Source organism: Anolis carolinensis, chromosome 3 (genome assembly GCF_035594765.1).
Source record: "Anolis carolinensis isolate JA03-04 chromosome 3, rAnoCar3.1.pri, whole genome shotgun sequence".
NCBI lineage: Eukaryota > Metazoa > Chordata > Lepidosauria > Squamata > Dactyloidae > Anolis > Anolis carolinensis.
In genome coordinates, this window is record NC_085843.1 from 216,351,505 (window position 1) to 216,423,593 (window position 72,089).

Consider the following 72,089-nt stretch of genomic DNA (forward strand, 5'->3'; position numbering starts at 1 on the left):
TGTATTTGTCAGTGCAATTGTACATCTTCGCTAGTCTCTCTGGAGGGAGATACCATCACAGACATTTTCTTTTAGGTTTTGACATGCCATGTACATCATTCTTCTCTTACATGTATTTTCCCATTGCGCCATTTTTATCTCTTGGCCTATGTTTTGAGCCCATCTAACTATCAAGTCTTTTACTACTTCCTCTTCCATCTGTCAAATCAGTAGATTCTTGTATATATATGATAGAAGTCCTTTTGGTTTCTGGATCATCACCACATCAAACTATGTTTTTGCAGTCTGGAAGCCCGAGGTTCTAAGTTGTTCTTTAAATTTTCCATACAGTTGTGTATATAGAAGCCAACTGCATTTAAGGCCCATTTGGTTCATTTCTTCTAGGGGTTTCATTTCTGAGTTTTCTAAGTCAGTCTGGATCAGCTCCCTGTACCTTAACAATTTCCCTGGTAGGATGTCTTCCCTTTTGTAGTATACCTCATGTGGGGATATCCACTCTGGTGTTTAGGACAAAGAGACTTTTGAGTACCCTACCATCCCAATAGACATCCTGGGACCCTTCCTTTATTTGTCTAACCTAAACTGGACTACAGAGATCAACACACATTGTTCCAGCATTGCAGACACCTATATCTGGATAATCTTGTCATTTCCACACCCGGACATCCCACTGTCCTGGAATGCAGGTCTAAGCCTTCCTAATATGGGGACTCCTTTCCACCCAAGGAGACACCCCCCAACAACTGATTGGCAGCCCCAGGGCTTCCCCACCTGGCTGGGAGGGAAACCCCAGATATGTCATTGGAGCCTGCACCAATCTGGAAGCAAGCACAAGTGGGATGCCGGGGACAAGGGGAGCGGAAATCAAACTTAGACAATGTAAACAAATGGAAACTTTACTGTATAAAGATGATTACATTTCACAATATGGTTATGATTGTATTTTTGGGTGAGAGCCTATTTGCAATCACTCATAGCCAGAATGCAATAAAAGCCTCTGTCTCCTTCTTCGACCCTGGTAAGTATATCTTTTAATCTGGAACTTTGATTGTGAACGTAAATGCTTGTCAAGCCAGACTCTCATTTGATTGTCATGTAAATTTGACTTCAAATTGATCTGCCTTAAAAAAAAATTCTGGGGTCTCAAGGCCAAAGTGCTGATGCTGATCTTTAAAGCTGTAAGTGAGGGATTGACGACACAAACTGTGCCCAGACTCTGAAACCTTCTCTCCAAAACTGTCCTGTTGAACTTCAATGCCAAACCACTAAAACTCACTGAAGCCAGCAGAAAATAGTTTTGTTAAGTAGCTTCTCATGCTCTGCCAGGAAAATGCGACAGCAGATGGAGAAGAGTTGTTCTAATACTAGCTGGGGGATTCTGAGAGCTGTTGTACAAAAGAAAATGTACATTTCCAGGCTTGATAACACAACAACTCAGTAGTTGCTACTTTAGGAAAACAGGCATGTAATATGCACCTACAGTATATCGCCTCTCCATGTAGTCTGCGGACAACGCTGGCTCTTCAGCTTAGCAATGGAGATGAGCACCAACCCCCCAGAGTCAGACACAACTAGACTTAACGTCGGGGGCAAACCTTTACCTAGTCTCTCCAAGATGCAAGTAGCAGTTTGAGGAAGAGCACTGATTAAAATAATTCTGTACCTCTTCCTAATGCTCAATAATGTAACTTTTCTCACCCTTAGGTCCCCTGCTCTTGTTGACTATATTAATCTCCCACCACAGCTGACCATTACGCATGATTGCTATAGATGATGTGGATTGTAGTTCAATAGCAAGTGTGGACTGATGTTAGGAAAGGCTGATTAAATAGATTGAAATCCAGCTCTTATACCTTTCAGGGAGGTATTGCACTGGTGAGTCCCCTCCCAGGTATCAAACAGCAGCAGGCTACAAGAAGACAAAGGTCTTTACAATGACTCCTGGTCTCTATGTGTTTACTGTGTTGTCATCCTCTGGATTGTGCCCTGACTGGTATCACAAACACCCTTCCTGGGAGAGCTGCGAGGGAAGGACTCACGTGAAAGGAGGTATTCATTCCTCCTCATCCGTTGAGATGTCCCAAGTGACTAATTTCCTCATAATGGTTTGTTTGCCTTCTCCTTAGGAGTGGCTCCTGTCTCACTTGACTCAAAATAGCCTGATCTGCTGGTGTGGTGCCTGGCCTGATTTACTTTTGTGCAACACAAACACATCTCCATACTTGGTTCTCCTTCCCCCGCACACACACAGAGCATGTTCACCCTTGAAGATGCCAGTCTTCCCAAACTAAAGGTCTTCATTTAGTTAAAGATTTAAGGATAGCTGATTTTGTACTCTGGGAGTTGTAATAAAACAAACTTTCCCAAATTGAGATGGCAGTGGCCAAGGATTTAAGGCAACACCAGTGAGGAACATTTCTAAGACAGTCATTTTTAAACATGTATATATTTTTAATTGCAACATTTATGTTCTGCCTTTGGACATCAAACCAAAGTTGTCCCATAATTTGTAAAACAAAAGCAGCTAGGGAGGTCTGTGCCAATGTGTTGTTGTTGTTGTTGTTGTTGTTGTTGTTGTTGTTGTTGTTGTTGTTGTTATTACTGCTTTGTGTCTTCAAGTCCTTTCCAGCTTAAGGCAACCCAAAGGCAATCCTTTCATGGGATTTTCTTGGCAAGATTTGTTCAGAAGGAGCTTACCATTGCTTTCCTCTGAGGCTGAGAGAGTATGACTTGCTGAAGGTCACCCAGTCAGTTTCCTTGGTAGAGCGGGGTTTCAAAACTTGCTTTTCAGAGCCTTAGGATGCATCTATACTGTAGAATGAATGCCGTTTAACAACACTTCCAACTGCCATGGTTCAAGGCTATGGAATACAGTAGAGTCTCACTTATCCAACACTCGCTTATCCAACATTCTGGATTATCCAACACATTTTTGTAGTCAATGCTTTCAATACATCATGATATTTTGGTGCTAAATTCGTAAATACAGTAATTACTACATAGCATTACTGTGTATTGAACTACTTTTTCTGTCAAATTTATTGTATAACATGGTGTTTTAATGCTTAATTTGTAAAATCATAACCTAATTTAATGTTTATTAGGCTTTTCCTTAATCTCGCCTTATTATCCAATATATTCGCTTATCCAACGTTCTGCTGGCCCGTATACGTTGGATAAGTGAGACTCTACTGTAATGAGAATTGTAGTTTGGTGAGGCACCACCACTCTTTAGGAGTGAAAACTAAAAACCTTGAAACCTACAATTCCTATGATTGCATAGCACTGATGTGGTGTCAAACTGTGTTAATTCTACAGTGTGGGTGCACTCTTGGACTCCTTCTATACAGGCACTAAAATTGGATTTCAAGCCAGCTCAAGATCAGGGTGTCTACAAAACATACACTCCCAATGTGAGCTGCAACACACATCAGCGTATACCATGCAGAGCAGGATTTCATAATAAGGAATCCAAGAACAAAATGTGGAATGCTTGTCAGGACAGGGTTAATGCTGATGCATTCAAAATAAGAAAAAAAGACATAGTTTGCTCAGAATATACCTTCCCCCAGAGAGGAAACCAGAGTTCCCATGGAAGTGATCAATTTCCGCTTTTTCCTCTTCCCTGACGTGCTCTAGACTTCCTTGCCTAAGGTCTCCCAGTGTGTTTTCATGACTGAACGGGGACTTAAAACCTGATTTCTAGTCATAGCCCCAAAACACTGGCTAGGGTAGAGAATTTGCACAAGGGTTTTGTTCAAACCCTAAAGGAGATGGTTAGTGCTGAATTCATTTAGAGTCTGTGCCTTTAGCGCCCTTCCACACAGCCATAAAATCCAGAATATCAAGACAGATAATTCACAATATCTGCTTTGAACTGGGTTATCTGAGTCCACACTGCCATATAATCCAGTTCAATGTGGATTTTATACAGCTGAGTGGAAGGGGACTTATAAATCACTTTAAAACTTGGGTGAAAGTTCACAGTCATGAAAGCCACTGGGGACTGTTCCTGTTCAGGGTTCCAGCCAGCTAATCAGGCATGTCTTGTTTCAAGATAATCCATTTGACTTTCCTGGCTCTCCATCCCACCTTTATACTCAATGGTCAGTGCGCATCCTGTAGCTGTTTTGCCTGTTCAGTCTTTATTAGGCCACCCGGCAGTGATGAAGGTGACAAGGATAGTTAAATACAGCTGGCTGAAGAGGTCTTGGCTTGGATGGGCCATGTAGATTCTGACCAGTTGTTGTGGATTAGGGATAGAGTATGTGGCCACCTCCGAAACATCTGGGGCTATTTTGGAGCATTTCTACTCCAGATTCGCCCCACAGCAAGCAGCCAGTGTAGGTGAGCCCTTGGACACAATCAATTTTCTTTAGGAACACTTGAGTTAGAGGCTTGGGAAGAAGTATGGCCACCCTTGGCCATGGAACTCTGAAATTACAAAGCAACCCGTTTTTAGATCACTAGCAGTGTAATTCTGAACTGAAAAGCAAGCTCACACTGATTTTGGAAGGCTGCAGGCAAGTTGGAATTTGACCCTCTTTTCCCTGGGAAGAGACAATATGACCAGGATGTGATATCATTGTAGCTATGTGAATATGAGTGGATCTTTGGCACTCCTGATCAGGTGATTCAGATGACCCACCCATCCTACCTGCACCCCCGCCAGTAATTCATTTTGAATCACCAAATGACACCCAGAGTGCAAGGCTGACTCAGCATAGTGACTTGGTTTCATTCAACTTCACAACCCCCAGAATCTCTAGAAGAGATAACTCAGACTGTTGACTTCACATAAGAGGCAGGAAATGTGGAATTGCAGTTATCTCACAATACTGTGTGCATCCTGCTTGTGATTCCCTTATCCCTCATTATTAATGTGTAAAACCCATCACTAGCTCCCAATCCTGCAACATTACTATAATCTCTTTGGTACAATAGTTTGCTTCAGCTTCTGTGCCTGTATGCTGGCAGTAAAGTGATGTCAGGGAAGGGAATTCTCCTCCTCCTCCCCTCCCCACCGCGCTATTCCTGAGCTGGTTATTTCTTGTTTCTTTTATATTTTCATATTTTACATTTGCCTTTTAAAATTGTTTTTAAATGCCTGAATTGAATAATGCTCTAAAAATGAAAAATTAAAGAACTACACTAGTGAAGGAAAGGAGGGTTGCAAGGGTTGTGGAAGCATAATCACAAAATCACTGAATGGCAAATTAGCACAATTGCACTACTGAAGAGAAGTGAGATATTGAAGGTGCTCAACATGGCATGTATTATGAATGCTAATAGTTAGATGGTGTGATAAAGTCATATGGTGTTGAGTACACTGAATAGATGTGACCCTAAAGGCACCAGATCCCATCTGATCTTGGAAGCTAAGCTAAAGTGTTTGGGTTTAATTCTGTTTTAATGTTTGTAAATTTGTATATTTTAAATTTTATACTAATGCTTTTATGTCAAGCTGCTTTGAGTCCCTTTGGAGAGATAAAGTGGGGTATTATTAATAATAATAATAATAATAATAATAATAATAATAATAATAATAATAGGTTTGGATCATTGATGTCGCCATCCCAGGGGACAGTCGCATTGACGAAAAACAACAAGAAAAACTCAGCCGCTATCAGGACCTCAGGATTGAACTTCAAAGACTATGGCAGAAACCAGTGCAGGTGGTCCCAGTGGTGATGGGCACACTGGGTGCCGTGCCAAAAGATCTCAGCCGGCATTTGGAAACAATAGACATTGACAAAATTACAATCTGCCAACTGCAAAAGGCCACCCTATTGGGATCTGCACGCATCATCCGAAAATACATCACACAGTCCTAGACACTTGGGAAGTGTTCGACTTGTGATTTTGTGATACAAAATCCAGCATATCTATCTTGTTTGCTGTGTAATAATAATAATAATAATAATAATAATAATAATAATAATAATAATAATAATAATAATAATAATAATAATATGGGTCAGTCCTGATTAGCACTTGGCTGGAAGACTGTCAGTGAATATTACCAAGTGTTGTAGTTTATATTTCAGAGGATGGACCTGTTAGAAAGACCTCTGTATATCCCTTGCCTAAGAATGCTACATTAAATTAATAGGGTTGCCATACATCAACAAGCAAGTTGAAGGGGCATACAACACATCTATGTGACTTGAGATAATATTTACCCCAGACTAATCCAACAATCAAATTCAGAAGTTGAAATGTTAGGTTTGAACATTAATTTGATTAGTTAAGGATAAGAAATTGGAAAACTAATTCACTGCCATGAACACCAATGATCAAACTAGTTTTATTTGGTTGCATTAAGATTGATTAGCTTATTGATCAAACCATTACTATGGGGCCAGATGACAGAATTCACAGTGATTGACACAGAGGTTGTCTTTGTTGTGCTTAGGGAAGCAAATTTTGTTGCTGGGTCCCTGAAAAAGACTCTTTTGATCCCTTTAAGAACATTATCACTGCCAATAGAGTGCTATAGCGATGTATTCTTCCCACTGGGACTTCTCTGTAAACACATGACATTGCCACTCTCTAGGCATTGTTGCATTGTGGGGTCATCAAAAAGGTGCAGAGGTTTTTTTTTTACAGTGGAAAAATTATCTGTTAATGATGTTGCATCCTAGCACTGGAACACCCTTTCACCCAGCACCACACCAGAGTCCAGTGATTCAGTAATAAAATGTTTATTAAAAAAAGTATATAAAAAGGGGGACAGGGAAAATCCAAAAGAGACAGTCAGGATATAAAATGCAATACAGTGTTTCCTCACTACTTTACGGTTCGCTTTTCGCAGACTCGCTGTTTCGCAGTTTTTAAATAAACACTAAAATAATATTATAAATTATAAAAAATTATGATTTACAGTGGCGGTGGTCTCAGTCAGGTGTGGGCGGAAAAAGGGCGGAAAAAGAGCCCAAACGGCAGCGGGAGGAGAAGGAGGCGGCGCCATTTTCCCCTGCCTCTTTCTTCCCTTCCTTCCTACCTCCCTCCCTCTTTCTACTTCCTTCCTAAGGGGAAGCCTAGCGTCCCTACTTTGTGGATTTTCACTGGGTAGTCCTGGAACATAACCCCCACGATAAGTGAGGGAACACTGTATACAAAAGAAGCCAAAGTTCAGTAACAGTACTCCAAAAATGCCAGGTTAAACACCAAAACCAAGTAATCTAAAGCACAAAATTAATCCAGGGTATATCCATGAACATGAAAACAGGAACCTCTCCAAGGTAAATCCTCCAAAGGTACATAGGCATAAACAGGAACATGAAACAGAAATCTTGACAATACAGGAACCATGAACTTGAAATCATGAACAGGAGACCGATCCCCATTAGTAACGTTTTCTCCTTTGAAAGGCCTGAAGCTAAACCATTTAATTTAAGCCCATCCAGGCACCCATGAAATCATGCCTAATACATCTGGACTTCAAGGTCTTATCTTGAATCCACTGGAAATATCTAGTTTGCCTGCTTTTTACACCCTGCATTCTCAGGTCTAATCTACACTCCTTTGAAACCTCCTCATCTTGCCAAGGCCTTTTCTCAAAGGAACTGGTCCTTTCATTTTCTCCTGTTGCCTGGGAATTATCTGAAGAATTCAAAACATCTGCCTTGACTGCCTGCAATTCCCTCTGAACCCTCACAGATACCTCATTTAGGAACCCATCATCCTCCTCATCCTCTGAACATTTGGAAAAAATCCTCTAATGCTTGCCAAACTGCAACAAATTATTCCTTTTACACACAACAATTCAGTAACCAGTTCAGGTGTGGATATCAAGAATTCCTTCCATACATGATCCATTAGTGGGTGCAATGTAGGTGTGACCAGTTTGTCCCTCTTTAAGGATTCCCAAGGAAATTTCTGGCAGAGAAGCCCCAGACCAGTTCTAATGCTGAGGTGGGGCAGATTACTTTTTTAAGCAATCTTACTCCCTCCTCTGTTGATGTTGTTGACCATTATATCATCATAATGTTAAAGCACATCATACTGTCTGCATAGCACTATTACGGCTGCAATTTTTAAATAGACTAACCCCGGTGGCGAAGTGGGTTAAAGCACTGAGCTGCTGAACTTGCAGACCGAAAGGTCCCAGGTTCAAACCCCGGGAGCGGCGTGAGTGGCTGCTGTTAGCTCCAGCTTCTGCTAACCTAGCAGTTCGAAAACATGCCAATGTGAGTAGATCAATAGGTACCACTCCGGTGGGAAGGTAACAGCGCTCCATGCAGTCATGACGGCCACATGACCTTGGAGGTGTCTATGGACAACGCCAGCTCTTCGGCTTAGAAATGGAGATGAGCACCAACCCCCAGAGTCAGACATGACTGGACTTATCGTCAGGGGAAACCTTTACCTTACTTAACCTATCACAAAGGTAAGGGTGGGGTACAGGAGTCATTCATATGGATGTAAATAGTGCAAATTACATTCTTAAAGCGCAAATGACATATTTAAAATGCAAAGCAGCAAGGGTAAGACAATAAGCATCAACAATCAGCTACCCTCATGAGACTGGCTAGAGTGGATTTTAAATGAAATAACATGGCACAAAGTAGTGACATGACAAGTCCCTAATTGATGTTTCTCCAACCTGGATTTTTTTTCCAACATGGGGCTCCTCCAGATGGGGCAAATGTATGGGGAAATTGCAATAGCTGATGCTGAAAGTCTTGAGAGTACCTTAAAATATGCGAAAAACATTTCTTGGCAATGTTCAGCACCAGCTGCAAGATCTTACTCTTACCCTTGAGTGGATTTCTTTTTTTAATTCTGAAACATATCAGAACAATATGTTCTCTTCTCCTCATTTAATTTTATAGTGCTACAGTGTATCAGTGAAATGGCACTTTGGACCTATAAATCTGTAATTCAAAAATATCTTTTTAAAAAGCAGAGAAGAGAAAATGTGTCCTTCAAACCATAGTACTTCCTCAACAAACCACATTCTAATTTTTTTAAAGAGCTTTGTAGGAAAACTACCACCATCACCCCACCCTCAAGCAAATCTAAGAAATCATTACAATAAGCCACAAAATAGATGATACAAGCAGATATCTAGTCAACTAAAACAAGCAAAACCCAATAAGCCATATGGAGAGACATCATACTTTCTTTATCTGGAAGAGCTTATTTGCTTCTGGGATCTTGATCATCCTGGTTGTTCCTTGCCATACTGTTTCTCGTTCTTGTGTGCCTGCAAGTTGTTTCCAACTTAAAGCAACCTTAAGACCATATCATGGGATTTCCATGGCTGAGCGAGGAATTGAATCCTGGTCTCCAGGGCCATAGTTCAACTCACTATACCAGGCTGGACCTACACTGCCACATAAGGTAGTTTGAATCTGCATTGTATGGTCAGCATAGAGTCAAACTGCATTATATGGATCGACACTGACCATATAATACAGATACAAATTACCTTATATGACAGTGTAGATCCAACCTTTATTCCAGGTGTACTCATATTACAGATTTGTGGGATGGCATTATCATATCATCACCAACTTTATGAGATTTGTCACCTTGAGTCCATGTCTTCATTGGACTCGTCATTACAATCCCAAGATTCCTTTGCTGGTTGCTTTGTTGTGAGTTAAGCCTCGAACAAAATATTCACAAGGCTAGGATTCTTTGCCCCATACACTCCACTTTGCTTACATTTGTAATTTTACATTTGCTGACACTGAATCCTAGCTGACAACTTTAATTTCTATCCCACCATTTTTAACAATCTTAGATATTCTAAATAATTACACCATTTTCTGTTCCTGGTTTGAAAGTATTATTTTCTGTTCAATTGTGTGGTACTTACTTTGAAGTACCACACATATCAGGATGTATGTACCACAACCTTAGTCTCAATCTTCATTGCTATGACACTGCACCTCGTTGATAGGAAGCCATCCACCAGTGTGGAAATCATCTATCAGACCGATGGCAAGCTATTTAACCTCAGCAGACTGAAAGCCAAAACCAAGTTCACAACAGCATCTGTTACAGAACTCCAATATACTGATGATAATGTAGTCTGTGCTCATTCAGAAGAAAACCTACAAGCCACTCTAAACTCCTTTGCAGAAACATACAAAAAGCTTGGCATCTCACTGAACATTAAGAAAACCAAAGTGCTCTTTCAGCAGATACCAGCTATTCCCCTGCAATGCTAGAAATACAGCTTAATGGTGTTACATTAGGAAATGTTGACCATTTCTGCTACCTTGGCAGCCATCTCTCCACAAAAATCAACATCGACACTGAAATACATCACTGTCTGAGCTCTGCAAGCACAGCATTTTTCCAAATGAAGCAAAAAGTGTTTGAGGATTGGGACATTTGTAGGGAATATCAAGATGCTTGTTTATAAAGTTATTGTCTTCCCAACCCTGTTATATGCCTGCAAAATGTGGACAATCTAGAGACATCACACTCAACTTCTGGAATGATTCCATCAGTGTTCCTTCAGAAAAATCCTGCAAATCTCTTGGGAAGACAGGCGGACAAATATCAGCATTCTGAAAGATTCAAAGACCATCAGCATTGAAGCGATGACCCTCCACCATCCACTCCGCTGGAATGGCCATGTTGTCTTAATGCTCGATCACCGTCTTCCAAGACAGTTACTATACTCTCAACTCAAGAACGGAAAATTGAATGTTGGTGGACAGGAGAAGATATTAAAAGATGGGCTTAAAGCTAACCTGAAAAACTGTGGTGTAGACACCGAGAACTGAGAAGCCCTGGCCCTTGAGCACTCTAACTGGAGGTCAGATGTTACCAACATTGCTGCAGAATTCAAAGAGGCACAAATGGAGGGTGAAAGGGAGAAATGTGTCAAGAGGAAGATGCGTCAAGCCAAACCTGTCCAGGACTGCATTCCATCTGGAAACTGATGTCCCGACTGTGAAAGAACATACAGATCAAGAAAAAGTCTGTACAGTCACCTATGGACCCACCACCAAGACCCAACACTTGGAAAGCAATCATACTCGGACACGTGGGATTGCCGATGATGACGACTTATTTTGAAAGTAGTTTGTGGCTCTCACCATCTGTATTGAATTGGTTGAAACTCGATGAAATATTCATTGAAAAACTTGAGCAAAATGTGCTCCAAGATGTCCTGCAAAAACAAAGCTTTTGCAGTTCAATAAATCTTTTCCATGTTTTCATGATAGAACCAATTACAAAATGACATTTATAACCCAGGAACAAAAATTGTGTTACATATTGTTATTGGTAAACATAGCCACCTCATTGCTCATCCTTAATTTATGGGGGGAAGCAAAACAAAACAAACAGAAATTGTTATCCATGGAGCACCCCCACTGTTAACTGTCCATTGTGAGAAATGCCCATTAATTCCTACTCTGTTACTAGGCTTTAACCAGTTACTGACTCATGAAATAACCTGCCTCATTAACCCATGGGTGCTGTGTTTGCTCAGGAATCTTTGATGAGAGAAATTTCCAAAAGCCTTTTAAAAGAATGTGATTATTAGGCCAACTCTGTACAAAATAGTGTGCTTTCAGATTGCCCTAGTCTTGCCCTCATATGGCTTTTGGATGGTGGGTTTTGTGTGTGTGATCAATACAAAACAAGTCTTTACCACCTCTACTCTGGTGCTGTAGGAGCACATTACATACAACAGTTTAAACAGTGAAAGCACTACTTTTAAGCATTTATACATGTGAAACCAGTATTGCCATCACTATGAATATCAGCTGGTGGAGCAGCATCACTTATAATGGTTCGTTGTAAATACGTAATGAGGGTCACACTGAACAACCCCTCAATATCCTGTCAGATGTGTTGGGTTTTTTCCCTAAAGCTTCATATGCTTACTATGCTCTTTGTTTCAGTTGCTTCACAAGTTCCTGCCACTTACGAGCAAATTCTCAGACTTCTGTGTGAGTCATCACTATTTAGAAAATCTTGACCCCTCATCATTCTTCTTAAACAATTGCTTCAGCAGCTCTAATCTTAACACCTAGTAAAAAATAATAAATCTCTTGTAGCTCTATAAAAGCAAAATCCATAACTTTTCTCTTAAGGTTGACATCTGTTTCACACAGAGACTTGCAGCTTACTGTGTGCAAGATTGAGCCTGAGACTCTGTAAAATGGTGGGATGCTACAGCAGAATATGACTGCAAATCAGTGTAGCACTCAAGGTTTGAATTTTAGACATTTTCCCCAAATATTTTCATATTGTGGTTGGTTGAATTTGTGGGTGGAGAAACTCTGGGCATGGAGGGAAAACTGTCCAGGGGGAGTGGAGCTGTTAGAAAGTGATACCAGTGCGGTTTAAAATACAAGGGAAGTGACTTGACTGTCATTTTCTATGACAGGTACTTTGAAGCTCCTTCTCACATCTCCATGCTGTTGTTGTACAGTCCTAGGAGGACTGTACTATGTCCTTTTACTAAATGAGAAGGCTGAGGCTGTTTCTCTACTTAATTGGCAGAATTATAGCACATGCAATGGCTAGATGCTAAAGAATTCAGGGATTTAGTTCTGATGCTCGCTGATGTAATTTATGAATGTTATTTTACTGTTATTGTTTTAATTATATATGCTGTCGTTGTATTGTTTTGATTGGGCTTGGTCCCCATGTGAACCGCTCCGAGTCCCCCAGGGAGATGGAAGTGGGTAATAAAGTATTATTATTATTATTATTATTATTATTATTATTATTATTATTATTATTATTATTTTATTATGACACAGCAAACAAGATAGATATGCTGGATTTCGTATCACAAAATCACAAGTCGAACACTTCCCAAGTGTCTAGGACTGTGTGATGTATTTTCGGACGATGCGCGCAGATTCCAGTAGGGTGGCCTTTTGCAGTTGGCAGATCGTAATTTTGTCAATGTCTATTGTTTCCAAATGCCGGCTGAGATCTTTTGGCACGGCACCCAATGTGCTGATCACCACTGGGACCACCTGCACGGGTTTCTGCCAGAGTCTTTGAAGTTCAATCTTGAGGTCCTGATTGCGGCTGAGTTTTTCCTGTTGTTTTTTGTCAATGCGACTGTCACCTGGGATGGCAACATCAATGATCCAAACCTTTTTCCTTTCCACAACTGTGATGTCTGGTGTGTTGTGTTCCAGAACTTTGTCAGTCTGGATCCGGAAGTCCCACAGTATCTTTGCGTGCTCATTTTCCAATACTTTTGCAGGTTTGTGATCCCACCAGTTCTTTGCTCCTGGGAGGTGGTGCTTGAGGCATAAGTTCCAATTAATCATTTGGGCCACATAGTTGTTGTTGTTGTTGTTGTTGTTATTATTTATAATTTTTATTTACCCTTCCCTGTCAGAGAGTTCTGGTGCCACAACAAACTACAAATCCTATAGAACAGAGCAGGCATAGACAAACTTTTTTGCCTTGGGGCCGCATTGTAGGCCCGACTGAGAGGGCTGGGCTGATCCTTGGGCTGACGTCTCAGCATTATGCCAGAAGGAGGGCAAGATGGGCAACAGCAGAGAGCACTCTGGAGGGCTCTCAGCCGCTGTGTGCCTTCCTCAAGCCATCCTCTCGCACCGGGGCCACTCGTACCGTCTTTATGCCGGGAAGAGGGTGAGATATGTGGTGGCTGAGAGCGCTCCATTGGGCTCTCAGCTGCTATGTGCCTTCCTTCCCTGTCCTTTCTGCATAAAGATGCAGTGGACCACCATGTCCTTATGCTGAGAGGACAGGGAAAATGAGGAAGGCCTGAGGTAAGCGCCAGGGGGTCTCATCTGGCCCATGGTCCTTAGTTTGCCCATGCCTGTAATAGAGTCATGGCAATTAACATGGTGTCAAACTGTTATAATTCTGAAATCCCAAAGACCTGTCTAACCTGAGACACGATATGGAAAGAGAGAGTATACAGGATACGGGGAAGGTCTGGGAGCTGTATTTAGGGCTTTGTGAATGATCACATTTCATTGCCTCCGTCGATAGGGAGAGAGCAAAGCTATTGAGATGAATCTTCTGCCCTTCCTGACAGCACTGTCTAGTTTATCATTTTGAGAAGCTAATCTTACCTCAGTAAGCCTCTCATGCATACAGTGACTCCCCGAGGAGGTGGGGGAAGACCTTTCCAAGGGGGATCCTCTTTCCTTAACAGCAGTATTTTGGAGAAAAGGAAATATGATCCACAGCTGGGCCTCTGGCTGGCTGGTGATTCCCTTATAAGGAAGTATGCCCCCCTCCCTTTAGGGCACCTACGGCACTTATTTTAGCAAGCGGGGTGAGTCAGGCGTTTCATTTCTGAAAAGCAGATACTGCCAAAGCCTTCATGATGCAACAGATGTAGTGAAAGAAGCAGCCTGTCTTGCATGGGACTACAAAGCCCTTGCACCATGCATGTCACCTGATGCTAACGGCAATGAGTTGGCCTTTCCTGGATTGCTCTACTACGTGCAAAAAGCCCATCCTGTCTAGTGAAGTTCCATGTTTTTGGGTTGCTTTAAATTATCCTCATTTGCAATCCTATGCTGGTTCATCCTACAGCTGCTGGTTGACCTCTGTGGTTTCCTTATTTGCATTGACTAAAAGGAAACCATCTGGAACCCAGATAGATTAGACCAGGACTTCTTAAACTTTTCCACTCAGGTTACTTTTTGGTATGATAATTTTTATGTATATAGATTTATTTTAAAAGTTTATAAAATAGGTATAAAAACCAAACATTTACTGATAACAATTCAGCATTTGCAAGATTTTCTAAACACTCTGGCTGGTTTTTCTTTTTGAAATACAGCTGAAACATATTCTTCAGAGTCCACTGTAAACATTGCACAGTAGATTTGTGTAAATGTCTAAAACAGCCACTAGCTGACATTCACAAAACCTTTACTGTTGCAAAAATATTGGGATCCCAACATTGAGTCAAGGGTATCCCACTTAGAGTTGGAACTCATAGTTTAAGAAGCAGTGGGTTACAATACAAATGCCACAATCTATTAGCGTATAGGAATTGTAATCCAATTATCAGCATCAAGTCCAGTTTCGGGACCCATTGCAGATGCCAAAAAGAGTGGACGATTGCATCTTATATTATTAAATGGTGGTGATGTGTATGCAGATTATCTAGTGCATTGTTTCTCAACTTGGGGGTCGGGAGCCATGGGGGGGGTCATGAGGGGGGTGTCAAAGGGGTTGCCAAAGACTCTGGACAGTGCTCTCTGGATGTAGGTGAACTACAACTCCAAAACTCAAGGTCAATGCCCACCAAACCCTTCCACGTATTTTCTGTTGGTCATGGGAGTTCTCTGTGGCAAATTTGGTTCAATTCCATTTTTGGTGGGGTTCAGAATGCTCTTTGATTGTAGGTGAACTATAAATCCCAGCAACTACAACTCCCAGATAATAAAATCAACCCCCACCCCGTATCCAATTTGGGCATATTGAATATTTGTGCTAAATTTAGTCCAATAAATGGAAATACATCCTGCATATCAGATGTTTACATTATGATTCATAACAGTAGCAAAATTACAGTTATGAAGTAGCAACGAAATTTTTTTATGGTTGGGAGTAACTACAACATGAAGAACTGTATTAAGGGGTTGCAGCATTAGGAAGGTTGAGAACCACTGATCTAGTGTGTCTGTGTTTACATCTCCACTATTTTATGTATAGGATGCAATGATCCGCAATCAGTGGAAATAGCAAATCTGGAGGGTTGACTGTACAATCAGAATGATAAGGAGGCATCTCTTACTTTCCAACTATTCAGATTCGGCAGCAATAGTCCCAATAAATTTCCAGTTGTCTCTGTTTTTCAGCTGTTTCTAAAATGTTTGAGTTTTCTCCTCTACATTATGTGTCTGGGTAACCTGTCCTCTTTCAAGAAGCTAGCATGCAATGAAACCAATCTGGCAAGCATAAGGCAATTTAAATATAGTCCTTAATCTAGAATTCCAAAATCTCAAATGCTTCAAATTGCCCAAATAGCTGAGCTGAGATAGTGATGCCTTTACTTTCTGATGATCCGATGTACACAAACTTTGTTTCATGCAGGAAATTATTCAAATCACCTTCAGCCTACATGTGTAATGTGCATATGAAACATACATGAATTCCATATTTAGACTTGGGTCTCATTACTAAGAAACATCATTATGCAAATACAATTATTCCTAAACGTGAAAAACTCCAAAATCCCAAACACTTCTGGTCACAAGCATTTCAGATAAGAGAATTTGTAGTAAAAATGGTTGTAAAAGGCTTAAAACATATTATCATATACAAATAAGGTTTTCGCAGACACCACACCTGCAAATGCATAAGTAACTGATATTTCCATATTATGCAAAGCATGATACTAGAATCTAGGGAACTGGGACATAGCAGGCTTACTCAGAGCAGTAGTTTGCATTCTGTTAGGGTGCGGAAAAGCAGGAGCTCAGAAGTTCTCTCCTGGACCCACACTGATGGGAATAATGGTGTTTGTGTGTTTGGGGGCCAGAGGGAAGAGCCCAAAGGACCATATGTGGCCCACAGGCCTGGGTTTGCCCATGCCTGCCCTAGTTGCTAGGGATTTGTTTAATTTTGTCCACTGGGGTTTCATACCAGCCTATGTAAAGGTCTTGGCTAAGTCTCTTATCAGAAGAAAGCCTCACTCTATCAGATCTCCATGGCCCAGCTCTTCTTTTCCCTTACTTTTCCTCAGCAGGAAAGGCAAGCTGGTAGGGAGGCCATGGAGGGATTTTGGGAGCTGAAGTCCAGAAGAGTAACTTCCCAAGCTCTGATTCATGGGTTTCCAAACTGTGTGTTGCAACACATTAATGTGTTGGCTACAATGTGTAGGTGTATTGCACAAGATAACAAGACATGATAAAAATCTTGAAAATGTATGTTTTTCTTACAAATCAAACATTTTAAAAAATATAAATGGAAGGTTTCATGCAATATGCTATTGTCATTGAGCAATTTAGAGCAGCAGTGGATAGTGAGATCCAAGCAGCTGTGAGTTAAGCCTGGTGAGAAAAAGAAGCCAATATTCCAGAATAGATCTCACCAAGTTGAAGCAGAAGCCAAAGAGGTATTTCATTTAATTTCAGCTGAAAGTGATGCCAGCCTGTGATAATTCGCCAAAATAGGCTGAAGTACATAACACAGCAAAACATGCACTTTTATACAGTTTTCAGGTTCAAAATTCCCACCGCCCCCAGCTGGACCCAGCTTTTCTGAGACTGGCTGAGCCAGCGTGAGGTCAGCAGGGCTCCCTGGAGAGGTGGAAGTTTGGCACGTCTTGGCCAATGAGAGAGCGCCGCCTGCCTTTGATGTAAATTTCCCCCTGTCCAATGATGAAAGAGGGGCTAGCAGGTCTCTGAACAATGGCTGATGATTGTTATGGGTTTGTGGAAAAACAAACTGCATCCAGTCCTGTCCAAGCTTATCCAGCCCTTTTGTGCAAGAAAATGGAAAAATCAAAGTTTACTCTTAAGTAGCAGAGTCAAGGAGAAAATTAAACAAGCAGCTTCAAAAACACAAAACCTCCAGCTTCAAAATAACTCAGTCCATCTGGAGCAACAAACTCACATAAAGTTCTTTGCATTAAATTCATACATTTTCTTTGGAGATTTCTTCTTCAATGGTGCAAGGAAACAAGCATAGTAGGCTCTCAGCCAGAAACTTACTCCAAGTAAGTTCTGAAGCAAGCGATTCAGTAAGTCCCAAAAAGCATTACAAACATTCCCCAAGTTATACCCCATTCAGGGAGTGGTTCAAGCTTGTTATCCGTGTTTGTTCTAATTACCCAACTATTAATTGTGATTGACCAGGTGTTTTTCCCTTAACACACATACACACAAGTGGTGATCCCACAAAAACTTAGTCAAATACATGCATATGCAGCAATAATGATGGAATTAAGTATCCCTGGTGTGTGGGCACAGTAACCCTGATGAGTCTGTTGAAACTCTTATTGCCCTTTTGTATGCACAGTCTCTAATGGAGCCCAATGTCCCAAACACCAAGCTCCCAGACAAGTCCAACAGAAAATATTTGTCTAATGATAGTATTATGACTGGCTCTTTTCTGGGCCCTATTGTCAAGCGGACTTGGGCGATAGCTAGAAGCCCTCCAGCCCATCCTGGTTTATTGATATGAAAGTCTGAAACAACAAAAGTCCCATGAGCAAGATTATAATATATATTAGAATACCTTTTGTGACATGATTTTCCCTTGTGACCTTCTGCAATAAATAAATGAAATATAAAATATAGAATATAAAATGTACACAGATTTAACATGGGAAGCTTTCCTTGTTGTGGTAGTTGGCCCCTTTTGCAAATTGTCAAAAATTTAACTCTTATTATCCAACCTGATGTCCTTGGCAAAACTATAAGTTCTCTTATTATAAACTACCTTCTATTGGAGGGGAGGGGGTCATCTTCGACTACATTATGTCCACATACATTTTGTTATTACAATTCATGTTTATGTGCCCATATCTCTTATAAAGGGTTGGTTTAACATCCAGTTTGCTGGTAAAATTGGATTACTATGTCACAAAATGATGCATGTCTAAAAAATGTTTCACCAACATGAAATGTTTGGAAAGCTCTGCTGTACTTTAAATATACATTACAATCATCATATCTGTGGTTTCATTCATCCATATGGCCTCTATAGGTACTTTCTAGGTCTTCCAACACAATTCGGCAATATTCTTGGGCCAAAAGTCCTTCACTTCAATAGAATTCTATTATGGACAATTTTGCGTATCCATTCAAAGTCTGGGAACATATCCCTTGTGGATACAGGAATCGTACTGTATATATTGTGAGCCATGAAGCCACTGAAGGATTGTATTACATTCCCACATAAAATCCTATATCCAGGATTAAATTATGAGAAAATCATCTCTGCATGTTCCTCACCAATTGCCTGGAGATGTTTCCTTCCCGCCTACTCAGTACCAGTTTTTAAGCTCTTGAAAAATGGACTCAATCTACAGTGAAGACCTCATCAGACGGGGGGAAATTAGTATCCTAGAACATTTTCACCTTGTCTAATAGATGGAGATCCAAGCTGGCCATCACGTAATGTTGTGTCACTTCCAGTAGAGGCCCCACCCTCAAATAAGGTAAAGCCGTTGCCAGTCGCTTTTCCCACAACAAGGGAGGTTTCATGTGTTGTGCTAGCCCCAATCGGGATCTTGCCGGGAGGGGGACACTTTCCCCATGTGGTGGGAAAAGCGTTGCCAAGAGGGAGCTGCATGTGGGATGAATTCCCCTTGTCTTTTCTCAGTGAAGCCAAGTGAAGCGGGATACTTACACCAACAGATCCTTGATGTTGTGTTAGTGTATCGCCCACTGTCTTCAAGTACTCTTCCATATCTGGCTGTTCCTTATAAGCTTGATTTTTTAGGGCTCATAAGTTGTGCTGAATAAATTTGCAAGTGTTTAAAAATAAAATGAGCTCACATAAGGCACTGTGGGTGGAGAAATGCTAATTAGAGGACACACTGTAAAAGGAGGAAGGAGAGAGAAGGTGGGACTGTTTCATGGAAAGTGTGGTGGTGATGGGGAGACTTGTGCCCTTCCAAACTACACAGTTATACCACTAAGATTCCACTTTAGCTGTATCCCATGAATTCCTGTGTTTTGTACTTCGGGAAGATATTAGAGGAACTCTCTGGCTGAAAATTCCAAATATCTGCCCAACCTGCAAATCCCATGATTTCTAAAGATAAAGGTAAAAGTTTTTCCCTGACATTAAGTACAGTTGTGTCTGACTCTGGGAGTTGGTGCTCATCTCCATTTCTAAGCTGAAGAGGCAGCATTGTCCATAGACGCCTCCAAGGTCATGTGGCTGGCATGACTGCATGGAGCGCTGCTACCTTCCCACCAGAGCATGTTTTCGAACTGCTAGGTTGGCAGAAGCTGTGGTTAATAAGGAGCTCACTCCGCTCCCCAAATTCGAACCTGGCAACCTTTCGGTCAGCAAATTCAGTAGCTCAGCGTTTTAACCTGCTGCTTCACTGGGGGCTCTTTAAGATTTCATAGCTAAGGCCATTAAAGTAGAACCACAGAGATATAATTGTGTAATTCAGTATATATATATATATATATATATATATATATATATATATATATGTGTGTGTGTGTGTGTGTGTGTGTGTGTGTGTGTGTGTGTGTGTGTGGAGCCCCCGGTGGTGTAGCAAGTCAAACTGCTGAACTGCTGAACTTCCTGACCGAAAGGTCGGTGGAATCCGGGGAGTGGGGTGAGCTCCCGCTGTTAGCCCCAGCTTCTGCCAACCTAGCAGTTCGAAAGCATGCAAATGTGAGTAGATCAAAAGGTACTACTCAGGCGGGAAGGTAATGGCGCTCCATTCAATCATGCCGGCCACATGACCTTGAAGGTGTCTACGGACAACACTGGCTCTTCGGTTTAGAAATGGAAATGAGCACTAACCCACAGAGCCGGCCATGACTAGACTTAATGTCAGGGGGAAACCTTTACATATATATACATATCTCCAATGTGTTTGTGCACATAAAATCATAGACAAGTCTATTCCCATTATACAAGTTTGGAGTCCAAAAATTCACTTTCTCATACTCTCCCTTACAGTCTGCTTGCTGCTGGGGTTTATATTTCTCTTGAATTCCACAATTCCCTGTGCTATTTTGTATGACAGGCAAATTCTCCCACAAGCTGGGTCCTAACAAACATTGTATTAATGGGTGGGAGTAACAAATGCGTTTTTGAAACGTATGCACTTTCTCTCAAAACCCATTTTGTTTTTGTTGGCTTTAAAGCCTTTTTCTTTAAGGGGCAAAAGATTGAAAAAAAGTTGTTACTTCTCTGAGCTCAGATAGCTTTCATGTGTTGCTATGGACTAGTCTTTCAGAAGTCTCTAAAGAGGCTCAAGAAAAAAAGGCACAGAGAAATATGAACTTCCCCTTGCTCCGTTCAACCACATCTGATGACTGTTACCATTTCAATATGAAGAACATACTTAACCATTTCCTAACTGATCACTAGAGCTGGGGGAAAACACCCACGTTTCAGTTCTCTTTCAAGCTTGGCTGGTATATTGTCCCAATTTTTCATTTTTTGGGGACAACATAGGTCTTGTGTCTTTTTCTGCTATATATACAGTGGACCTTGGCATCCACTGGAGTTTGGTTCCAGGATCTCCTGTTGACACCAAATCCATGGATGCTAAAGTCCCGTTATATACAATAAGAGAGGTAAAGGTTTTCCCCTGACATTAAGTCTAGTCATGTCTGACTCTGAGGGTTAGCATTCATCTCCATTTCAAAGCCAAAGAGTCGGCGTTGTCCATAGACATCTCCAAGATCATGTGGCTAGCATGACTCCATGAAGCACCTTTACCTTCCCGCCGGAGCAGTACCTATTGATCTACTCACATTTGCATGTTTTCAAACTGGTAGGTTGGCAGGAGCTGGAGCTAACAGAGGGAGCTTGCCCCACTCCCCAGATTGGAACTACCAACTTTTCAGTCAGCGAGTTCAGCAGCTCAGTGGTTTAACTTGCTGCGCCACTGGAGGATGCGCCACTGGAGGATACCATATACAATGGTATCCCTTGTATAAAATGTTAAAATAAAGGATTGCTTTTTATTCTCAGCCCATTTTTGCAGCCTCCCCATAAAACAATACGGAGCTGCCTCTAACATTTACGATAGTGTTCAAAATCCAACAGTCCCTTCCTCTTTTGCAGTCCACTTTTTCATTCTATTTCTCGAGTAAATCCTGTAGTCAGTTTTTAATAAAGAGCTAACTTCTTAACTAGTCACATGTGCCTTTGGTGTTCCAAGGAACACTATTGCCTCTAAGAACAAATCATTACAGGATATTTGCATATAAACCCTGGCATCTTAAAATGTGAGTTGGAAAAGTGTGTGTGTGTGCATTTTCTTTTTGGCAAGGATAGCAATAAGAGTGGAAAATAAAACTGCCAATGGGATCAGAAAATCAGATAATAAATTGTACAAAATGTTGGGGGAGAGTGTTCAGTAGAGTAAGGAAATTGATTTTAGTAGAGCTGGATATAACATTTTTAGGAAGTGTAGCCTGAAGAAAAGTATGGTATTTGAAGAGAATTTGCTGTGGTTACCTTTTCAAAGACCACTTAATGCTCGGAGTAGGCATCCTCCCATTTTTTCCTTTAAGCAAAAGAAAATCTATCCTTAACTTAATCCAAACCTTGGAACTACTACTGTTTTGGTTTCCCAAAATCTCTCAGTCGCAATGGCTAATATCTGCTCCATTGGTCTTCCCCACATATTGAAGTATAACCCCTAATGCTAGGAGTCACTAGGCTAGGACAGTTGATCAATATGTTTTCAATTTTTTCCCCTCAGGAACAGGTTCTTATTTGATTTTTAGAACCTGAAAATCCCTTCCACTTGAAATGCATCCATACAGAGGTTTGAGAAAGGAGCCTTGGTTTGATTTTTGGTAAGAACTTGAATTGAGTGCAAACTACTTGTGTTCTTTGAATTCAGTTTACAGCAGGCATGGGCAAACTTTCTAACTTGTGGGAAACATGGAAGGCCGGGAGGATGGGGTTCTCCCCAAGTCTCCTCCCTGCCCTTTCCTCCCCTTTCTCTTCTCTTTTGGAGCAGAAAGTGAAAGAAAAACAGGAAAAGTTTGGGTCCCAGAAGGGTTAGCCTTTGACAGGATGAGATGGTGGACGGGAGAGAAAAAATGTATCCATTAGACCTCGTATTGCCTATTCCTGATATATAATCCTAGAATCCTAGCGCTGGAAGAAACCCCCAAGGGCCATCCAGTCCAACCACCTGCAAGAAGGCATAATCAAAGCACTCCCGACAGGCAGTCTCTGCAGAAAAGCCTCAGAGAAGGAGATTCAACCACACTCTGAGGCAGTTTTTCAGTTGAATATCTTTCCCTGCCATTTGAACCCATTGCTCCCTTGTGCCCTGGTCTCTAGAGCAGCAGAAAGTCAGTTTTTCCCCCTCCTCCTCAATATTTTTTTTTTCGTGTCAGGAGCAACCTGAGTCGCTTCTGTTGTGAGAGAATTGGCCGTCTGCAAGGACGTTGCCCAGGGGATGCCCGGATGTTTTGATGTTTTTACCATCCTTGTGGGAGGCTTCTCTCATGTCCCCACATGGAGCTGGAGCTGATAGAGGGAGCTCATTTGCGCTCTCCCCGGGTGGGATTCAAACCTGGCAGCCTTCAGGTCAGCAATTCAACCTTAAAGTCACAAGGCTTTAACCCACTACGCCATCGGGGGCTCCTTCCTCCTCAATGGGACATCCTTTTAAATCTTGACACATGATTCTCATGCTCCTTCTCAACAGTGTCTTCCCCCAGCTAAACGTCCCTCAGGAGGAAAGGATGAAGGAAAAAGAGAAGGAAGAAAGGGAGGAAAGAAGGAAGGAAGCAAGGAAGGAGAAAGAGAGAGGGGGAATGAGAGAGGAAAGAGGGAAGGAAAGACAAAAGGGAAGGAAGGAAGAAAGGAAGGAAGGAAGGAAGGAAGGAGGGAGGGAGGGAGGGAGGGAGGGAGGGAGGGAGGGAGGGAGGAAGGAAGGAAGGAGAAAGAGGGAAGGAGGAAGGAAAGATGGAAGGAAAGGCAAAAGGGAAGGAAGGAGGGAGAAAGAGGGAGGGAAGGAAGGAAAGATGGAAGGAAAGACAAAAGGAAGGAAGGAAGGAGGGAGGAAGGAAGGAAGGAAGGAAGGAAGGAAGGAAGGAAGGAAGGAAGGAAGGAAGGAAGGAGAAAGAGGGAAGGAGGAAGGAAAGATGGAAGGAAAGACAAAAGGGAAGGAAGGAGGGAGAAAGAGGGAGGGAAGGAAGGAAAAGAGGAAGGAAGGAAAGAGAAAAGGAAGGAAGGAAGGAAGGAAGGAAGGAAGGAAGGAAGGAAGGAAGGAAGGAAGGAAGGAAGGAAGGAAGGAAGGAAGGAAGGAAGGAAGGAGAAAGAGGGAAGGAGGGAGGAAAGATGGAAGGAAGGAGAAAGAGGGAAGGAGGGAGGAAAGATGGAAGGAAAGACAAAAGGGAAGGAAGGAGTGAGAAAGAGGGAGGGAAGGAAGGAAAGGAGGAAAGAAGGAAGGAAGGAAGGAAGGAAGGAAGGAAGGAAGGAAGGAAGGAAGGAAGGAAGGAAGGAAGGAAGGAAGGAAGGAAGGAAGGATAGGACAGGATGGTGAGAGAGGACGGCCAGGGAAAAGAGCTCAAGGGGCCACATCCAGCCCCCAGGCCTGGGTTTACCCATACCAATTGAAGTATGAGAATAAAAGAAAGGAAGTGGAGAGGAAAAGAGAAATTGTGATTATTAAAAAGGAGCTGGAAAAGTGGAACATCAAATGATTGATTACCTGACAAATTGGGATGGCTGGAAGGAATGGACAACTTTTCCATGATTTCTGGGAGTTACAGCCAAAAAGCTACATTTTCCAAGCTGTGGCTTTGGTATTATCTGTAAATTAACCGAAGTCTAATCAACAGCTAAAAGGCAGGTCATTTATAAGCTAAGCATTCTTTAATCAGGTGACAACCCATGTATAAATGTTCTTGGAAACAAATCTCACCAGTCACCAGTAGACAGATGGTGTGGCTGGGTGAATGATTTATCTACTGTTGTTTTGTTTCGGCTAATCCTAAATAACCCGAGAGCTGCCATTGGTGTCTTGTAATAGAAACAGCTATCCTTGGAACTGGGTTGTGTTATGTGATGATCCTCAAGTGGGCTTTCAGATATATTTTCAAAAAGCGTTCCCAGCCCAGGTCAGGTTGACCTGTTCTCAGCTGCTTCCTAGTACCAGGGTGTCAGGAAGCTGTTCACAAAATCCTGGCCCAGTATACCACTATGGCATTCTTCATGGCCACAGCTGATCCTAGACCCTTTTTTGAATCAGTCCCAAGTCAGCAAAATCAGAATCGTGTTATTGTGACATACGAAGAATGGGCAGAAAAACCATTAGTTTTTACACTGGCCAACACACATTTTGCTATCTCAAATGTTAGGTCTATTTCTAAATATACTTGACCTGCTGATTTCAAAAATGGCACCAGTTTTCCCCTTTCAGCTCTAGTTTTTGAGATACAGAACACATGTCATCTACCAGTCACCATCTGCTCGCCAATAAAGAATCTGATATCCATATCTAAGAAACTAGAGTTCATGCTGTCTATCCAATGAAATATTCTAAATCAGTGTCCCAAATAACCCCAGGAACAGGTCTAAAAACCGAAACACCAAGAATATTTTTTTTTTGCTCGGCTGTGTTATTTTTGTCTTCACGTTTCTGGATTTCACTTTTACACATTCAATTATGTGTGGATTTTTTTCTTCAATATTTTAATAAAATATTGACAATAAAAATACACACACAAAAGCAACAATACTTACGAATACATAAACACAGATATACTTAGACAATGATTAACTAATAAACATACATCTCCACTCTACCTATAAGTCTAAAAATATCAACATACATTAGTTTTTAAAGTAGATTTCCAGCTTCTTCTGTGTCAGTTTCTCTATAATTTTAACATTTTTTTTCCACTTTATATTTGTGGATTTGATTAATATGTTCTCTCTAGGAATCTCTGGGTCCTTCAGCATTAAATCTGTTTCCATCTTCCACTATAATGTTGTGCTTGAGGACTTACAAGATTCCTAGACAGAATACTTATCTAAGCATTTGCAGATCCTCCAACTTGATTCTATGGTCATCTTCTAGCAGACATTGATAATTTTCTACTCTCTTACCAAAATCTGAGAATTTAGACCAATCTGCCTTTCTGAAGTTGAATCTTCATTTAAATCGAGCTTCCTGAGCCCTTATAATTGGAAACAATTGGCATATTATCAGCCGATGCTGTGTGTTTGGTATTGGTGGTCCCACTGATTTAGTGCATTATTGCACAATACTGTCTCTCACAAATAAAAGGTCTGGGTTATATCCTCAGCGCCATCTCCCACTGTTGTAAGATAGTGGGAGCTTGCTATCATGAATAAGCGATAGTTTGTGCAATTCAGCCCAGGAAAGGACAGCCTCTCTATTTTTATCCTCCTGAGCATAACCCCATACGTGGCTATGGCTGTTAAAGTCACCAATTACTACTGTCTTTTGGTGCCTATTAAAGTTCTATCTATCAAAGGAGAGGAGAAACTTCATTTGGGGGCTTGTACATAAAGGTAATCATGACGTTACTAAGCTCTACTGTTATAACTTCTATATTGTTTTCTTCAGTGTTATGGGGACTGCTGACTTGGAGGCCTGGTTTTACAAAGACCAACACTTCCATACTGAGCATGTGGTCTTTCGCCACTAAATTCATTCCTGGAACTTTTGGTCATTTCTGTTGTTTATCCCTGTGTGTTTCTTGGACACACAGCATGTCACATTTCTTACCTTGTCTCCACACAGTCCATAAAGCAGCTGTTCTTTGGCATCTGACGTGCCTTCGATATTATTTGAGATTAATGTCATGGTTGGTCCTGAAAAGATCTGTTTGTTTGGTTGCATGCTTCAAGTCGCTTTTGGTATGAGAGAATCAGCCATCTACAAAGACATTGCCCAGGATGTGTTACAATCCTGAGGGGAGGCTTCTCTCATGTCCCCCTCTTACCAAAATAACTTGGTTGTCTTTGGGAGCTATGCTCCTTGGCTTCTATATGTGACTGAAAGAAATATTGGCTCTTGTGTGTCACGCAGCAAGATGTCTTGGGTCAGCCTGGATATAACTGACTATAGGGTCAGATTGTGGGTTTGTTGATGGGGGAAACAAAGAGAAGTAATCACTTCCATGTGTGAAAATGAGGCCAGCGGATGAAAGGCAGGGAACTAGGGAGCGTAGAGAGAAAGTTGACAGCGGGAGGGGGTGTAGGAGACAGCTTGGTTTTTCTAGCTTGGAGCAGGAAAGACAGTGCCAAGTCAGCAGTTGTGGGCTTCATATTTAATTTAGCCAAAGGAATCAAGCGATAATAGTTACAGATTTTCATTTCAGAAAGCAGCTTTCAAAAGGTCTCACTCTGAAGGATGAGGGATATATGCCCAGGGCCTGTCCAGTATTTTTTACTGCCTGATGTAAAGAAACCTCTTTTTTCAAAAAAAGCATTAGACCTTCCACTGACTCTTGTTTTATCATCATCACTGGACAACATTATTGGTTAAACAGTAGCCTAACCCTAGCCTAGGGCAAGCCATGAAGCAACTTACAGCACTTTGCTCTCCTCAGTGTCTGCTGCCTGAGGCAGCTGCTTCGCTCTTCGTAATGAGCTGACTCTTGGGGGTGTCACATGATACAATGCTTCTCAAAATTTAGAAATAGAAAAAGACTCTTTGCTCATAGAAAACCTCGGGGTAATGTCATCTTTCCCCTCTGCTAGTTTTGTAATGCAGTTCCATTTCCAACCTGCTCGCCCTTGAAATGCCACAGTCCATATGTTTCATCACTTCCGCTTTGGGTTGTTTTGATGTTGGTCTATATGGTTGCTAAGGATCTAATGCTATATTCAGGTACTTAGAATTAAGCCCAATGGAGAAAGGTACACTTTGACTGGCATGGATGAGGGGAACATTTGTTTTTCTGTGTTGTTTTGGGCCAGGGACTGGTGCTAGCTTTTGGCAGCAGAACATGGAGGGTGTGATTTCCCACACATACATGCACAGATATGCAACCAGCACCCCTAATCCAAGGAATCCCCAAATCTCTGGCAGAAATAAAAAGGATCTTCTGCAACAGATTTACCACTTAATCACATGGGTATTCACAAGCATCATAGGATGCTTACAGCACTGCTGATCTATGGAACCCCATGCCGCCCATCACACGACACACACTCACTTTCGATGGGGCTTCGTAGATCAATTGTATTGTAAGCATCTTGCAATGTGCAGACTAGAACACCAGATGCTTCCCACGTTCCATAGGAAGCAACGGGGACAGCACAAGACGAAGCTGTACTATGACGCTTTCCTACATGTGATGGGGAAGCATCACTGTGGGCGATGCCAGGTGTGGGGTGATGGGATTGCCCTGCTGCCCCATAGGTTTTCCACAGAGACTGGTGAACGCGCTCTCACCGCTGCCCTTCATCAATGTGATGAGGTTTCTAGTAAGAAAAAAACTAGGTGGTTTGTTGTGGTTGGGATAAGACTGAATCAACCATATTGATCAACCATATTTGACTGAATCAACCATATTGGATTTTTGGCTTAATGAAACTATCTTCCCCCCTTTGCTCTCTCTCTTATGAAAATGAGAAATAACTAGAAATAACATCATACAAAAGCTGACTGGCACAATCTGGGGATCACAACCAGACACAGAGAAGACATCTGCCCTTGTGCTTTGCTACTCTGCTCCTGAAAAGGCATGCCCAGTGTGGAATACATCTCACCACATTAAAACAGTGAATGTGGCTCTTAATGAGACATGTCGCATCATCACAGGATGTCTACGCCCCACACCACTGGAGAAATTATACTGTTTAGCCAGCATTGAACCATCTGACATCCACCAGGAAGTAGCAGCCAGCAATGAAAGGACCAAGGCATTGATATCTCCATGCTATCCCCTGTTCGGGTGTCAGCCAGCACGCCGACGTCAAGAAATAGTTTTCTAAGATCTACAGAGATACTCTCAAGAACACCTCAGCAAGTGAGAGTCCAAAAGTGGCAGGCTAAAACCCAAAACCCTAATCAGTGGCTGAGGCCAGATGAGAGACTTTCGTCTGGGCACACAGAAGACTGGGCGACTTGGAAGGCACTGAACAGACTGTGCTCTGGCACCACGAGATACAGAGCCAACCTTAAGAAATGGGCTACAAAGTGGAGTCCACAACATACGAGTGTGGAGAGGAGCAAACCACAGACCACCTATTACAATGCAGCCTGAGTCCTGAGCCCTCATGCACAATGGAGGACCTTCTTACAGCAACACCAGAGGCACTCCAAGTGGCCAGCTACTGGTCAAAGGACGTTTAGTATAATGCCAAGTAGTAGTTGTTGTTTTTGTTTAAAAAAAAATTGTGTTTTCAAATACGTTACAACCTGTACCCTTGGTTTGCTTCTGACACGATAAATAAACTGTTAAAAAGAAAGGTTGCCTTATATTTTCTCTTTCTTTGCCTGTTATAGCGATATGAACAAATATCCTGCCAACCTCTTCCTCCTTTGTGCTTTTCAATTACATTTTGCAACACCTGAAATGTGTTTCTTCTCAGTGAGCAGCAAACATTGATCCTGTGCAGTGGGCCCTCCCTGATCCCTGGTCCCTGGATCCATGGCTTCAACCTCCTGTGCACTGTTGCATCCTGTAAGGCTGGGGTTAATCATTATCATCTTAAATCGCTGAATAATCACATTTGATATTGAGGCAAGAAGCCTGTAGCAATGATCTAAAAATTAGAATTAGAAGGCTAAAAAAGCCAATCAATTTTAACAGGTCTTGTATTTTAGGATGATATTTTGGTTGCTTAAGTTTTAAAAAGTTTTTTAGATTTATTATTTTGTTGAATGTGTTTCCTCTGATGCCTTGTTGCACGGTTTTCTTCCTGGCAATTGAATGTTTTGCCTTACATGTTGGAAACTGCCCCGAGTCTCTTCGGTGAGACAGGGCAGTATACAAATAAAGTTCATTTATTTATTTATAATTAGAAGACTGGAAAAGATGCCTTCTTTGTGTTAGATACTGTATGACCCCCATATTTGAAGGGGATGCATTCCTGAACTTACTGCAGAAACAAGAAGCCATGGATTGAAACCCTATTGAAATGAACCTCTGGAAATTACTATGGAATCTCATTGGAAGATCTATAACAATTCCTAACAGTTGGTAAACCGGCAGGGATTTCTGGGAGTTGAAGTCCAAAACACCTGGAGGACCAAAGGTTGGTAACTACTGATAGAAGATATCTCTCTAGGAATTTGCCAGGTCATCCAATACAACTTTATAGTTACTTTCAGTAGAAGCACACATCAGAGGTATGGAGATCTTAGAAAATTTCTAGAAAGGACAAATTTTGTCAGATTTTGGTAGGTGAAACTGAAGGTACTGATCCTGAGGTTATCAGCATCATATTGAACTCTGAGGTTCTTTCTACACTGCTACATAATCCAGATTATCTGCTTTGAACTGGATTATCTGAGTGTATGCTGCAAGAAGATCCAACCAGTCCATACTCCAGGAAATAATGCCCGGCTGCTCTTTGGAGGGAAGGATATTAGAGGCAAAGATGAAGTACTTTGGCCACATAATGAGAAGACAGGAAAGCTTGAAGAAGAGAATGATGCTGGGGAAAATGGGAGGAAAAAGGAAGAGGGGCTGACCAAGGGCAAGATGGACGGATGGTATTCTTGAAGGGACTGGCTTGACCTTGAAGGAGCTGGGGGTGGCCACAGCCGACAGGGAGCTCTGACGTGGGCTGCCATATATATCAGTTCAAAGCAGATAATCTGGATTTTATATGGCAGTGTAGAAGGGGCCTGAGTTCCCAACAGCCTTTGAGCACACATTTTAGGACAATGGTTTAAAGAGCATAGACCTTGTTGTACCCTCCAACTGTCCTAATTTGGCACTATCCCACTTTTTCAGCTGCTTTTTAAAATGCTTGCTTCTTTTTCTATTTGTCCTCAGCTAACTTCAGTTGTGGCAGACTGAATCCAAAGTGCAAAAATAGCTTGAAATCAATTAACCGGGGGAGGATTGGAGGGGCAGAATCTTGCCCTTCCTAGTGAATCAAGCAAAATCAAATTGCTTTAGCCTCTCCAAGCTTATGCAATCTTCCCCACTGATAATCTTTACCATCTTGACTGCACTATGACATTGCTTGGCTACACATGTCATGATTTTCATCTGTGAAATATTGGAGGACAAGCCTTGTTATAGCAGGAAGCCCAAAAACAGGATAAATGTCAGTTCCTCAAAAGCAGAGTTCAGCAAGGGCTTCAATCTTTCCCTGCAAAGAGCCCGGCAGTTTCAGAATTGTTCCAGCCATTTGCTCATGAACAACCATGAGGTATCTACTCAAAACTGCATGGACCTGGAGTCCAAACAAACACAGCTCTTTCTTGAAATATTTAACAAGAGTTCAAGATCTTAGCTCTTGCATTCTTCACAAATGCAAGCTCCTGCGATGATCATCGCTTGGTGCTCTAGCCAGGGGTCAGGACTCATGTTTCAGGAGTTGAAATAGTAAACAAGTTTGGCTCTGTGTGCAGCCCTTCGTGGCGGGGCCCAGCCAAGAGATCCTGGCATCCGTCCATCGTGTTGTGAGCAATGCCAAAATCTGGAGTCAGTGTTGCCAAGTGCCTGTTCTTTCCACTGAACCAATCAGATGCCTTCTTTCCGCTCTCCCAGCAGCACGAAAGCAACCTTGTGGGGAGCTGCTGGCGCCTTCCCAACTGCTGAGCTGGCTAAATAAAACTTAGTCAATACAGAGGAGTCACTGGAGGCTCCTAGGAAAGCTACAGGAACAACCTTTCTGGGAACGAAGCTGGTTTTTTCCCTAAGTAATCTACTCAGTGGGTTTTATTCGGCTCAATAATTTTCAGCTCAATAGAATGATCTTCAGAATAGGGGCCAAGGTATACCACCTCCATTCTCACATGGGCAACATGCTGTCTTCTGTTCTCTAATGTTTAAAATCAATCATTCTATCATCGGTGGTGGTTACTAGCCATATGGTGATGGCCATATGTTGCCTCTTAGATCAGTGTGTTTCAGAATAAAGTCAACCCTCCACATTCTCTGGAGTTAGGGGCACAGGACCTCCAGAAAAGTGAAAAAATACAAATAATGAAGTTGCGATTTTTTTAACCTGAGGGACATCTCAGAGGACCTCATCACACTAGAGCAGTGGTTCTCAACCTGTGAGTCCCCAGGTGTTTTGACCTACAACTCCCAGAACTCCCAGCCCATTTACCGGCTGTTAGGATTTCTGGAAATTGAAGGCCAAAACATCTGGGGACCCACAGGTTGAGAACCACTGCACTAGAGCATGGACCCACTTTAAATCCAGTTTTGGTTACAAGTTGACTTAGTCCTTCTACCTCTACCTTAATACCCAGCCTCTGCACTTTATTACTCGCCCCTTTTACCAGTGACTTTGCAATATATTACACGTGCCCTATTTTTGCCCTGCCTCCAGCTCTGAACACACTCAGCTATTGGTTATTGGTTGTTGTTGAGTAATGTTTTAATGATATCTTGTATGTTTTAATTTGTTAATTCATTGTAATTGAAATTTATATTATGTTGATATATTTTATTGCTGTCTTACTGGGCATGTTTCCCATGTAAGCCGCCCTGAGTCCCTTCAGGGAGATGGGGCGGGATATAAGAATGAAGTATTATTATTATTATTATTATTATTATTATTATTATTATTATTATTATTATTTCTAGAGAATTCTGGGACTTGTAGTTAAGTGTAGGGGCCTTTAAATTGCTCAGCCAGACAGGTCCTGGGCCTCACTAAACTACAAACCCCAGAATTCTGCAGGAGGCAAAAACTGGATCTAAAGTGGATCCATGCTCTGGTGTGATGAGTCTCTCTTGGTCCTCCAGAGTGATTCGATGGTCCACTTATGCTACATCATACCTACAGATTCTAATAGAGGTGTTCTCTCTCGGTTCCCCCGTATGATTCTGTTAAATTTCCAGCAGAAGTTGATCACAGAATTGCACTGGAGGATCTAGATATTAGCAGAGAACATATTAATCAATTGTGTGAATAATTAGATTTTCAAAAGCCAAATCCACAAATGCGGAAGGCTGACTGTACTAGCTATTGGGGAGCAAAAGTTGTGTGCATAACATGATTCAGAAGCATTTCATTTTCTACTGTAGGAATCAGGACATGGGGGAAGTTACTTTGACTGAAGCATGGTCTTCGGCCAGAGAGTTGTAGTTCAGCATCACCTCCTGCCAATCTGCATTGCACATTTATATCAGTTTCATATCACTTTAATTGTTGTAGTTCCTTCCTAGAGAATCTTGAGATTGTCAGTTTGGGACTCAAAGCAACTATTTATTCCAAAGCTTGCATAAAGAATTGTTTTGAACCTTAGCTCCAAGAATGGCCCCAGGGGTTCTGGAAGATTCAGCCTAAAATATGTCACATTCCCAAGCTAAGTGTCAAACACACAGAATAAATTAAATTTCAGTCATATTTATGACACACTGTATTCTGTCTTTAAGTGCTTCTGTTGCCACCATCTCCTCTCCCTTCCCCAATTTGTTTTTGGTGCTGTCTGCTGGTGAAAGGATTTTTTTGAGACACTTTCACTGTCACATGCTTTTCTTCCATCCACTGTCCTCCTGCTGCGCTAATGGCAGATTAGAGGTTGTGAGCTGGACCTGAACTCTGTATGGCCTCAGCAATATGGAAAATAAATAGGAAAGGGAAGGATGGAGAAAGGGCTGGTTTAAAAGCAAGCTTCTAACTGAATGGTTTATTCCCACAAAACCTCTGCTTTGGTTTTTCCCAAAAGCCATTTTTGTAAGAGACAGCATATGGATACACTTTGTGGGCTGTCAGCCGCTGGCAACACATTCACATTTCTAGTGAAGCTTTCAGAGATAATTTTCTTTGCTCATGAGAGAAAGTGCCTCTATGAGGTGAATATACAGGATCTTCATCATGGAAAGAAGTGACAAGTGGAGTGCCGCAGGGTTCCGTCCTGGGCCCGGTTGTGTTCAACATCTTTATTAACGACTTAGATGAAGGGTTAGAAGGCACGATCATCAAGTTTGCAGATGACACCAAACTGGGAGGGATAGCTAACACTCCAGAAGACAGGAGCAGAATTCAAAACGATCTTGACAGACTAGAGAGATGGGCCGAAACTAACAAAATGAAGTTCAACAGGGACAAATGCAAGATACTTCACTTCGGCAGAAAAAATGGAAATCAAAGATACAGAATGGGGGACGCCTGGCTTGACAGCAGTGTGTGCGAAAAAGACCTTGGAGTCCTCGTGGAAAACAAGTTAAACATGAGCCTACAATGTGATGCGGCAGCTAAAAAAGCCAATGGGATTTTGGCCTGCATCAATAGGGGAATAGCGTCTAGATCCAGGGAAGTCATGCCCCCCCTCTATTCTGCCTTGGTCAGACCGCACCTGGAATACTGTGTCCAATTTTGGGCACTGCAGTTGAAGGGAGATGTTGACAAGCTGGAAAGCATCCAGAGGAGGGCGACTAAAATGATTAAGGGTCAGGAGAACAAGCCCTATGAGGAGAGGCTTGAAGAGCTGGGCATGTTTAGCCTGCAGAAGAGAAGGCTGAGAGGAGACATGATAGCCATGTACAAATACGTGAGGGGAAGTCATAGGGAGGAGGGAGCAAGCTTATTTTCTGCTGCCCTGCAGACTAGGACACGGAACAATGGCTTCAAACTACAGGAAAGGAGATTCCACCTGAACATCAGGAAGAACTTCCTCACTGTGAGGGCTGTTCGGCAGTGGAACTCTCTGCCCCGGACTGTGGTGGAGGCTCCTTCTTTGGAGGCTTTTAAGCAGAGGCTGGATGGCCATCTGTCGGGGGTGCTTTGAATGCGATTTCCTGCTTCTTAGCGGGGGGTTGGATTAGATGGCTCATGAGGTCTCTTCCAACTCTACTATTCTATGATTCTATGATTCTATGAAATGTGGCGGTTCTAGAACTACACTAGGAGAGAGGGAAAACAGCAATAACCAGAGGGGCAAACCTTGTATTTCATTAATAATAATGATGATGATGATGATGATGATGATGATGATGATAATAATACCTTTATTTTTATAACTCCTCGAGGGGACTCAGGGCGGCTTACATGTGGAACAACAAATACACAAAATATAAAATGAAATAAAATACATAACAACCGAAATTAAAAACTATAGATACTGGTAATTAAAACCACAGAAGAAGTATCAGATAGACAGACTTGAAATCCAGAGTGTTAAATAAAATCCATTTAAGAATGGATACATCCTAGGTTCTCAGTGAGGAGGCAATTACCTCTGGCCATTTATTTGGGGTATTGTATGGTGCTGGAGGAAAATTCTGAGGATGCCTTGGACTGCAAGAAGATCCAACCAGTCCATCCTCCAGGAAATAATGCCCGACTGCTCACTGGAGGGAAGGATATTAGAGGCAAAGATGAAGTACTTTGGCCACATCATGAGAAGACAGAAAAGCTTAGGAAATAGAATGATGCTGGAGAAAATGGAAGGAAAAAAGGAAGAGGGGCCAACCAAGGGCAAATTGGCTGGATGATATCCTTGAAGTGACTGGCTTGACCTTGAAAGATCTGGGGGTGACGACAGCCCATAGGGAGCTCTGGCATGGGCTGGTTCATGAGGTCACAAGGAGTCAGAAGCGACTGAATGAATAAACAATGGCTATACCTGAATTCAACCTAATGATTTTCCACTTCATCAAACAAAGGCAAAGAAGCATCTTCTCCTTGCTTCTCTGTGCTGCTGACACTGAGTCCCCTGGAGCCCATCACATGACACAGGGCTATGTAAAGGCAGTGGAGAGAAATGGAGCCCAGAGAAGCTGGTTGTACACCACACTCCTCATACAAAAAAAGGCAAATGGGCAGAAAAGGAAACAGGTGACAGTGGGGAAACATCATGGTAAGGCAGAGGATTGACCCCGACAGACCCTGATGGACTCAGATGGTTGGGAAAACAACTGCCCCATGACTCCCTGCTGTCCCCTGATTTGCAAAGGGCCATCTGATAAGGTCCAACAGGTTCAACAAAGAGTCCAGTGAAATCTGGTAGAGTCTAGTACTGGGGTTCTATGAAATTCAGTAGTTTTCAACTATAATAAGCTTTTGGAAAGGGCCAGTTTTTAATTTAATGTGATGCCTATTCTGCATTCAAATAGTAGTTAAAAAGATTTTTGGGTTTGATCAAAATATCTGATTGTGCAATATACTTTCAGATGATTTTGGTATCTAATTTAAATAAAAAATAAACTATATATTAAATATATATTAAACATTTATGGACTGTATATTCACTGGGCAAGACGGCCGACAGGAAGCTCTGGCGTGGGCTGACCCATGCGGTCATGAAGAGTCAGAAGTGACTGAACAAATAAATGACAACAACAACAACACATTCACTGGAGGATATGTATTGGCCGTACCTTACACCATTTTGTGTTGTTTGGTTTTTTGAATACCCATTAAAACAATTCTGTCTTTTCTTTGAATTCAGTTTGAGGTTTCTTGCAAGGCTCGTCCCATGCATCATCATGGAGCCGGGGCCTAATTCTGTAACAAGATTCTCAAAACTGAATTTCAATGTTCTGGGTCAACCCAGGTTTTGGCTTTATGTAAATGTCTATTGTTTTGTTCATAAAGACTTCAAAAATCCCCCATCCCAAAGGGATTATGGTGTTCTTCCCTTCACAAGAACATCCGATCTGACTGTCAGCATCTTGATTTCCCACCTTTGTCAGAAAGGAAACCCATTTCTCAGCAGCCTCTGAGAAAGGGATACCTTTTTGACACCATGTTTATATGACCTTTGAAACTTCAAACCTATTTAACCATCAAGAAAGGCATTTATTCCTGAGAATATATTTAAAATTTCTTTTGGCACACTTGACAGTATTCTGTGTCTTCCTGCATATATTGTGTTTTGGTTCACCAATATTTTGCTTGGCGCTTGGTTGCTCAGTGTTTTTCCTCGCCTCCACTTCCCAACAGCGTTTGTACAATTCAGTCTCATCTGTGAGAAAGGCACAGTTCCTGAAACCACAAAGTCCAAAACTACAGCCATCTGAGTTTGTACGTATCAATAAACCTGATCTAGCAGCACTCATCTCTACCCAGCTAATAGGTTTAATCACATTTGAAAACCAAGCCACCCCAAATATGTTATGTAGGCTATATCCAGAATTTCATAATATTCCAAAATCGCCATGTGCTGCCTGAAATAGTGACAATTTTGCATTTTGATGGTTCAGTGTGCACACATTTTGTTTCATGCACAATGTTGCTAAAAACATGATATAAAATTACCTTCATGCTATAGATAAGAAGTGTATGTGATCTTAAAAGCATTTCATGCTTAGACTTGGATCGTATCTCCAAGATATACATCTATAATGAGACATCTCATTATGGATGTGTATATACAAACATAGATCTTCCAAAAACGGAACTAATCTAAAATAGTTCTGATCCTAGGCATTTCAAACAAGTGATACTCAAAGGAATTGCTCAAAGTAATATAGTGTTGGGAAATTGTATTTTCCAGCCAGTTACTATGAAAATTGTAGTTGAACTCCAAAGAAAGGAAGGATCTTAAGGAGTTGAAGGCAGGCAGGCAGGCAAAAATAGGCAGTTTAACCCTTAAGCCTTGTCTCCATTCTGCTACTGAAAAAAAAAAGTGAAAAAATGAAAAGAAGCATATAATTAACAGCAGCAAAAACAACAATAACAATAATAATCTTTTTTTATATCCCTCTTTTCTTCCTCACGGAACCCAAAGCAGCTTACAACATATTAAAATCACATAAACAACAATCAGAGTACATCGATAATAGAAGCATAATAGGAGAAACAGATTAAGAAAAACAACTACAGTATACATTCAAGAAAGCCATGATCTGCATACAACCTCATTGCCATCTTGTTTTTTATGAGGAAAGAAATGAAGGGCGGAAGATAACTGGAGGTAAAGCATGGTTAACCATGAATGACATTTTTCTATAAATATGGCCTTGCTTGTAAATGTCAAATTGTCACACCAGACTTGTTTCAAGAATGACAAGCATGTGGGATCACCAAGAACAGTGTATCAAGGGGGATACATGTATAAATATACACTGAATGAAATTTGCCATGGAAACCGAAGATTATGAGCCTTTCCACTGGGGAGAGTAATTTCCATTGAAATCAAGACCTATTTAAACAAGAATTTTAAAAAATGCTTCAGGGAAAAATTATTATTTATCGTATCAGAAGTGAATTGAGGGTACAATTGTAATGTATTTAAAAACACAAAGTTAAAAACTTGGCATTATACTAAATGTCCTTTGATCAGTAGCTGGCCACTTGGGACTGAGTGCCTCTGGTGTGGCTGTAAGAAGGTCCTCCATTGTGCATGTGCTAGGGCTCAGACTGCATTGCAGTAGGTGGTCTGTGGTTTGCTCTTCTCCACACACGTATGCCGTGGACTCCACTTTGTGGCCCCATTTCTTAAGCTTGGCTCTGCATCTTGTGGTGCCTGAGTACAGTCTGTTCAGCACCTTCTAAGTCACCTAGTCTTCTATGTTCCCAGGTGGGAGCTTCTCATTCGGTATCAGCTATGGCTTGAGGTTCTGGGTTTTAGCCTGCCACTTTTGGACTCTCGCTTGCTGAGGTGTTCCTGCGAGTATCTCTGTAGACCTTAGAAAGCTATTTCTTGATTTAAGGCATTGGCGTGCTGGCTGATATCCAAACAGGGGATGAGCCAGAAATGTCACTGCCTTGGTCCTTTCATTATTGGTTGCTATTTCCCAGCGGATGTCAGGTGGTGCAATACAGTATAATTTTTCCATTGGTGTGGGCCGTAGACATCCTATGATAATACGGCTTGTCTCATTAAGAGCCGCATCCACTGTTTTAACGTAGTGAGATGTGTTCCACACTGGGCATGCGTACTCAACAGCAGAGTAGCAAAGCACAAGAGCAGATGTCTTACTGTATCTGTGTATGATTCCTCAGGTTGTGCCAGTCAGCTTTTGTATGATATTATTTCTAGCACTCACTTTTTGTTTGATATTCAAGCAGTGTTTTTTGTAGATCAGAGCACGGTCCAGGGTAATTCCCAAGTATTTTGATGTGCTGCAATGCTCTAGTGGGATTCCTTCCCAGGTAATCCTCAGGGAAAAAATAAGACCAGCAATTTTTCAAGTAGATGAATGGGAGAAATTGTCTGTGTTTGGGTGTCTTGGTGTTGTTGTTTTTTTCTTCCCTTGAGGGAGGACTCTCTAAAACCTGTTTGAAATACTAAATGGATTATCTTAGATAATAACCCAGAGCTTTTCAAACTGTGTGTTGGCTGAGTGTGTAGGTATGTCACACAAATGTAACGAAAAACCTCTGAGTTTATGTGAAATAAGGAATAAATAATATATGTTGTGTCCCTCATACAATTCATTATTACGATTCATGCACGTGTCCCTATCTCTTATGAGGTGTAATTTCTGGTTTTCTAGTAAAACTGAATTATTGTGTTGCAAAATGATGTATGTCTAAAAAGTATGTCACCAACATTAAATGATTGAAAAGCTCTGAACTGACTCATTTTAATGGTTTATTTACTCAACTATTTTGTAACATAGAGATAGGGGGTTGTGCCATACTTTGCACAATTGACACAAGGGTTCAACTAGTTCATTCATAAGGATTGTAACAGAGAGACCATTTTCCTACCATTTTTTTCCATCATGTCAAAGGCAATTTTTCAATTTTCAGAAAGAGAAGGTCTACAACTGAGCCAATGTTGGGCATGCCTACTGCTGTGCTGTTTCCAAGCATATGCTGTGGCATCACTAGGGGGTAGGTGCAAACTGCTTTGGTGACACCATCAAAGGAAGTGACACCAAAATGTTTATTTTAAAAATGTGTAGTGTTTCAGCAGAAATGTATTAATTTTATATTAAAATAGCTTTGTAGTTAGATATAACCACAAAAACATTGTTAGTAAGTCCAACTTACATGTAATGCAACATACCTACTCAATGCTAATTAATGTCTTGATCCTTCCAATGCACATGCAATCTGGTCAGAGCGGTCATTATCATCTAAGTATAATAACACTTCAAATGGTTTTATCTACATGTGCCATAATTTTCTTTTGCTTCTGGTTTTTAATGATCCCTGATTTTGCCCAATTTCCTGGTATTTTAGCAACAATATGGTCAGAGGCGGTCCAACCATAAGGCGAAATAAGCATTTGCCTGTGGCGCCATCGTCCCGGGGGCACCATCGTCCTGGGAGGAGGGCACCACTCTCCACCTCCTTCTCTTTCGGGCCTTCCAGCGGCCGCGCTGGGCCTTCCGGCCAGTGCAGACCCACCTTTGCACCACGCAAGCCCACCTTTGGGGCCTTCAGAGATTGTGAGGTCTGTAGGAACTTGGAAGCTAGGTATGTGGGGTTTATATATCTGTAGAAGGTCCAGGGTGGGAGAAAGAACTTTTCTTTGAAGCAGGTGTGAATGTTGTAATTAATCACCTTGATTAGCATTTAATGGCCCTGTGGCTTCAGGGCCTGGCTTCTTCTTGCCTGGGAGAATCTTTTTTTGGGAGGAGTTAGCTGTCCCTGATTGTTTACTGTCTGGATTTCTTCTGTTTTCAGAGTGTTGTTCTTTATTTATTGTCCTGATTTTAGAGTGTTTTTTTAATACTGAGGGCTATTTGGGTTATCTAAGTCCACACTGCCCTATATCCCTGTTCAATGTTTAGTGCTAAATTTGCAAATATAGTAATTCCTACATAACATTACCATGTATTGAACTGCTTTTTCTATTGATTTGTTGTAAAACATGATGTTTTGGTGCTTAATTTTTAAAATCATAATGTAATTTGATGTTTTATAGGCTTTTCCTTTATACTTCCTTATTATCCAACATTTTCGCTTATCCAACGCTTTTATTTTTCAGTGATTGGTTTGGGGGGGCGCCAAAATTCTGTTCGCCTACACTTGAAAAATACCTAGGGCCGGCTCTGAATATGGTCATATGATCTGGTATGGGAAGAGATCCATGAGGTGACACCATGAGTTATCATACTAGATGACACCAAACTCATGATGGCACAGAACATGTAAGGGGACCATATATCAAACCCTCGATTTTGTGCTCGCCTTTTCATGCTATGTCCAAGAATCAAGATATCTATTCTGACAGAGTGTGAATGCATGATGGAGGTGGCAGCAAGGACAAAAAGAGACAGGAGCAGGAACATAAATCAATCGCTGACAAAACTGCCTATTGAGCTAAAGTCCTTGTGCTCGATGTACATAACGGTTAATGATAAGGACAAAACATGACTCTAAATGCTAAAACAAACAAGCCAGTCATCTTTTTTCTGCACTTTTAGAGCTGTCGTTTTCCCTCCTTGGTGACAGTCTTAGTGGTGGTGCTCACATGCATGGACGTCATTTGATTTCTCACAAAGACCATTCTGTCCACTACAAACATGTGAATACACTCCACTGGGTTTCATTGTGTTTGAGCTGAAACTGAATATTCTGCTTATAGTCTGTATACAAGTCCCTGATGACTACAAAAGCTAATGATGCACCTCTGAATTGACCAGTGCTGATTTCATTGCCTTGCGTTTTTGCACATGCCTGCCTACCCTGTAATTTCTTAATAGCCCCACCATTAGGTCATGATGCTTGCTGTGTATTTTATCAATGTTATTTGACTGTTATTGTTTTAATTACATATGTTGTCATCGTATTGGTTTATTTGGTGATCGGTCTTGGTTTCCATGTGAACCGCTCCGAGTCCCCTCGGGAAGATGGAAGAGGGTTATAAATAAAGTATTATTATTATTATTGACACAACGACGTTGTATGACACAGCAAACAAGATAGATATGCTGGATTTCATTTTACAAAATCACAAGTCGAACACTTCCCAAGTGTCTAGGACTGTGTGATGTATTTTCGGATGATGCGTGCAGATCCCAGTAAGGTGGCCTTTTGCAGTTGGCAGATCGTAATTTTGTCAATGTCTATTGTTTCCAAATGCCGGCTGAGATCTTTTGGCACGGCACCCAGTGTGCCCATCACCACCGGGACCACCTGCACTGGTTTCTGCCAGAGTCTTTGAAGTTCAATCTTGAGGTCCTGATAGCGGCTGAGTTTTTCTTGTTGTTTTTCATCAATGCGACTGTCACCTGGGATGGCAACATCAATGATCCAAACCTTGTTCTTTTCCACAACTGTGATGTCTGGTGTGTTGTGTTCCAGAACTTTGTCAGTCTGGATTCGGAAGTCCCACAGTATCTTTGCGTGTTCATTTTCCACAACCTTTGCAGGTTTGTGATCCCACCAGTTCTTTACTGCAGGGAGGTGGTACTTGAGGCATAAGTTCCAATGAATCATTTGGGCCACATAGTTGTGCCTCTGTTTGTAGTCTGTCTGTGCAATATTATTATTATTATTATTATTATTATTATTATTATTATTATTATTTCATATTGCCAGTATTGCAAGCATTTTGAAGGGTACATCTACCCTGTAAATTTATGCAGTTTGATACCAATTTAGCTGCCATGGCTCATTATTATGGAATCTTGGCGGCTGCATGGACATCATTTGATTTCCCACAAAGATCATTCTGTCCACCACAAATACGTGAATACACTCCACTAGGTTTCATTGAGCTGAAACTAAATATTCTGCCTATGGTCTGTATATAAGACCCTAATTATTACAACAGCTAATTGTCCCTACCAAATACTGAATCTGATGCTTTTTAAGTTTCCATAGTCAGACAGGAACTGTTGTCCATGTTCACAGAATATAAAGCCTTAAGAACCATGCTTATTTTAGCATTTCATTTCAGAAGCAGAAACATATACCAGTTTTTCCCCTGGATGTAAGTTGTCTTCACACATGGAGTGAGAAGTCATGTCTTCTGAACTGGGCATTTGTAACTTTTGGACTAAGGTGTGATCTTTGTTCTTCGGCCTTATTTCTGCTCTCATTTTAACACAGAACTTTTTTAAAAAGATGTCAGCACAATTGAGATCTCAGCTGCTAAGACTATTTGACCAACAGGAGAAATTTCAAAGCAGGGTTTGAGGGAGGAGGCAACTGAAGGGAGTCCAAACCTGTTCTTATCAAGAATGAGATACAAGAACTTTTATCTGACTGTGAAGAAAATTGCTAAATGGGTAAGCAACACTATTGGCAGAATATCAAGGCTTAGGGGGTAATCTTTGTTCAAATAATTAAAAGTCATAAAAGTGTACAGTTTTCAGGACCCCTAAGGAACATGTTCAAATGCAGAACGGGAGAAACTTTAGCCTTGGGGGAGGGGGTCTTCCCCAGGATGGAGATGAGGCAATTTCTTTTCTCCATGCAGAGTTGAAGTGCTGTTTTTTAAAGACCTGCCATTGACACTGACTGATAGAGATTTTTTATAAAATCCTTATAGGCATATCTCACCTAACAAAGCCTCTGACAAAGCAGATCCTTTTAACAATGTATTATACTGGCCTAGCTGCAAAGAGCCTTAGCATTGGGGAGATGGTCAAGAAATAATGCATTGCGGCATAAGGCTGGAGCAGTATGTCTGCAATAGACAATACAATGAAGCTTGAAATAGGGCCACATCAGCCTTATGGTTGTCTTCAAATGGCCATTTGTAGTTGTAAGACTGTATAAATATAATTACGTTGCCCTGGCTTTGAACGTCTCATGAGCCACATGAAATGGCATGGAGGGAAAGAACTTGAGGGCTGTTATTGTAGGTCTGAAGCTGCTTATCCCTCCACATTTGCTGGGGTTAGCAGCACAGGACCCCATGAAAGTGAAAAACTACAAACAGAATTTTATACCTTCTTTTTTTTTTTACAGTTTTCCAAGTCAGTTTATTAAGGCTTTTATTTTACAAGTTATTAAATCCCGTCATGGCTTTTATGTTTCCAGCAGCACCTTGTTGAAATTGCCCCTTACTTTACTTACTTAGGCGATCCCTCGTCGTTCGAGGACGATAGTCTTCCAACCTTGGTATCTTGGGTGTGTGTTCTTAGGTGGCTGAAGAGACCGATTCTTGACCCGCATATTCTCCCACAGTGAGGACATTGGTTTCCAGGTGGAAGGCGGTCCCGGTCGGGGTTGGCTTGATGCTCCTTCCTCTTGGCACGTTTCTCCCTTAAGCCCTCCGTTCGTGCCTCTTCGAACTCCACAGCACTGCTGGTTACAGCTGACCTCCAGTTAGAGCGCTCAAGGGCCAGGGCTTCCCAGTTCTCAGTGTCTATGCCACAGTTTTTAAGGTTGGCTTTGAGCCCATCTTTAAATCTCTTTTCCTGCCCACCAACATTCCGTTTCCCATTCTTGAGTTCGGAGTAGAGGAGCTGCTTTGGGAGACGGTGATCAGGCATTCGGACAACGTGGCCAGTCCAGCGGAGTTGATGGCGTAGGAGCATCGCTTCAATGCTGGTGGTCTTTGCTTCCTCAAGCACGCTGGCATTTGTCCACCTGTCTTCCCAAGAGATTTGCAGGATTTTCCTGAGGCAACGCTGATGGAAACGCTCCAGGAGTTTGGTGTGACGTCTGTAGACAGTCCACGTTTCGCAGGTGTAGAGCAGGGTTGGGAGGACAATGGCTTTATAAACAAGCACCTTGGTATCTCTACGGATGTCCCGGTCATCAAACACTCTCTGCTTCATACGGAAAAATGCTGCACTTGCAGAGCTCAGGCGGTGTTGTATTTCAGTGTCGATGTTGACTTTTGTGGAGAGGTGGCTGCCAAGGTAGCGGAAATGGTCAACGTTTTCTAATGTTACACCGTTAAGCTGTATTCCTGGCTTTGCAGAGGGATTAGCTGGTGCCTGTTGGAAGAGCACTTTGGTTTTCTCAATGTTCAGTGAGAGGCCGAGCTTCTCGTATGCTTCTGCAAAGGTGTTTAGAGTGGCTTGTAGGTCTTCTTCTGAATGCGCACAGACTACGTTGTCATCAGCATATTGGAGTTCTATAACAGATGTTGTGGTGACCTTGGTTTTGGCTCTCAGTCTGCTGAGGTTAAATAGCTTGCCATCTGTCCGATAGATGATTTCCACTCCGGTGGGAAGCTTCCCATCAACAAGGTGCAGAATCATAGTGATGAAGATGGAGAATAAGGTGGGGGCAATAACACATCCCTGCTTGACACCTGATTCCACCTTAAATGGGTCACTTTGGGAGCCGTTGCTGTCCAAGACTGTTGCCATCATGTCATCATGGAGGAGCCGCAGGATGTTCACAAATTTGTCAGGGCACCCGATTTTTTGGAGGATGGTCCAGAGAGCGCTGCGATTCACTGTGTCGAATGCCTTTGCAAGGTCAATGAATGCCATGTACAGAGGTTGGTTTTGTTCCCTGCATTTTTCTTGGAGCTGTCGAGCAGTGAAGATCATGTCCACTGTTCCTCTGGAGGGGCGGAAGCCATTCTGGGATTCTGGGAGGGTATCTTCTGAGACAGGGAGAAGGCGGTTTGCAAGGATTCTTGCAAGGATTTTCCCAGCGGAGGTTGAAATTGCCCCATCATTGACTGCAATCCTGCCATGCCACCCATGTGGTGAAGAACTCTGGGATCCATCGTCTTTGCCATCTGTTGGTTTAGTTTTGCCATCTGGGATGGGTTTATGTTTTTTGACATATCACCACTTTTGAATAGTCCTTCAACACCTCCCATCTTTTTCACCATTTGTGCAAATTTTGTGTATTGTGTGTGTGTTTTTTGTGTATGTGTGTGTGTGTCAGGAGCAACCGGAGTTGCTTTTGGAGTGAGAGAATTGGCCGTCTGCAAGGACGTTGCCCAGGGGACGCCTGGATGTTTTGATGTTTTACCATCCTTGTGGGAGGCTTCTCTCATGTCCTCGCATGGAGCTGGAGCTAATAGAGGGAGCTCATCCACGCTTTCCCCGAGTGGGATTCGAACCTGGCAGCCTTCAGGTCAGCAACCCAACCTTCAAGTCACAAGGCTTTTATCCCCTAGGCCATCGGAGGCTCCTGTGTATTGTGTTAGTGGTACTGAACATTCCTAGTTGAGATGCCAAAACCTCTTGCTACTCTTTGGATTCTTCCAGGTTGTTTGCTGAAAACTTTGGCCCCATCTGTACTATCTAGTTCTTGATCATTCATACTGTCCATTATTGTCATCAGTTTCCTTAGCCTTGCCATTGATTCCTGTTCGTTGCCTTTGCTCATAAAATCTGTTCCAAAACCAGGAATCATACCCAATATTTGACTGAAGGGTCCCATTTTCATGATCTTTCATGAACTGTCCATACATGTCTTTTCAAAGTAAATTGACCATGTTTCAGTTTGTCTATGAGAGCTTCATTGTAATCTAACTTCAATTCATTTACTTTATCTATCAATCCTTTAATATCTCCCATACCAAGAAATTTGCTGATAAAGGGCTGTTTTAAATGGTTCAAAGCCATCTATGAGTTCACCATTACCAATGAAAATAATTAGACTTTAGTGGCAGCAACTGCACTGAGTGCCCCACCTCCTTTTTCATGACCATACAATTTTGTCACAATCACAGAAGCGACATCAATGTTGTCTTTGAATGCCTTTTCTTGAGCTTCACAGGATTGACCAATAGAGGCATCCATCACATAAATAATATTGTCTTCCAACATTTCTTCAAAAAGAGAGTTTTCCTGTTTGTGACGACCACTTGTATCAACAATTATTATTTCAAAGTTTTCATTCTTAGATTTCACCTTCTTTAGGAATTCTAAGGGTCCTTCCACACATGACTAAAACTCGTGCCAAAATGGGTTAAAGTAATCCACTTCAGCATGGGTTCTAGTCCACACTCTCTTCCCACAACCCTGGGATTTTCCTCCTAGAGTGGCTGCATGCTATCCTGATTGAAATCGGGATAACATGAAGCCACCCTGAAGTCCCCGATTTACCCCTTAAAACTTGCTTTTCAAAGTCCCTGGCAGCCGTGAAGCCTCTCCTCACGTCTTCCTGGCTTTAGAGGAGATGGGAGGGATGAGGAGGAAAGTCCCCCCAGGAGCCCAAAGGTGCGAAATGGCTGTGGGGACTCACCCCTGGGAAAGCTGTGATGCGTCCTGGAAGTCGGTCCCCACAGGTCCAATACCTCATTAGAACTAATGAGGTATTTAATTAATACAGAATAAACCAAGGAAACCTTGGTTTATTCCATATTAATTTGCTTTTACTGGAGGTGTTGTTTGGACTCCGGTAAAATCCCAGACAGGTCCCGCATTTTGGGCCTGTCTGGATGGCCCTAAGTCCTCTAACACAACTGTATGGACACGTTCTGTGTGGTCACCTAACTACAGATTTGCACTGGAGGACCTAGGAATGTCTAGAGATAAAATTTTAATGAAATCATAAAATCTACAAAAGTCAAACCCACATCTGGAGGGCTGACTTTTTATTCAGGTTTCAAAATTTGTGGTAAGAAGGGTAGCAATTTTGTTTTTCCTTGGATTACTTTTCCATTTTAGGGCATTAAGCATAAGTAAAGGTTTTCCCCTGACATTAAGTCTAGTTGTGGGGATTGGTGCTCATCTCCATTTCTAAGCTGAAGAGCCGGTGTTGTCTATAGACTCCTCCAAGGTCATGTGGCCAGCATGACTGCATGGAGTACTGTTACATTCTCGCTGGAGCAGTACCTATTGATCTACTCACATTTGCATGTTTTCAAACTGCTAAGTTGGCAGAAACTGGGGCTAACAGCAGGAGCTCACACCGCTCCCTGGGTTCAAACCACCAATCTTTTGGTCAACTAATTCAGCAGCTCACCAGCTTAACCCACTGCACCAACAAGAGCTCTATCCTGATTTTGTTTGCTAATCTTGCAAGCTTGTCAGGAGAACATATGTGAAACCAAGGATAGGATAGGCTACCAGCTGATAATTTTAATAATTATTATTTTCCTGAGAGAAATGCACACATCACCTTTTGATTGTTTAAACAAATCATATTGGTTTGTTTTAAAACTGCCTAGGTTTATCTTTCAGCAATAAATGGCTTAACTGCCAACCAGCTGTCCTTCTGCTTGTCAGCTATTTTTTTCCCCCAGCAAAGTCCTATCTGCCTTCACATTTACTTGAGTGGAATTTGCAGAAAGGATCCAGAGCAGCCAGAGTATGAGTGAATGTATCTAGCCAATACATACTGTGCTATTTGTTCATATTTACCGACCATTAATACAGAATGAGTCAATATTTAACCATTCTATTTATACAGATAGTTAAAAGTATGCAAGCTATGTCTTTTGCTAATCCTTCAGTAAGTATATAAGAGTGGCCACTTACATATTTCCATGTTACAGATAGTGAGCTAAGTAAATTAATGATCAAAAGGAAGGGGTTTTAATTTGGGATTTCTCTCCCTTGCATATTTGTGTTTTGATCACATCACAACTTGAGAATCTGAGGTGTATTGTCGAAGGCTTTCATGTCTGGAATCACTGGGTTGCTGTGAGTCTTTTGGGCTGTATAGCCATGTTCCAGAAACTTTCTCTCTTGACATTTTGCCCACATCTGTGGCAGGCATCCTCAGAGGTTGTGAAGTAACCTCTGAGGATGTCTACCACAGATGTGGGTGAAACATCAGGAGAGAATTATTCTGGAACATGGCCATACAGCCCGGAAAACACACAACAACCCAGGAATAGGTGGATTTGCCATTCCCGGCAGGTTGGGGGGGGGGGGGGGGCAAACTGCTACAACCTCTCCTAGCTTATTCCATATTAATGGCTTTTGTCATCTCAACTACATTCAAATGTTACTAGGCCACACAACATTTCCTCTGTGAAATATTGATGAGTAAGATCTACATGCCCTAAAGCAGGGGTCCACAAACTAAAGCCCACGGGCCAGATATGACCCGCCAAGGTCATTTACCTGGAATGGAATTAGATCAGAGCACACTAGCAGACCCCATGCTTTATGTGTCTTTCAAGCCTATTTTGGGGGCCCCTAAAGTCCTCCACCTCAATACATTGGCTTTTTTAAAATCCAGCTATGTTAAGGGTATGCAGGCAATTTCAATATGTCAGCTCTGCCAGACTATTTCAGATCCAGGGGAGGCCAAGTTGTTTTTCCAAAATTGTTTTCTAGTTTCCTGGATTTATAAACAGGAGAACCAGGTTTTTAAGCTGCTGAAAGAGCATTGACTTGGTGTCCAAAGTATTTTCAGTTGTATGATTATCTAAAAGCACTCCTGCAGCTATTTTGGGGCAAAGATGTCTGATGGTGGGCCTGTTGTAGGTATTCCTTCTGTCCTCTGTGCTTCCCTGATCCCAAGCTGCTGTCATTTCAACTTCTAATTGGCAAATGAAAAAAACTTCTAGCTGCAAAGCAACTGCACAGCGTCACAGGTAATTCCAGTCACTAATAGGGTTTTCACTTCTTAAATAACTGTTTTCTTTCTCTTTGAATATCCGTTTTGCAAAACGTCCAGAATGCACACAATATGAAAAGTTTTATAATTGCACAATGCCTCTTAATTTTCTTTATTAATGTTTTAAGTGTTTGTCAGGCCAGTGCTTGTAAACTTGGAAAGGGCAAAGGTAATTAACTGCAAAGCTTCAGTCTCATGAGATTCTAAACTTTCAAAGTTATGTAATTTTTCCAGAGAAAAAAACAAAATACAGGGGTAGGCATGGGTGAAGAGGGGGAATGCACAGGTTGGGAGGAGTCCCAGGAGCTGGGGTAACCTAAAAGCAGTTTCATCTTTCTAAATTAATTTGCAGAATGGATTTGTGTGATGAGAACAGTAAGGGCGCTTCCACACAGGTCAGCAATGCGCGCCAAATCAGGTTTTTAAAACTTACTTTGCCGTGCATTTCTGTCCCCACAACTCACCCAAAACCTGGGCTTCCCCAAGGAGGATGACCCGGATCTAATGGCGTATTTAATTAATTTGGAATAACAGGTTATTCTGAATTAATTCGTTTTTACCAGGGGTGTCGTTTGGATGCCCCCAGTAAAAACCCAGACAGGTCCTGGTATGTGGACCTGTCTGGATGGGCCCTAAGTCTCTAGGTGTGCTCCACTCCCAAATAAGATGGGTTAGCAATGCCAGAACCCATTTATAGAGCCTAGAGTGATAAAGGCCCATAAGAACAAAGGGTGGGAAACGTAGCAAAATAGTTCTCTCCTAAAGCTCCAGAATAGGAATGTGCAAAGGACTTCCCATCCCCATTGTCCCAAGTGAGATTGCCAGTGGCTACTATGTCAGAAATCAGGTTTTGAGCCACAATTAAATTCTAACACCTCATTTTTTTTCTCCAAAGCTTAAATAACAAGCTCATTTTGTTCACATAGCTTTGATTTAAATGAACGCAAAACAGGCATCCTGGATGAACCCCCTTCTGTTTATGCAGTTGCATTAGTGCCCCAGGTGTATTGGGTTGCAGCTGCCCTCATCCCCAGCTCACAATTGCTGTCTGGGGATGATAGTCACTGCAGTGCAACACATCTGAAGGGAACTGGATTTAGGAAGATTTAAGAATGGGGTTTTGAGCGGACTCTTCAAATCACACATTAAATATGTGAAAGGCATTGGGCAGGGGCTTTATTCATAGAGGCATGCATGTTCTGTGCTACCAAATGTAGCATTAAGGACCATATCACATTGGATATAATCCGTTTATATCAGTATACATCCCATTTTTTTTGGGACTGGATGCATACTGTATTGAGACGGGATACATACTCTCATCATGACACTTGATTATTACGTTACTTATGATTTGAAAATACAGTAAGAGTCTCGCTTATCCAACATAAATGGGTCGACAGAATGTTCGATAAGGGAAAAAGTTGGATAATAAGAAGGGATTAAGGAAATACCTATTAAACGTCAAATTACATTATGATTTTACAAATTAAGCACCTAAACATCATGTTTTACAACAAATCGACAGAAAAAGAAGTTCAATACACAGTAACGTTATGTAGTAATTACTGTACTTACGAATTTAGCACCAAAACATCGCAATGTATTGAAAGCATTGACTACAAAAACATTGTCTTCTAAAAAAAATGACAACTAATAAATATAGAATTGCTGCCTAGAGAAAAGCTGTGGATCTGGGCGGGAGACAGACTGCATTGGATAATACAGAACGTTGGATGAGTGAAGGTTGGATAAGCAAGATTCTACTGTACTGCGCTTTTTGACTCATCACACCACAGAAGGCTCATCCTCCCAATCCATTCAAAACACCCCTAGATCAATCTATGACCTTTTAAAAAGTTTTTTCCCCTAAGATTGCACAGTGATGTAGCTTCGAAGTCCCTAACTACTACTAATTAAAGTTCTTTTAAATATTAACATTCTGCAATAAAGGGAAGAACTTGAACAGATTTCGGTAAAAACATTTAAAAAAAATAATGAGATAAAATGGCAATTAGTGATTTCAGTAATCCTGGAGATCTTTCCCCCGTGACATCCAAAACAGAAATGGCAGCTGCTTCCATCATGAAAAGTCTGTGGTCATGAGACTCTGCCCATGCATGACAAGTCATATCATTGCTGATGAGGTGCATACAAATTTTCCTATCACACACAAAAACTTTGCTTCAGCAATGGAAGAATGTGTAGTATTTCAAAAAAATACATTTAGAATTCCGTCTGCAAATAATCCTTTTCTGCGACGCTTTGGAGACAGATTCCGATTGAATGCTAACAGAATGGGGCAAACGTCATGTGATGGGACCCGTATGAAATCATTATCAAACAGTCTCAGAAATGGAGCATTTCCTAATTGCTAAGGTCCTAAGAAATGTAGTAAGGTGAAGGCAATGGACAGAGGAAAGTTCTGTGTACATCTCCATGTATGCAACTATATTGCCTCCCATTTTTCTCTTTACAACCTGCTCTGCAAGAAGGAGTCACTGCTGGTCCAGGCAATGAAAGGCAGTCGCAAAAGACCAGAACGGCAACTCATCTGTTCCCAGCTTCTGTTTGCAAGCTGTAATTGTGCACCTCAGGTGATGGCTCCACATCACTCCGCTCCGCCTCTCAGGTGAGCAATTAGGATTGCTCCAGTCTAAGCTGGGAAAAGGCAGAGGCGAGGGATTTCTGTGGTCAAGCAGGAGTCTAGCAAACACTCGCCCCATCTATATAATTAAAGCTGTGACTCAGGAGGGGTTGGAACACCATGGTTTTTCCCCAGGGAGGCTTTTGTGGAGCCTTTTCAAATTGGAAAGCAGCAGGAGTGGGCGAGAAAAGGCTGCAATATTGTTTTATTAGTCAGGCTGTTTAACCAGAGACTCACAACAGATGTGTCAGTTCACAGAGAGAGGGAAATTTCATCAAGAGTCTTGGAAACGTTTATAAGCCCTTTTAAAAAAAATACATACAAGACTATATGTTCTGTCCATTAATCTACCTGTCTTTACCATCATTCTTAACAGCCACTTCTCTCCTTTTCTCTCTCATATACAGATGCACATAAAAGTAGTGTATTGGAAGAGAATTTGTTCTCTGCACGCTTTGTGTAGGGGCTTGAGCATTGAACTATGGATGCCAGGGTTCAAATTCGAACTTGGGCATGGAAACCCACTGATGACCTCATCATAAAAGGCTAAAATTGACAGTATACACCAGTTTAGCCAAAGTCACCCACAGAGCCCACTGGCTCCCATCAAACTACGCCGGCAGAGCTCTGTGGATGAAGTAGGGTGGAGCTGGGCATGCCGCCACTGTGGTAACATGGGAATCTTCCCATGTTGCCATTGGAATAAATGGGGGAAGTCGAGCAATCAACGCTTCCCCCCATCAAATTACCCTTTACTGGTGCTGGACAATGCGAGGGTCCAGCACTGGGTTCCCCATGCTGTTCGATGACTCCAGCAGCCGTGTGACAAGGTTGCAAGTGACTTTGGACAAGTCACACACTCTCTACCTCAGAGGAAGGCAAGGGCAAGCCCCCTCTGAACATATTCTGCCTATAAAAGCCTGTGATAGCCAATAAAAGTCATTTGGATATCTCTCATTTAAAGGATCACTGTAAGTCAGTGGTTCTCAACCTTCCTAATGCCATGACCCCTTGATAAAGATCTTCATGTTGTGGTGACCCCCAACCATAACATTATTTTCATTGCTACTTCATAACTGTAATTTTGCTACTGTTACAAATCGTAATGTAGATATCTGACATGCAGGATATATTTTCATTCACTGGACCAAATTTGGCACAAATATCTGAAATGCCCAAATTTGAATACCAGTGGGGTTGAGGGGGATTGGTTTTGTCATTAGGAGTTGTAATTGCTGGGATTTATAGTACACCTGCAATCAAAGAGCATTCGGAACTCCACCAAACGATAGAATTCAACCAAACTTGGCACACAGAATTCCCATGACCAACAGAAAATACTGGAAGGGTTTGGTGGGCATTGACATTGAGTTTTGGAGTTGTAGTTCACCTACATCCAGAGAGCTCAAACAATGATGTATCTGGATCAAACGTGGCACGAATACTCAATATGCCCAAATGCAAATGTGTTTTCTGATGATTTTTGGCAACCCCTCTGACACCCCCTCGTGACCCCCCCCAGGTGTCTCGACCCCCAGGTTGAGAAACGCTACTGTAAGTCAAAGATGACTTGACAGCAGTTAACAACAAAATCAGAAATTACTTAAAGGCACACAGCAACAACACAACAAGTTCGAGGCTAGCAGGGGCTCCACTTGCATTTATGAGGTCTCTTGTCTCTCACACACAAACACTACGCCTTGACTATCCAAAGCCTAGACAGTATATTAAAGAAGAATTGACATAATAACATACTGCAGCCTTTCATAACTGAGCATGATAGGATGATGCCCCGGATCCCATTGGTCAGTTGTGGATTTCCTTAGCATATTATTATATTCGTTCGTCTTAAAAGTTTAGGTTGGTTCCAAGCCCTGCCTAGGACAAGATTTAATATTTCCCATCATCCTCCAAGCTCCTGACACAACTTCATTCCAGGGCAGCATGGGACATTTTTAAATGATAAGTGTTGGATCCCAAATTTAGAAGCCTCCTACTAGAAGAAGCGGAGTATCGAGGTTGCCAACAATTGCTCAAGAATGCCCTGATGCTGATACTAGCAATGTACTGGAGTAACTATGAATTTTAAATAGTATGAATATTTAAATTTTCCCCCCTAAAATTCTCCTACTAGCATTACTGAAACAAGGACTTCTTTCTTTCTTTGTCTTTTCACTTTTTTACGTTAGTTGTTTTCTAGACTTTTTTTAAAAAAAGCTTACTCAGGAATCTACACTGTGGTATAGTCTTCCCAGATTTGTGAATGCTTCAGCAACTTTGTAAAAAAAAACTCCCTCTGTCATGTTAAATTGATGTAGCTGTTCAAGTTATTTCTCATAAATGTTCCGTTTTCTAGCTTCCCATGTTTCACATATTCTCTCTGCTTTTTCAAAGGGGGAATGGTTAAGGAACTGTGTGGTGACCCCGTGAATATGACTGCCCATGAGTCCCCAAGCAGTTGTGACATCCAAGATGCATTATGCCTTACTGGCCTGATGAAAATCTTATATTTAAGGAAAGAAAAAACTCATTTGTTTTACTTTTAAAACTTTTTTGTCTCATTGGTTCTTTGCATTCAGAACCTTTATAAAATACAACACAATACATATCTACCTGGAAATAAGTCCCACTAACTTTGGTGAAATTAATATAGGTGTGCTCTGCCCATATGTCAGTGGTGTTTGATTGTGTAGACCTACATGGCAGGAGGTTGAACTAGATGGTTTTGTAGTCCCTTCGAATTCTATAATTCTGTGTTCCTTCAAGTCAAATCTTCAAGTATAGTGTCTAGATCCAGGGAGGTCATGCTTATTCTGCCTTGGTCAGACCACACCTGGAATACTCTGTCAAATTCTGGGCACCGCAACTGAAGAGAGATGTTGACAAGCTGGAAAATGTCCAGAGGAGGGCAATTACAATGATCAAAGGTCTGAAGAACAAGCCCTTTGAGGAGCGGCCTAAAGAGCTAGGCATGTTTAGCCTGCAGAAGAGAAGGCCAAGAGGAGACATGATGAGGGCCATGTATAAATATGTGAGGGGAAGTCATAGGGAGGAGGGAGCAAGCTTGTTTTCTGCTGCCCTGGAGACAATGGAACAATGGCTTCAAACTACAAGAAAGAAGATTCCACCTGAACATTAGGAAGAACTTCCTCACTGTGAGAACTGTTCAGCATTGGAACTCTCTGCCCCGGAATGTGGTGGAGGCTCCTTCTTTGAAGGCTTTTAAGCAGAGGCTGGATGACCATCTGTCGGGGGTGCTTTGAATATGATTTTCCTGCTTCTTGGCAGGGGGTTGGACTGGGTGTCGCAAGAATTCTCTTCCAACTCTATGATTCTATTATTCTAAGTCACCTGTGGACTTGTGGTGACACCATGAATTTCATACACAAGAGTTCACAATTTCATACACAATAACAAAAATTTACAAGAAATTGTTAGATTGGTCAACAGAAAGGGAACAAGTGAAAGAATGCATGACCAAATGGGCTGCCAATAAAAGTCAGCCAATCAGAATGGAAGAATGGGAGCACATATGGAATCACAAGTTAAAACTGGCCTATTCCTACAACTTAAAGGAAAATTGGTACAAAATGATGTATAGATGGTATATAACCCCTCAAAAATTAGGAAAATTTTATAAAAATATGCAAAATAGTTGCTGGAAATGCAAAACACAAGAGGGCACCTTGTACCATATGTAGTGGACATGTGATAAGGCAAAGAAATACTGGAAAAATATCCATGACATATCTCAGAAAATATTAAAAGAAAAATTGCAAATGAAACTTGAATACTTCCTTTTAAGAATTTTGGATGAAAAAATGGAAACAAAGGAAAAAGTGCTATTTAACTATCTATCCATGACAGCCAGGATAACATATGCCAGGCATTGCAGACAAAAAAAAAACCAAATATGGAAGAATGGCTGATGAAAATAATGGACATCATGAATATAGACAAATTGACATACTTACTAAGGAAACATCAAGGAAGACCAAAAAGAAAGATAGACTGGCAACACTTTAAAGACTACCTGACACAAGAATATGTAAAAATATTAATTGAAATAAAATAATGAAGAAAAACATATCCGAAGTCCAGCCCTGAGGCCAATTGTGGCCCCTGTTCAAATTTCCACTGGTCGTCTCTCAACAGGCTTTCCTCACTTGCTTGCGTTTTTTCTTCCTCTGTTCTTCCTTCCCTGTTCCTTGACTTCCTTCCTTCCTTCCTTCCTTCCTTCCTTCCTTCCTTCCTTCCTTCCTTCCTTCCTTCCTCCCTCCCTCCCTCCCTCCCTTTCTTGACTTCCTTCTTCTCTTAATTCGTTCCTTCCATCCTTCTTAGGAATCAGGGCCCCGGAAAAGAGAGATGGCAACCTCTTGCATCCTTTCACCCCAATTAAGCTTCTCCGCCTCGTCCCAGTGGCCCCTTGTCTCTGTCTCATTTTCCCCACAACTTTTTATTCCTTTCTTTGCAAATTGCCCTATATGGCGCAAGCACTCATTGCTCCCACCGTCACTACTATTGCATAGTCGGGAAAGGTGGGCCTTGGATGCTGAGTGTCTGCCTGGCTTCACTCCCTCTCTTTCTTTTTGACTGTGCCACTGCCTCTCATTTTCCAAAAAGGCTGCCCTTTGCTGCAGTTTCTCCCTTGAGAAGTAAAGGGGAGAGCCAAGCAGCAATTTTAAGCCCCCCTTGCCACAACCAAAGCCCTCCCAACAGATAATCATGCTGCCTTTGCTGAAAAGCCTCCAGAGAAGGAGACTCCACCAGACTCTGAGGCAGCATATGACATTGTCTGAAACAACTTGAAGGCACACAGTAACAATCCTACTTAACTTTACTCTCTCATCAGGCGAAAGCAAACCCACACTTCCCATCGAAAGACTGGTGTGTTTATGTTGGTTAAAATTGTTCTACGTTTTTTATATTGTATTCTTCTTTCATATGTTTTTTTGTTTTGTTTTGCACTACAAATAAGACATACCCAGTGTGCATAGGAATGTTTTCATGTTTTTTTCCCAACTATAGTCTGGCCCCCCCAACAGGATGAGGGACCGTGAACTGGCCCTTGGCTTTCAATGTCTAGTGGACACCCATGCCCTAAGATGAGTCTGACCAAATTGTCCAGGAAGTGTGAGGAGGCACGATTTTGCTAATGAGGCAGAATGTCATAATATGGGATGGTAACAAAAGGCATGATTAGCAAAACACATGACCCAAAAAATGACTCTAGTCACTTCAAGTTAAAATTTCCCCTTCTCTTGCACAAAGGAAAAGGTACTACGGCACAGGAATGGTAACCCATTATTACTTACACCTACATGTACTGTGTGACCTGCTGGTTTAAATGTAGGAGCAGTAAGCCCTCAGCATCCACTGGGGGTTAGTTTCAGGAACCCCACAAATCCGTGGATGCTCACATTCAATTATTAACAATGGCATAATAAAATGGTGCCCCTTATGAAAGATTGCAAAATCAAGATTCGCTTTTTGGATTTTGAAAAATATTTCATGGCTGTTGATGATGGAATCCATGAAAGCACAATCTTTATTATGCACAGATACCGTGCCGGTGGCGCAGCGGGTTAAATGGCTAAGCTGCTGAACTTGCTGACTGAAAGGTCAGCAGTTTGAATGTGAGCTCCTGCTGTTAACCCCAGCTTCTGCCAATGTAGCAGTTTGAAAACATGCAAATGTGAGTAGATCAATAGGTACCGCTCTGACGGGAAGGTAACAGCGTTCCATGCAGTCATGCCGGCCACATGACCTTGGAGGTGTCTACGGACAATGCTGGCTCTTTGGCTTAGAAATGGAGATGAGCACCAACCCCCAGAGTTGGACACAAGTGGACTTGATGTCAGGAGAAAACCTTTACCTTTACCATGCGTTTGGTGCTGTTTAGATTCCCTATCTGTGTGTAGAATCTGTAAGAATGCCAGAAATATAATTATTTCCAAGAAATCACAAGTGATGTGAATCAGGCTGGCAACTGTCCCATGTACTTTTAAAAGCTGTTGTATCTACATATTTTGCAAGATGATAATGTATTTCTCCATGTTGTGATGTATTTCTCCATGCTATGCAAAACTTCATCAGCTGATTTCCTACAAAACAAGTTGCAGTTAAAGGCGCCGGAACAGATTAGATTGAAGAGTTTTTTGACAATTTGACCAGAAGCAACCCTTTCTGAAAATAGAATCCCAAAACAAATATTTTCGTAAACCTAATGGAAATGTACAATCAAATATAAAGGAATTCATCTTATGTTAGGTCAGGCAATTTGTAGGTATATATTCAAATTTAAAATCCATAAAAACCCATGTAAAAATAAATCTGTTGCAGGGGAAAGGTTAGAGAGACCTACATTCATCAAAAGGTTAGTATTATATTTTTTTTAATCAGGAGAAATAACAATATCCAAAAACCAAGAGATCCCTTGCCCTGCCCAAAGCCCCTTACATTATTAAGGAGACTGATACCAACATTCCTAATGCCATGACCCCTTAATACAGTTCCTTATGTTGTGGTGACCCAACTATAACATTATTTTCATTGCTATTTCATAACTATAATTTTGCTACTGTTATGAATCGTAATGTAAATATCTGATATGCAGGATGTATTTTCATTCACTGGACCAAATTTGGCACAAATACCCGATATACCCAAATTTGAATACTGGTGGGGTTGGAGGGAGGTTGATTTTGCCATTTGGAGGTTGTAGTTAACCTAAAATCAAAGAGCATTCTGAATTCAACCAACGATGGAATGGAACCAAACTTGTCACACATAACTCCCATGACCAACAGAAAATACTGGAAGGGTTTGGTGGGCTTTGACCTTGTAGTTCACCTACATCCAGAGAGCACTGTGGACTCAAACAATGATGGACCTGGACCAAATTTGACATGAATACTCAATATGCCCAAATGTGAACACTGGTGGAGTTTGGGGAAAATGGAACTTGTCATTTGGGAGTTGTAGTTGCCAGGATTTATAGTTCACCTACAATCAAAGAGCCTCTTGAACCCCACCAATGATAGAATTGGGCAAATTGGGCTTTTGGTGGGAGGATTCATCGTCTGTTTCCAAAAAGGAAAAGAAAGACAGCCTTCTCTGCCAAAGGGGTTCTTAAGACCATCAGAAATATGTGTTTTCTGATGGTCTTTGGCGAACCCTCTGACACCCCCTCGTGACCCCCCCCCAGGGGTCTCGGCCCCCAGGCTGAGAAATGCTGCTATAATATAAAAGAGACAGTGTTCCAGGTTAAAACCATTGCTTTCCATGGGGTCCTATGGTTCTGCATCAAAGCCCATAGGATACAAGAGATAGTGATCCAAGTTAAAACCATTGCTGACAATTGGGCAATGAAACAGGATGGGAAATTGTCATGGTTCCCATCGCATCTGTTTTTCGGTTGTACACAAGGGAGTAAAGTGTGATAAAAGGTAGGAGCTTGCCAACTTTTCAAGCAGTTCCTGTAACTATGCTTTTTACAGCAGAGGTGTAGATTTAAGCAGGTGATCCTTTGGGTTTATCTCCTGGTTGTGAATTCTTCCCGTTATGCTGCTGTTAAGGGCAACTGAATAAGCCTGTACGTTTCTCCCTCTTTGTGTGTTAATCCTCATTGTCACCCTCTCAAGGCAACCTGGTCAATCAGTAACTGAAGAAATGATCCCTTCCTTCACGTTTCCAGTATTACCTGCCTAGTCTGTAAAAGCCACTGCTTTGGAATGTATAATAAGAGGAAACATGTTTTTTTAAAGAACACTTGAACAAAAAAACACAGGAAAAAAATGATTTTCTGTTTCCTCCCACAGCAAACATTTTAAGGAGAAGACATAATAACTAGGCTTGTGCAATCCAGGTAAACCTTGATCTGTTTTGGTGTCCCCGCTTTCGGTGGAGGCCCCGATCCATTTTTTGGGAGCCTCCCAAATTTCGGAGGACAGATATCAGCATATATTAATAAAGGCAGCAAGGGATTTGCTGTGTTTTTAACATGATTAAGTGGCACAGTCCGACGCATAGGGCTGCAGTTGCCAGACAAATAGGAAGTCCTGATGCCTTCCCAGAATGGTTGGTTTTAAAAATTCCAATCTCTGAATGCACACTTTTGTAACTGTGAAGAAGTAAAACTTTAAAAGTAAATGCTGTAGTTATTTGTGGCTTGATATGTACCCAGTGAAAAATAACCTGGAAAAAAATTAATCAGAAATTTCCTGCATGAAAATCCCATCAACATCCCTGTGCGGAGAGATGAGAAGAAAGATAGGAGCAAAGAGAAGGTTATGCTGGCCTTTGAGTTGTATTTTTCCCTCTACAATTTTATTCACATTTGGGCACCTCTAAAGAAGGGCATTTAAAAAGTTTTCTAAAAATACCTGCCCTTGTTTCCAATCCTGTGAGGAAGGGGCAGGTTCCAGGAAGGGGAGGAGGAGAAAGGAGAAGGAGAGAAGAAAATGGATGGAGCTATTGCAAAACAAGTTTTGCAGCATTATAATACCACTAGATCAGGACACATAGAGTATGGAAGCAACAGTACCAGCACAGGAGGATTAATTATAAAAATAATTTATTGGAAGAAGTAGATTATATCAAGGTAATGGTTTGAGGCATATATTTTGTGACGTAATGAAAAATCAAAATGTGTAGTCCACGCACATTGTTGGCCTCCATTTTCCTTCTCTTCTGCCTTTTGTCTCCTCCTGTGAGGATGCATCTTGCCATTCTCCAGGCAAGATGTAGCTGCATGCATAGTTTTCTGATATCTTTACCTTTTGCCTTCTTTTGAATATGAGATTTAGAAAGTTAGTTAGCTCCAAGAACTTTTCTATCCAGAATGTATTTCTTTTACTTTAATAAATACTTTTGAACTTATATTTTGGCTCTGCAATTTTGTGCCATCTTAAGCAACAGACGCTTATCCCAGCTCATCAGACGTAAGTTTCTGTTGGTTATGAAGTGTGCTTCTAGCACTCTGCTATATTTTGGTGAAATCACCCCAAGAGAGGGGCTTTTTTGAGTCTATTCGCTCATAGACTCCCAACATTCTGGAAGCCCCAAAATGTAAAATTCCAGGTTTAGATGAAGCTCCAGAGTAGTGTGACCCTGGGACTCCCCAGAATGTTGAATATGCAACAATGCCCAAGAAATAGCTTTGCTTTGAGACACTGTAGGGAATTAACTTGGTGGGAAATACTTTTTTTAAAAAAAGAGGATCCCAGGAGAGGTATGAGTCCTGCTTAGACCTGAACACCTTTCCAAGAAAGCTTATTGCAGATGCCACCCCCTCACAACTTCTTAGAAAGAAGTTTTTATCCAGTTCAAACCTGGAAGAGAAATATTATCTGCCAGTGATACATTAGGGTAGCCCTGCTTCATGGAAGAGAAGCGGCACCTACTGTACCAGTTAAAAAAGAATGAGCTAGTTGTCTGATCTAACATTGGCAAGGAAAATATCTCCACAGGCTTTTGGAAGTGTGACTCTTTAGGAGATTAATCGATATTCACGTTATTTGAAATAATCATAACCTTTTGGAATGGCATGACCTTGTTAAAGATCATAGCCTTTTGTAAAGTATGATCTTCCTGAAAAGAAAAACTTGCTTGAGTCAACCTTCTCTTTAGTGCAGTGGTTCTCAACCCATGGATTGCGACCCAGCAGTGTGCTGCGAGAACGAAAATCTGGTCCGTGAACCTCCATCCTCTTTATTTATTTAATTTTATTAATTTTATTTCTGCTCCTTTCCGTTGAGTTGACCATTGCATTGGATAGACCACATCAGCTCTAGATCATTAGTATGATTTTCTGTGGGCAGGCAGATGGCGATTACTGGATAACATATGTTCTGTATCAGAAACTAAAGCTGATGTGGTCTATCCAATGCAATTTTCTGAATCAGCACACCAAATAACCAAACCGAATCTGAAGTCGATCAAAAACTGATTCATAACCATTTTGGCACTAATATTGGAGAGTGGTCCCTGGTCAAAGTGGGCCCTGGTCAAAAAATGGTTGGGAACCACTGCTTTAGTGGCAAATATTCACTAGTATCATGCAAGGCCAATTAGGCTTCTCAGCTGTTAGACTGATACCTGGTTATCTCTCTGAACTGTTAGGAACAAAGATAGGCCAATGCATAAAATATATAGCAGATAATCAGAAGTGGTATTCCAGTTGCCCCCCCCCCCAAATCTACTTTTAAATCATGCTGTCAAGACACCAAAAATAAGTAATCTTTGTTAAAACTTAACATAGTTGATTTACTTACAAACTTCAGGTATTTAGCAGACAGGTACATTGTTTACTGATTTCATTTTAACTTAATTATATATCAAGCTGTACTATACTGTACTATACTTCAGATGCAAACTGACTCATTCATTAACTGAACATCTCACTGCAGCATACTGACTATACTCCTGTTATAACTGACAACTACTTACGTTACTGACTTCTAACACAAACTGACTCAAACCTCAACTGACTTAACTGATTCCAATTGACTTCTGATTCAACTGCATTCTAAAATGGAGTCTCAATCTGAACATTCTAAAATCAGGATCACATGGTCTGTAGTCCCTCTGACACCCTCTAACAACATAGAGCTAAGGGAAAAACAGCATACCTATACAGTGTGTGTGTGTGTGTGTGTGTGTAAAGTGAGGGAGGCTAGAGACTGAGAGAGAGAGAGGGCGATCATCTGTAGCAGCAGCAGCCAGGGTGCATCTTAGGAAAATTGAGGTAGAGAGACTAGCTGAACTATTGTCCTTCCATTCTTCTTAGCACCAGTTTTACCAGAGTAAAAGATAAAGGTTTTCCCCTGACATTAAGTCTAGTCATGTCCGACTCTGGGGGTTGGTGCTCTTCTCCATTTCTAAGCCGAAGAGCTGGCCTTGTCCATAGACACCTCCAAGGTCATGTGACCGGCATGACTGCATGGAACACCGTTACCTTCCCGCTGGAGCAGTACCTATTGATCTACTAGCTGGGATTTCTGAGAGTTGTAGGCCAAAACACCTGGGGACCCACAGGTTGAGAACCACTGATCAAGTCTAACTTCTTTTGATTCCCATTGGGAAATGGTGGGTGGGGTTAAAAAGAGAAATGTTGATCTACTAGATATATCATACTACAAAATAAAATGTCAAGTGTTGGGTATATTCTAAGCTGGGAATACGTTCAGCCCATGAAGGTCAATGATGAAGAAGTCTGACCAAAAACCTGAGTAAATTTAGAATGTCTCTCAAACATTTCCGGGAACATTTCCTGAACAACTTCATTGCTCAAACTGATTTGGATAAGGCTTCCTAAAGTTAGAAAGCTTCTCCAAAAAGACCCTGTGGTTAGGTATTTTCAACTGTCTAAAAGCAACAGCTGGTATGTGACATAGAGATTGAATATTTGGCTGGTACTACCTGGACCTGCTTACTTCTCAATTGGTTTAAAATTACTTTGCGCAGGCTCCTATTGCTCTGTTGGGACCATGTGATGGATTTCCTTGTACTTTGTTGTCTCTACTTGCTTACTCAAGCAACCAATTAACATCTTCTCTGCTTCCCTCCCTCTTGTCCCATTCCAAAGGTTCCATTCTTAGAATTCTACAGAACAGTTTCTTCCTTTCTGCGAAACTTGGCATAAGATGCCTTGACATTTCTGAGACTCCAGATGACTCAAGGAATGGACAGAGCAGAAAGCTGAGCTTCATGGTCATCAGTGTTTTTAACATCCTTATTAGTTATAACCCAGTGTAGTACAGACAGTCCCCAAGTTATGAACAAGATAGGTTCTGTAAGTTTGCTCTTAAGCTGAATTTGTATGATAGTTGGAACAGGTATATATTTTAAGTGTAACTCCAGCCCAATATGTGTGTGTGTGTGTGTGTGTGTGTGTGTGTAATATATATATTAGCTTTGGATAGCATAAGGAAGGGTGAACACCCCTGTGGTGTTTGTTTGGCTGTCTGTGCCCCTTTTCAGAAGACTTCACCTCACTTTCTGTCCCTGTGATAAATCGATTTTGAAACATTTTGTTGTTGTGGAAACAAGGATTGGTGATAAAGCTTCAGTGGAGATACCTTTCCCCCATGATAACTCTTTCAGGAATGAATGTCTCTTCTTAGGGGTAGATTTCTCTCACTTCCTGTTGTCTCACCCCTGTTCTTAACTAAGAATCATTTGTAAGTTGCTGCCTGTAACCAGGGCTCATCGCTCGTTTTCACTCTTTGCACTGAATCGCAATCCAGGGAGAGGATTGACTGTGCTTAAGTATAGACTGTACTTCATGCTATAATTAAGATTTTGAACATTTATATACTTGATCAAGAGATATTGAGCATGACTAATATAAATGCAGTTTTTTTAAATGTGAATTAACCTTTCCCTGGTATCAGCACCCAGTATCTATGAGCAGTTTCCAATGATTGACTATGAGACATCTTTTATTACACATTTCCTTCAGAACAGTGCCCTGCCAAATGCTGTGAGAGCTGCCATACAGCTTTTCACTACAGGCTATGATACCCCATGCAGTACTATCTCTTCTTCTTCTTCTTCTTCTTCTTCTTCTTCTTATTATTATTATTATTGACACAACGACGTTGTATGACACAGCAAACAAGATAGATATGCTGGGTTTCGTTTCACAAAATCACAAGTCGAACACTTCCCAAGTGTCTAGGACTGTGTGATGTATTTTCGGATGATGCGTGCAGATCCCAGCAGGGTGGCCTTTTGCAGTTGGCAGATCGTAATTTTGTCAATGCCTATTGTTTCCAAATGCCGGCTGAGATCTTTCGGCACGGCACCCAGTGTGCCCATCACCACCGGGACCACCTGCACTGGTTTCTGCCAGAGTCTTTGCAGTTCAATCTTGAGGTCCTGATAGCGGCTGAGTTTTTCCTGTTGTTTTTCGTCAATGCGGCTGTCACCTGGGATGGCAACATCAATGATCCAAACCTTGTTCTTTTCCACAAGTGTGATGTCTGGTGTGTTGTGTTCCAGAACTTTGTCAGTCTGGATTCGGAAGTCCCACAGTATCTTTGCGTGCTCATTTTCCAATACTTTTGCAGGTTTGTGATCCCACCAGTTCTTTGCTGCTGGCAGGTGGTACTTGAGGCATAAGTTCCAATGAATCATTTGGGCCACATAGTTGTGCCTCTGTTTGTAGTCTGTCTGTGCAATTTTCTTACAGCAGCTGAGGATATGATCAATGGTTTCATCGGTTTCCTTGCACAGTCTGCATTTTGGGTCATCAGCTTGACGTGGTGGGGGGGCTTACCTGCTCCAATGATGACTGAGGGCTGTGCTGGCGGTAGTGTAACTACCGGCAGGTCCAACCAAGCCAGAGAGGCCTCAGCTGAGGAGCAGAACTAAGAGCACCTAACCCATTAGCATTATGGAGAATCAAACCCAAACGAAGTCTATACTGGCTCGGTCGTCGCCCAGGATAAAAAGGACCGCGGTGGATGCTGCTGATTCTGGACATCCATCGACAAGTGGGCTACGGAATCATCAAAACCCAAATGAACAGTCACAGAAGCGGCAGAAATACACAATGCCAGAAAACCGCACAATTATTATTATTATTATTATTATTATTATTATTATTATTATTATTATTATTATTTTATGACACAGCAAACAAAATAGATATGCTGGATTTCGTATAAAAAAAATCACAAGTCAAACACTTCCCAAGTGTCTAGGACTGTGATGTATTTTCGGATGATGCGTGCAGATCCCAGTAGGGTGGTCTTTTGCAGTTGGCAGATCGTAATTTTGTCAATGTCTATTGTTTCCAAATGCCGGCTGAGATCTTTTGGCATGGCACCAATTATTATTATTATTATTATTATTATTATTATTATTATTATTATCATCATCATCACCATCATCAGTGTTTATATACCACCCTTTTCAATCCCGAAGGGGACTCAGGATGGTTCACAGTGTTGGCAACAATTCAATCCCCTCAATAAAAAAACAGTGTAAAACATCAGAGTTGACCCTTCCCTAATAAAACATTAAACATTATTAAACACATCACATAAAATAACATCATATATCACATAAAGACATAGCCATTGTCTGTAAACAGTCCCAGGTCATTGCTATCTCCCCAGCTAGTAACCTGCTGGGAGGGAGGTTGCAAGGGATACATCTATATTGTAGAATCAAACCAGTTCAACACTACTTTAACTGCTGTGGCTCAATGATACATTATAATGGGAGTTGTAGTATTACAAGGTCTTTAGACTTATCTACCATAGAGTCTTGGTGCCTAACTTCAAATCTCAGGACTCCATAGCATTGAGCCAAAATGGAATCAAAATGTAGTAATTCAACAGTGTATATGCACTCTAGGTTTCTAATGGGGCCATCAAACAACACTTTATCAGGTTAGGAAATAACAGCCCTAACACCAGCTTTATCCCTACATTAAATTCCACCAGTGACATTACTAGGATGACTAGCCATATTACCACCACTCTTCTTTCTGCTGACTAGATCACATTGTGAACAAAGAAACAAGCTTGTAGGCTTGTTCTCCACATATCTGGGATTTGGTTATTGGCTGCACACCATTGGTTTCTGAAAGGTAGGGATCTATTACCATATGGCACTATAGTGTATTTCTGATCTTTTCCACAGACCATGCGATCTCATAATTGCAGGTAATGGTGCATCATCCTTTTAGAATATGAAAAGAAAGGATGAAGAAACCTAAAACTTTTAAATCAGTGGTTCTCAACCTGTGAGTTGTTGGGTGTTTTGGCCTTCAACTCCTAGGAATCCTAACAGCTGGTAAACTGGCTGGGAATTCTGGGAGTTGTAGGCCAAAACACCTGATTGAGAACCACTGTTTTAGAGTTATGTGGATAAATCACCTAGGTGTTCATATGCTGAGATCTGAAGATAAGAGAGGTGTTTTTTTTTTCATCCCTTACCTGGCAAATCTTTCTGAATTTTAATTTGGAAACAGCTTCATTACATTTTGCTAAAAGCCTTTCTTAAACTTGTAATTGTAGGTTTACATAATGACTCGTTCTTGTGGCATCGTTTTCACAAAGGATAAGATTCAGAATATAAGCACAAAGTAACCTGACTGAATTCAGAGAGAAGAATCTGCATTTTAAAAATCTCTTTGGTGGCTTCTTAGTTTGGGTGGTTTTTAAAAAAATGCCTAAAGTGTCTTGGTTGCCTTTGAACTATTTGCATCACATGCCGTCAAACTGTCAGATTTAGATATGGGTGTTTAACTAATTCACAATGTGAACATATAATTCCCTCCTTTGCCAAATGAGCAATAGAATTAGACTAATTGTACATGCAAAGGTCAGAATGTTGAAAGGTATATCTAAAAGGTGATGTGTTACTTATTAGAAGCAAACCAAAGCTATTCGGTTAATAGTTGCTTTATGCTTTTTTAAAAAAAAAAAAAAACAACTAACACAATACAGTAGAGTTTCGCTTATCTAACCTTCATTTATCCAACATTCTGTATTATCCAACCCAGACTGCCTTTTAGTAGTCAATGCATTTGTAGTCAATGTTTTCAATGCATTACAATGTTTCGGTGCTAGATTTGTAAATACTGTAAAGTAATTACTACATAATGTTACAGTGTGTTGAACTGCTTTTTCTATCAATTTGTTGTAAAACATGATGTTTTGGTGTTTAATTTGTAAAATCATAACGTAATTTGATGTTTATTAGGCTTTTCCTTAATCCCTCCTTATTATCCAACATTTTTGCTTATTCAGTGTTCTGCCAGCCCATTTATGTTGGATAAGTGAGACTCTACTGTATCTTATTTGCAATGTTCCTCATGGCATTTTCTACAATGAAAGCATAGCATACTGTATGAGTATTAGACTAAAACTTTTGGAGACTAGGATTTGAATCTCTAGAAGACCACTAGGCCAGTGCTACTCAAAGTGGTGGTCCCTGGATTGGGGCTGGCCTCTAAACCATTGACTGTCAGGCCCTGATGAATATCTATGGACAAAATAAACTATTATAACCTGTGGGCACAAATGTAGTGTCAGTCCCTGGCATATTGAACCATTATAACTGTTGTTCCCCAACATCAGAAAACACTGCATTGGTGACCCTATAGTAAGTAATGCTCTCTCAGCCTCAGAGGAAGATGATGGCAAACTATTAATTCTACAGTAAAGATATATCCCTAAAGACAAATAATTACTACAAATACTACTTTTTAAATATTTATTTATTTGGAATGCAAAATAGCATGAAACTTGAGAAGAAATCACTCAAAAGGTCCCTAACAGCGCCGTGTTATATTTTACACCAACCTAATGGAAGAGTGGAATCATTTCCATTTTTTGTGTTACTTCTGAAATGTAAAAGTTTTGAGTCACTATTAGCTCTCACCCCCCTTTTTAAAAAAGCTTACAAGTTAACTGTGTTACTTGTAAAATTACTTCTGGAAGAAGGGTCATCCCATACCCCATGATATCATCAGAGTCATTTTCAAACAGATGCTTGTGATGCTCCATGATCTCATTTCAGAGATTTCCTCAAGAATCTGCACAGACAGACACTGTTTGAATGGCTGAGCTACTGCTGGAACTGGAAGACACTTGTCGTATTGTGTACTGCTGAGAATCATGCTTAGGATGAACCAGTTTTATTTAATTTGCTGCCAAAGCTGGCAGAGTTTCTGATATCAGTGTAATTTTCAACCCCACCATCTCTGAAACAATCTTTTGCAGGCCTCCTATTTTGAAACATTTTTTTATCTTTCCACAATAAATCCACAAATCTGCATTTCAATTAACACACAATCATTCCACTCTTAAAAAATGCTTTGCAGTCCACCCAAAAATATAGGATGAGTGGTGGTGGGACTAGAGGTGGAAAGGCTGGGGGGGGGGGGAGGAGGCAGTAAAAAAATTGGGGAAAAAACCCAAAAATTGGGAGGGAAATGGGAAAAATGTGGGGGGAACGGGGAAAATTGTTTTTTTTTTTCCAGGACTTCTCTAAATGGGACAAATGTTCACAATGGTGCATAAAATTGGCATTTAATACACCTAATGCATTCCAAAGGTGGAGGGAATCAGCCTTGGCCAATAGATAAGAATTCAAATGACCAGCCATAACAAAGATCCCCTTCCAATTAAAGAGTGGGGGAAGAACCTCCTAATTGACTGTCTTCCATCTGGAAATCGGTGTCCTTGGCGTGAAAACCATGTGGATCTAGAATAGGTCTTCACAGTCATTTACAGATCCATCGTCAAGAGTCTTCTTCTGGAAGACAAGCATACTTGGCGACGAGTGATCACCCATGATGAATAAAGAATAGGCCTGTGTGATCAATGAAAAAAATGTTTCAGTTGTCATTAAAAAATTAGGGCGTGGGGGTAAAATAATTTCTAAAGTGTTTATGAAACTGGACAGGGGGCATAGTGTAACTTGTTGGGTGTCATCCTGGACTCCACATGCCTCCAGTCCCCAACGAGTAGCTAGAAGAGGAAAACGGGATTTGAATGAGGGATTCCTTTTGCTATTCCCTTGCATGCCTTCCTAGAAGGGGCTTTCTGTTTTTACTCCTCTCTTCCTGTTTGCTACTATCCCCTCCCCCATTTGATTGATGTAGCAATATGATCTCTTTGAGGTATAAGATAACTTCCTCCCTATTGGTATTAAGATGGGGCCTAGGCTTTGACCACATAGTCAGCCTCCTGTGAGGATACATCTTGCCATTCTCCAGTCAAGATGTAGCTGCATGCACATTATTGATATCTTTACTTATTGCCTTCCTTAGAATGGGAGATTTAGAAAGTTAGTCAGCTCCAAGAACTTACCTATCCAGAACGTATTTCTTTTACTTCAATAGATACTTTTGAACTTATATTTTTGGCTCTGCAATCCTATGCCACCCTATGCAACAGAAGCTTCTCCCAGCTCACCACATGTAAGCTTCTGCTGATTATGAAGTGTGCTTCTAGCACTCTGCTATTCTTTTAGTCTAACCCCTCATAGATTCCCAACATAACTATAATGAATTAACTATTTTTGTTACTTTTCGTTAAGTAATTGTGCCAATAGGGAAACTTCAGGAGCTGCTTTCTCCCTCATTGTTATTGCTATTGGCATGAAACCTGCAACAATTATAGAACACATTTACCACTGTTTTCCTATCAAGTTTCAGAATGTTTCACTCATCCACAGATTTTTGGGGAATTTTATGTTTTTACAAACAACATTTTAAAAGAAAACTACAAGAGCTATTTCGTTGAATTTTCTATGAAATGACACAAGATAACAGGAGATAATCCCCCCCATGTTTAAGAAATATTCATACATAAGGACGCAATGACCAATCATAGCAAAGATACCTGCCATAGATGTGGGCGAAATGTCAGGAGAGAATGCTTCTGGAACATGGCCATACAGCTCAGAAAATTCACAGCAACACAGTGATTCTGGCCATGAAAGCTTTCAACAACACATTCATACATCTACTGATTGTTAGGAAAAAAAGTTTTGACAAAAAGCCACAACAGCTATCTGATTTACTTACTGATTTTACTTACCCAGCACAGATTTACTTACTAATATTGAAGTATCACTCAGTCTTCTTTGCAGAATTGTAAACTGTGTGGCTGGCTGGCTGTTGCTACAGAGGGAAAATAGCTCTCCCTTTTCCTCATTGGGGCTTTCTGATGCTGACCAGAATTCTGGGAAATGTAGTTTAGGGCAGAGCTTTTTGAATTCTCTGCTGTAGAGCTCCTCACCTTCCCATACTACATTTCCCAGAATTCTGTGCTCTCTTTGTTTTTTTCCCAGCTCCTTCAGCTCATCCTGCCCTACTGCTTTCCTTTCCTCATGATGGGAAGCAGACTATCTCCTTAATTTAAAGAGGAATGGCAGCCTTTTTGGCTTTGCCTCACTTGCACTGAAAATGGAAACTGACTTCCGAGCATTAGCGAATTCAAACAAAAAAGGATTGGGTGAGTTTTGATTCTTAAGTTTTTGCATGAATGCCCCCCCTCATGTTTCTTAATATCTGTGTGAGTGTGTGTGTGTGTGTGTATAAACAAAGATTTGCATGCCCCTAGTAAACAAGGAGGAAATTACATTCTCCCAGTTCTGAACAGTACCACATTATAGCTTGTGCCCTTGAACAGTGAGATATTCATCCAGATCCTCTGCTGAATTCAACCAGTGCCAGGCACTTGCTCTTCTCTTCCTCTTACCCACCACCACGAAGCCAGAAGGGATGTTAGCTCCTGATCCAGCCAACCTAACTTTTTGTTTGAAAGGCAACTGGGAGAGGTAGCAATACTAGTATTCAGTCTTCCTCTTGCCTAATCCACCACTTAATCCAGCAAACTCAAAATACCTCCTGACAAGGCCAAACCTGTCAAGTTCAAAGCAATTTCTCATAAGAATCCGCTCAATTTTTTTTTGCACAATACATTCAGAACTCAGGTTCATCATATTTCATTCTGCATTAATCCCCCCCCCCCATTTGATCAAACATTTGATGACTCGGGGTGCATCTACACTGTAAAATTAATGCAGTTTGACAACACTTTAACTGCCATGATTCAGTGCTATAGGATCCTGGACGTTGTTATTTAGTGAGGGACCAAGACTTGTTGGCAGAGAAGGCTAAAGACCTTGTAAAATGACAACGCCCATGGATCCATAATATTAAGCCATGGCAATAAAAGTGTCAATCTGCATTAATTCTGCAGTGTAGATGCACCCTAAGTGATTAATACAGAAAGGTCATGCAGGGTGAATTCGCTGCATGTTTCATTGCTTTTTAAGTGATTGTTATATTGTTACAAATATGTTAAATGGTAGCTTATTCAATTATTGATTGAAACATTGTACGATTCCGTGCATTATTTACAACTTAACAAGCTGGACGTAATGATTTTGCAACTTTGAAGGGGTCTTCCAGACACCTTGTTTGGCATACTGAAGAAAAGAAATTTCCCTGGAATCACTGAAGTTTTCCATTCCTGATTCACAAAGATCAAGGCAAGAGAGAGTGTGTGTGTGTGTGTGTTCAGGCCTTCCTCCAATATATTTCATCAAAGTGGGAATATACTTGGTTCCTGGTTAAATTGCAGCTCCCGCTGACTCCAGATGCTGTTTCTGCATCATGCAATAGAAACTGAAACCTGCTACCCATCTTGCAACTTGCTGACATCAAGCTGAAGCCAAACATCCATAGTCAGCATTGTAAAACTGAATGCATTCTGTGTGAGTCATGGGATTTGTTGGGTATTTCCACAAACTTTTTTGTAGAACTTCTGTGCCACTTGTTGAATACCGGCAGTCCCCAAGTTACAAACAAGATAGGTTCTTAGGTTTCTACTTAAGA

At 41.3% G+C, this 72,089-nt stretch overlaps 1 long non-coding RNA gene and 1 pseudogene across 1 annotated transcript; both read right to left on the bottom strand.

Annotated features, from left to right (window-relative positions):
* Positions 1–17,033: 17,033 nt before the first annotated feature.
* LOC134298092 (uncharacterized) lies at positions 17,034–17,704 on the bottom strand. Its single transcript, XR_010005065.1, has 2 exons — positions 17,554–17,704; positions 17,034–17,417 (listed from the first exon to the last, which is right to left on the bottom strand). It is a non-coding gene; the product is annotated as an uncharacterized LOC134298092 (long non-coding RNA).
* A 10,231-nt stretch (positions 17,705–27,935) lies between these two features.
* LOC100567191 (signal recognition particle subunit SRP54-like) lies at positions 27,936–49,516 on the bottom strand (annotated as a pseudogene).
* Positions 49,517–72,089: the final 22,573 nt, after the last annotated feature.